At 33.6% G+C, this 52,106-nt stretch overlaps 2 protein-coding genes across 2 annotated transcripts; both read left to right on the top strand.

The window, feature by feature from the left end:
- The first annotated feature begins 5,117 nt into the window (after nucleotides 1-5,117).
- Nucleotides 5,118-35,266, top strand: LOC100260809 (uncharacterized). The gene is made up of 13 exons (XM_019225814.2): nucleotides 5,118-5,293; nucleotides 7,770-7,851; nucleotides 7,936-7,997; nucleotides 8,377-8,427; nucleotides 8,552-8,578; nucleotides 9,432-9,536; nucleotides 19,355-19,462; nucleotides 23,933-24,004; nucleotides 24,100-24,150; nucleotides 32,533-32,595; nucleotides 32,687-32,811; nucleotides 33,846-34,083; nucleotides 34,386-35,266. The coding sequence occupies exons 2-13, from the start codon at nucleotides 7,779-7,781 to the stop codon at nucleotides 35,097-35,099; spliced, it is 1,689 nt and encodes a 562-aa protein (XP_019081359.1). The 5' UTR covers nucleotides 5,118-5,293; nucleotides 7,770-7,778; the 3' UTR covers nucleotides 35,100-35,266.
- A 5,090-nt stretch (nucleotides 35,267-40,356) lies between these two features.
- Nucleotides 40,357-43,820, top strand: LOC100257357 (large ribosomal subunit protein bL35c). The gene is made up of 3 exons (XM_002264548.5): nucleotides 40,357-40,771; nucleotides 41,085-41,201; nucleotides 43,636-43,820. Exons 1-3 carry the CDS (start codon nucleotides 40,505-40,507, stop codon nucleotides 43,711-43,713), a joined length of 462 nt encoding a protein of 153 aa, XP_002264584.1. The 5' UTR covers nucleotides 40,357-40,504; the 3' UTR covers nucleotides 43,714-43,820.
- Nucleotides 43,821-52,106: the final 8,286 nt, after the last annotated feature.

Raw genomic sequence — 52,106 nt, 5'->3', positions numbered from 1 at the left:
ACGAAGAATGTGAGGAATCCTCACATTATTCGTACCCTCCCAATTCTCTAGTTCTTTGGACTTTTTAAAATTTTTTAGGACATCATATGGCTTGGGTATTGTTTAAATAGGTTCGTTACACTTAGGAAGTGGTGAAATGATTTCCGGAAAATTCCAAATCCAAAAATACTAAAAAATTCACAAGTGCACGAAGAATGTGAGGAATCCTCACATTCTTTGTACCCTCCCAATTCTCCACTTCTTTGGAGTTTTTAAAATTTTGTGGGACTTTATATGGATTGGATATTGTTTAAATTGGTTAATTACACTTAGGAGGTGGTGAAATCATTTCCGGAAAAATCCAAATCCAAAAATACTAAAAAAATTCACAAGTGTACGAAGAATGTGAGAAATCCTCACATTCTTCGTACCCTCCCAATTCTCCACTTCTTTGGACTTTTTAAAATTTTTTGGGACCTCATATGGCTTGGATGTTGTTTAAATAGGTTCGTTACACTTAGGAGGAGGTGAAATGATTTCCATAAAAATCCAAATCCAAAAATACTAAAAAATTAGACAAGGTACGAAGAATGTGAGGAATCCTCACATTCTTCGTACCCTCGCAAATCTCCACTTCTTTGAAGTTTTTAAAAGAATTTTGGACTTCATATGGCTTGGATATTATTTAAATAGGTTGATTGCACTTAGGAGGTGTTCAAATGAGTCCCGGAAAAATCCAAATGCAAAAGTACTAAAAAATTAGACAAGGTACGAAGAATGTGAGGAATCCTCACAATCTTCGTACCTTCCCAAATCTCCACTTCTTTGAAATTTTAAAAAAAAATTTGGACTTCATATGGCTTGGATATTGTTTAAATAGGTTTATTCCACTTAGGCGGTGTTTGAACGAGTCCTGAATAAATCCAAATGTAAAAATACTAAAAAATTAGACAAGGTACGAAGAATGTGAGGAATCCTCACATTCTTCATACCCTCCCAAATCTCCACTTCTTTGAAGTTGTAAAATTTTTTTTGGACTTCATATGCCTTGGATATAGTCTAAATAGGTTGATTCCACTTAGGTGGTGTTCGAACGAGTCCCGAAAAAATTAAAAGCCAAAAATACTGAAAAATTAGACAAGGTACGAAGAATGTGAGGAATGTTGATTGCACTTAGGAGGTGTTCGAATGAGTCCCGGAAAAATCCAAATGCAAAAATACTAAAAAATTAGACAAGGTACGAAGATTGTGAGGAATCCTCACATTCTTCGTACCCTCCCAAATGTCCACTTCTTTGAAGATTTAAAAAAAAAAATTTGGACTTCATATGGCTTGGATATTGTTTAAATAGGTTCATTCCACTTAGACGGTGTTCGAATGAGTCCCGAAAAAATCCAAATGCAAAAATACTAAAAAATTAGACAAGGTACGAAGAATGTGTCCCAAATCTCCACTTCTTTGAAGATTTAAAATTTTTTTTGGACTTCATATGGATTGGATATTGTTTAAATAGGTTGATTGCACTTAGGAGGTGTTCGAATGAGTCCCGGTAAAATCCAAATACAAAAATACTAAAAAATTAGACAAGGTACGAAGATTGTGAGGAATCCTCACATTCTTCGTACCCTCCCAAATGTCCACTTCTTTGAAGATTTCAAAAAAAATTTGGACTTCATATAGCTTGGATATTGTTTAAATAGGTTGATTGTACTTAGAAAGTGTTCGAATGAGTCCCAAAAAAATCCAAATGCAAATATACTAAAAAATTAGACAAGGTACAAAGAATGTGAGGAATCCTCACATTCTTCGTACCCTTGCAAATCTCCACTTCTTTGAAGTTTTAAAATTTTTTTTTGGACTTCATATGGCTTGGATATTGTTTAAATAGGTTGATTCCACTTAGGCGGTCTTCGAATAAGTCCCGGAAAAATTAAAAGCCAAAAATACTAAAAAATTAGAAAATGTACGAGGAATGTGAGGAATCCTTACATTCTTCGTACCCTCCCGAATCTCCACTTCTTTGAAGTTTTAAAAAAAAATTTGGACTTCATATGGCTTGGATATTGTTTAAATAGGTTGATTCCACTTAGGCAGTGTTCGAATGAGTCCCAGAAAAATTTAAAGCCAAAAATACTAAAAAATTAGACAAGGTACGAAGAATGTGAGCAATCCTCACATTCTTCGTACCCTCCCAAATCTCGACTTCTTTGAAGTTTTAAAAATTTTTTTGGACTTCATATAACTTGGATATTGTTTAAATAGGTTGATTCCACTTAGGCAGTGTTCGAATGAGTCCCGAAAAAATCCAAATGCAAAAATATTAAAAAATTAGACAAGGTACGAAGAATGTGAGGAATTCTCACATTCTTCGTACCCTCCCAAATGTCCACTTCTTTGAAGATTTCAAAAGTTTTTTGGACTTCATATGGCTTGGATATTGTTTAAATAGGTTGATTGCACTTAGGAGGTGTTCGAATGAGTCCCGGAAAAATCCAAATGCAAAAATACTAAAAAATTAGACAAGGTACGAAGAATGTGAGGAATCATCACATTCTTCGTACCCTCCCAAATCTCCACTTCTTTGAAGTTGTAAAAAAAAAATTGGACTTCATATGGCTTGGATATTGTTTAAATAGGTTGATTCCACTTAGGCGGTGTTCGAATGAGTTCCGAAAAAATCCAAATCCAAAAATATTAAAAAATTAGACAAGGTACGAAGACTGTGAGAAACCCTCACAATTCTCCGCTTGTATGAGGGTGTGAAATGGATTCTTCAAAATTCATAATGGAAATTTACGAAAAAATATTGTGAGGGGTTTGGATTTCCATATGGTTAGTAATTATACATTTTTCGTATTTTCAATATTTCAACTAATTTTTTTGTGTAATTCAATTTAAACGCTAAGAAATAATTTAGTCATATATTATCAATTAATAATTAGTACACAACTAATTTAATATAAATTTAATATTTATATTTTATCTAATTTATTTATATATATATATTTTTTTTCACTTCATAAACAAATTATATTGCTTTTCACACTTCAAATATTCCTCAAATTTTGTCAACAAATTATTTGATGTTAAAATAAATTATATTTACTTTTCCTTAATTTATAAATTATATCACCAAATTAGTTTGAAATTTTTTTTGTTTATTTAAAATTTAATTTTTATCTTGGGTTTAATCACTTTATATTACAAAAAAAAAGAAACTGCTATTTATTTTTTCAAATTTCTCTTTATTTTTCTTTTTCATAAAAAAAATTCCCCAAACAAAATAATTACATTAAACATGAATTTATAATTGGTTATTGTAATGGATGTAAAAATGTGTGTTGCATGGGATTAATTCCCATGGCAACCGGTTGGGTGACCTGAAGAATTGGTTGTGTATAATTTTTTATTATTTTTGCATGCCTTTGTGTCTTAATCTTATTAGCCCAAAAAAGTGGGTATGGTACTGAAAAGCACTTTTCGGTACCCTAGCATAACCCTTCTCATATATGCATGATTGATGTGAGTATCCATTGACTTTTTTTATTGATTGCCACGTCAGCTTCATTCTATTAGTAGAGACCCGACTTTAGGGACTTAGAGGGGTGCTACGGTCCGTATTGTAGCTTCCCAATAAGTAACCTGACCTCCAAGCCCGATCCGGTTTTTCACATACCGCCTTTTCCAAAAATAAGGAGTCGTACTTAGGGTTTTCTTTCTTATTTTGTTTACCCTTTAAAAATAAAACAAAAATAAGTGATGACTCCAAATCATTTTTAATCAATAAAAATCATTTTTCAAATAAAAATCGAGCTCGCCAATGAGTGGAAAATGCATGAGCCAAAATGTGGGGTCCACAATGATATCCTGAATTTACTCGGTATTGGTTGTTGTGGGATGGTCATCACCTTAAGATTTGAATCCTCATGAAGAGTCTTGGAAGGTTCCTTAGTTATTAAAAAAAAAAAATTAAAACTTAGATGGTGAGTTTTAAATTAATAAATGTTTTATTAAATATAAAATATTAAACATTTAATAAACCCAAATAATCCAAAAACTATTTTTTTTTGATAAAATATAAAATATTTAAATAAAATTTAGTCTTATCAATAATTAAATAATATATAATTTAAATAATTATGTAGTCTAAATTAAAGTATGTGATTAAAAATAAAAATTTATTCAAATCATCTCAAAATCAAATATAAGATAATCCATCACTATATCTGTTTTAATAAAATAGAAAATACAAAATTACAAAAATATTTTATTATAATTCATTTGTTATATATTAGGATTTAAATAAATTTAATTTTATAAATATTAAATAAAATTAAAATCCAGTAAATATTTTATAAAATTTATTTAGTATCCATAATAATCTAATTTTTTATTCAATTGTTTTTTACACACAACATTAATTCCTTAGAAGGTAAACTTGCGTTTTTTTTATTTTATTGTTTTAATTTCAAAATTTTAAAATTATTAAATAAATATAAGTAAATTATTATTATTAAAACTTGATATCAAGCTCTATCATAACAAAGGGTACCTAATGTATCTGTATAATTACTTTGATAATGTTATCATTTAGATTCGAACTTTCTCTTGCCTATAAGATTTTAAAAAAAAAGCCTAAGAAGATTTGTATACATCTAACCTAATTTGGGTATAAGGAATAGAAGGATTCAAGTTTTCCTACATTTAACTAGTACAAAAGGCCTCATATAATAATAATAAATGAATAATTTATTAAATAACGATAGATATAGATGGATCTAAGTAATGACTTTTTAAGAGAGGAAAAATTATATTGTTCTAAAATATATATTTTTTAATTAAATTATTATAAGTGTTTTCAAAGAGAATTATTATCTAAATCAAATTTTTAGATTGTTTTATAGGTTTGCATTTTTTTTTTTAAGAAATAAAAAAATCAATAGTCTCTTTTTTCATCCAAAAATTTGGATAATAGTATTTAACTTTTATAGTTAAAAGTATTTTAATTAAATTATGAGAATTTTTTTTTTCCAAAGAGAAACATTTTCTAACTCAATATATTGATTATTTTGACAATATTTTTAAGTTTAGTATACTAATGATTAATTAATATATAATTATTTTTTAAATTTTATGTTTCCATCTCTTCTCCTCTTCCTTCGCAGTAGGTTTCTGTGAGAGCGGTCCTTTGCCTTCACGCCTCTCCTCAAAAGCAGCAGTCTTCTCGAAACGAAGTCGTTTGACAACAGAGTCGCCTGCTCCAACTCCAGCCAGTACTCCTGCGGAGACTATTACCAAATCACTGTGCCCAAAGGTGAGTTCCTTCAGTGGTCCATCTGAAATGTTATTTGTTGACGAAAAACAGCTCATTTTTGACGAATTTCCTAAACGAATTGCTGTGTTGGATATTGCCATCTTCGTGTTTGAAGAAATGCTTCATAGAGATGTTCTGGGTTCATTCTCCAATGCTGCTTTGGAATGCTGGAATAAAGAATGGTGGAATGGGAAATCAATTCCATTTCATGTTCATTAGAATGTTTGGATTGTTTTTAAGAATGGGAATAGGAATAAAAAATTCATTGTTATGAAAGCAAATCCTAGGATTTTGATTCCCCTTCATTCCCATCCTATTGCCATTCTTATTCCCACATGCCAAAAGTACCCTGATAATTTATCTATTTATGGGAATTGCTGTGAGAACAAAACCCACAAACCCCATTGTATATTAAACAGGAAATGACAACAATCATGTTGTTTTCTACTTTCTGCTACAACCTTGCATTGGTGAGCGTTAGGCTTGATGAGAGGCTCTAAAACATTCCAGGACTGCAATAATCACTCAATCACAGCCAATTGGGCAAAATGGATTGGATAAATTCTGGTTAGTAGATGCAAAAAGGGCCACTCAGACAGCAGCAACATGTATTACAAATACATAATAGATCAACCCTGCTTGAGTTTATAGCGCATGCAGCAAGCCTCATTTAGAAAAGTGGGATGTAAGACATGCACAATGGAAGGCCACAGATACTGCCAACAGCTCGTCCATTGCAAGAACTTCTTCCTTTACATGTAGGAAGGGGCTGTCATAAGCAATATCGTGTTCTTTATCTTTCATAATAATTTAAATGGGAAAGAAAGGTAACAACCAGAAGGGAAATTCAGGATGTCCTGTTCCTTTAGTTATAAAAGAACAAGTTTTTGTCTTGTTCAGTAGTAATGAAGGGAAAATAATAATTTATAGCTTGTCTTTTTGGGGCAGATTTTCCTTTTCCCATGAAATGATTGAATTTATGCTTGTTAGTTGGAAGAAACCATGATCATTGAAAGTGTACATCTATCATTTCAAGTTTCTTTTTTTTGTAAAAAGATGAAATATTTCATTTTGTAATGGTCTTTTGTTCTCTAGAATTTTTTATGCTTGGAAGAAAGACAAGCAAAATGACGCCTATATATTTGAACTCTCAAATTATAACCTGAATCCTTACTTTGCATTATATTCACTTGGTTGGTTATAGCTAAGGGTTGAATCCAAACTTGCATCTTAGTTAGCTTGCTTGATTTCCTTGGTTTTAAGGATGTGGGAAAAAGCCTGGGTGAACATAAAGGCTCTTGGATTTCCTAGTACTTGGTTTTCTTCTTGCTTCTTTTTCCCTAATAGCATTTGATTTAACCATCATAGTTTGATTTCTTCTTTTGTTTATAAACATTTACGTGAATTAACTTAAAAGTATCATATCCAGTTTTTTAAAGGATAATTGAAATTGTGTTATGTGCAGTAAATCTATGACTAAACTTTGCCTGGCATGTTTATAGTTGTGTTTTGAAGATGGCAGATCCAATTAAAACAAGATGTTTTGTTGATTATGCTAGTGGTAGTGGTGGTGGCCTGGCACAGGTGGTGACTATGGGGGAAATAGTAGAAGGAATTTGTTGAAATACATTTTTAATCAGCTTTCATGAATGGTTCTGCAGTAAATTATTTATCATATATTGTTAGCAGATAATACCTATCAATATATATCTATATATATATTGTTAGCAGATAATGATAATTTTTTAAATTAGCATTGGAAAAAATGAGCAGCATGTGGACAATTAGGAAAAAAATTGCTTCAAATAGGAATGAACTATAGTGTTGTGAAGAGGAAATGATTCACAAAAAGGGTTTTTTGCATTAATTAGTAGGGCCATTTAATAGAAGTGAAGGACACCTTTAAACAATGGCATTTTGGGAATAATCAGAGGGAAGTGAGAGGACATATGGTGAAGTTACATTTGGCATTATAATCGTACAGATGTCAAGTTGCTGTTTTAACTAGCATGTTTTAAATGTTTAAGTGATTTTAAATATTTTGGAACTCACTTCAACCAATGAATTTCGCTGTTTGATACCAAAAACGGAATTGGAAGCATGAATGCACCAATGTAAATCTATAATTAGTATCTCAAATAATTTGCTCAGTTATTTTTTGACACTGCTCAAGATTACTACTGATTTTACGTCTTGTTTTTTATAGTGATAACATAGGGGTATTTTTTGTTTTTAACTTTGCTTCTACTTTTCTTAGGATATGTGTGTTTCTGTGTGCACATATGTGTGTTTGTGTAATTTTTAGTTGCTAGTAGATCTCCCTTTTGAGTGCATCAATGTATGATCTCAAGTCTCAATAAATTGTTCATTTCACCATGTGAGGATTAGACAGTTGATCTGATGTACTTATTTTTGGTTATTTTAGTTTAAACCCCTAATCTAAGTTAATACTTCCTGTTTATATAACCACAGAGAGGCCTAGGCAATGGCAGAACAACAACCATCAAGGTTACAGATATACTCTACATCTAGTACTGGAGTTTCCCCTTTCTGGAGAGGTCTCTTTTTGACTCCCATCTCATTGTATATATACCATGCATATCTGTATGTTTTTTCATTTTAGATGTGTTTTTCTTTGGCAGAGAAGTATGAAAGGGAGGCTAAGAAGTATTGGGATGTCTTCTACAAGCGACATCAAGACAGAGTCAGCTTCCGTCATCACTCTGAATTTTCTAATTATAGCTATTTCTAAAGGAAGTAGCAGTAGCAGTTGCAGTCTTTGGTGACATTTCCTGCACATTAGGTGGCAGTTTGGAAAGCCCCTAATATTAGGATCCACTTCTTATGTTGTTCTTAGTTAATATATAATGATTTGCGGTCAGAATTTCTCTAAGTGACACTCAATGCAATGAATTTTAAACCAACTTTGAGTTGATTTTTATCTTGTATCGGAGGGGTGTGTGAACCAAAGTTGGCTTACATCCTGAAATCCCCAAACAGTGTCTAGTTCTTGTTTTGATCTATGTTCCAATAATTTTAGTGGTGATGATAATGATTGTGGCTAGTTTATATTTTTTGTGCAGTTTTTTAAGGACCGACACTACTTGGACAAGGAGTGGGGCCACTATTTCTCTGTGAGTCCAAATTGACAATGAGAGTATTTTAGTTTTGATTTGTAGACTTTATCAATCCCTTAAAATGATTTTAGTGGACTACTTTTTTCATATGTTTGAATGTTCATTGTTTTGGAATTTTCAGGGAGCAGGAAGAAAAGTGATTCTGGAGGTAAATTACTTCATTTCCTCTTTCATGCCTTGCCTTTTATTATGTTCTTTGAATGCATGAAAGCCTGCCTTTTGTTTGTTTGAATTGTAAAGTGGCTACTTATAATTGCATGTATCAATCACATCAAATAATGACTTGATTAAGATCTTGATCAGCAGGCAGTGTTGATGGTATTATATATTTGCATGATTATGCATTGCTATGATTTGGGTTAATTGAGCTGAATTACAATGTGAGAAGTCCATTACTCACCTCCCAATTTCTTTAATTCTGGTTTGGATTTGATGGGTTATTGCTATAATCATATTATATAATCTCCTTTTTATTTTTTTTCCGAGGGAGATGCCCTCTTTGTTGTTGATGACAATCATGTGATGAAGGATTTCATATCCGTTTGGATTTGGTTGAAGGCAGTATAATTTAATGCCCCTCTGCAGTCACTACTTCAATCAAGAGACCTGCTACTTTTCTTGTGAAAGAAAAGAAAAGAAAAGAAAAAAAAAAAGAAAAGAAGAAAAAAAAAAAAAAAGGAAAAGAAGGGGCCCAAAAAAAAAAAAGAATTAGTATTCATGCTTTGCCTTCAGTTAATAGTTCATTTTAGTTAAATGGCTTAAAATCATAGCTTCTAGAGCCCATATCTGTTTCTTTGGGACCATCACCCAGAGAATGATCCAGTTGTATTTTTCTTCCATTATTTTTTTTTCACATGATATAGATGAGTATTTTTCATCGTTACTTTTATGATGCGATTCACCATTTTTAGTTTTTATATCCTTCACTGGAGTTCCTTAAAATGCTTCTTTTATTAAGTTGGTACAATACTGGATTACTGATAACTGTTGCTGATAAGCAGGTTGGCTGTGGAGCTGGAAATACCATCTTTCCTTTAGTTGCTACCTATCCAGATATTTTTGTTCATGCTTGTGATTTCTCACCACGTGCCGTTGACTTGGTTAAGGTTTCATTTTATTTCCTTCTTTTCTTTTTAATATGTACTGTTTATTGCTGATTCATTGTGGGACAATTATGATCTCATGCATTTGAAAATTTTACACTTAACATAACATGAGTCTAGTATAGCAGAGTTATTGAATTGCATGTTCTGAAATTCTAGAATAAGAAATACTGAAAATAAAGTTGATCAGCCATATGACTTAAATTTTCTAATGTTAAGTGTTGTCCCAATGCACCATAGTTGCATGTTAACTGCTTCAAATTCTACGATAGAAGACATTAAAATCTTGCTGATCAAAGTAGAAACAGAATCATTTTAGTCCATTTTGACATTTCATGTGCAGAGCATGAACTTTTTTTTTTTTTTTTTTAATTACAAACAAGAGAAGTAGATGTTTATATTAATGAAAGCATGAGAAGGATGAGGAATCCTCCCCACGATTACAAAAAAACCTGATCCTAATAAGGATGGCCTCTGCTACTATACAAGGAATCTTTACACAAGGATCTCCACATCCTTTTGCAGAGTATAAACTTTTCAACCTATCCTTTTTTAAGTTGTGAGTGTATTCAGTAACACAGTAGTGCTACAATTGATATTTCTACATGCATACTTCTATTGGTGTTACTGTAATGAAAGGAGCTAAATGCAAATTATTGGAGCTAAAGTCATCCTCATAGCTCTTAAACCAGCAAGGGATTTGGGAAGGAGGTTGGAGGAGGATGAGGGGAGTGCTTTGGAGTCATGGATGAGTAGTAGTTTGTCACTTTTTGCCGTTGCCTGGGAATGCCTATCGAGGGATTTGAAGGGGAGATCTTGTTGCTTTTGAAAAGGATGAAAGAAAGGAAAGAACTCAAGGGCAATTTGGCTAGAAAAAGAAGGAAAGTCCAGAAGATCTCAAGATTTGAGAGGGAATTGAAAAAACTAGAGTGTTCATGAAGCTAAGGTCCTTTAGAGTAGAGAGGGGTGCGGGGAAAATATAGGTTGCTTTATGAAGCTAAGAATTTTATCGTGAAACGTAAGAGGGGCCAATGATAGTGATAAGAAAAGGATAGTCCAGAGCCTTGGAGTGGGTAGATGCTTAAAATGGGGGGCTATTAATTCGAGGGGAGCCTTCGGTGGTGTGTTGGTGTTTTGGGACAATAGAGTGTTACAATTGTTGGAAGTGGAAGGGGGATTTTCTCAGTCTCATGCCGGTTTAAGAGCTATGAAGATGACTTTTGTTGGAATTTTATAGGGGTTTATGGTCCTACTCTGAAAAAGGAGAGGGAAGTTTTTTGGGGTGAGCTAGGTGCTATTAGAGGGCTGTGGGGAGGCCCCTGGTGTGTGGCAGACGATTTTAATGTAGTTAGGTTTCCTATGGAGTGTAGCAAGGGAGGCAAATTAACCTCTTCAAAGAGGAGATTCTTTGAGATTATCAAGGATTTAGAGCTAAGGGACCTACCTCTTCAGGGAGGTCCTTACACTTGGCGGGGGGGCTGAATAATCAGTATAATTCTAGGCTCAATTGGTTTTTGGTCTCGGAGGATTGGGAAGGTCACTTTATAGGGGTTGTTCAGTGTGTCCCCCCCTAAAACCGATTTCAGATAATTCTCCAATTTTTCTATATGGGGGAGGCGTGAGGAGAGGTCCAATGCCTTTTAGATTTGAGAATATGTGGTTGAAGGAGGAAAGCTTCAAGGATAAGTTGCAGGCTTGGTGGGAGAGTCTCAATTTTAGTGGGTTTGCTAGTTTTGTTTTGGCTGCAAAGCTGAAAGCCTTGAAGCCATTACTGAGAAACTGAAATATGAATGTCTTTGGTAAAGTTGAAGTTAATAAGGTTTTGGCTTTGAATCAGGTGGACTTTTGAGACAAAGTAGAGGTAGCTCGACCACTTGCTGTTCATGAGTTGGAAGCTAGGAGAGGTGCAAAGGAGGATTTTAAAAAGAGGGTTCTCCTAGAAGAAATTTCTTGGAGGCAGAAATCAAGGGAAGTGTGGCTAAAAGAGGGGGGATAGAAACATAAGATTTTTCCACACGATGACTAATGCACACAGGAGTAGGAATTCAATGGCTCGAGTTAAAATCAATGGCACTTGGTTAACAAAGGAGAATGAGATCAAAGGAGTAGTGAATGAGTTTAAGTTTTTGCTGTCTACTGTAGGAGGGTGCAGGCTTGATATTAGTGGCCTGCCTTTTGCTTGGTTGGAGGAGCCTTTTTTTGGGTAGGAGGTTTTCGAGGCTCTTAAGGGCTTTAGTGGGGACAAAGCGCCTGGGTTTGATGGTTTTTCTATGGCTTTCTGGCAATCCTCTTGGGGGTTTGTGAAGGAGGAGGTGATGGGGTTTTTCAAGGAGTTTCATGACCACAACTGCTTTGTCAAAAGTCTGAATGCAACTTTCCTAGTTTTGATCCCAAAAAAAGGGGGAGCGGAAGATTTAAGGGACTTCAGACCAATTAGTTTGGTGGGAGGACTATACAAGTGGCTGACTAAAGTGCTAGCCAATAGGTTAAAGCTAATGGTGGGTAAGGTGATTTCCAAGGCCCAAAATGCCTTTGTGGAGGGTAGACAAATCCTAGATGCTGTCCTTGTTGCTAATGAAATCTTAGATTTGATTTTGAAGAGCAATGAGGGGGCGGTGATGTGCAAGTTTGATATAGAGAAGGCGTATGATCATGTGGATTGGTCCTTCTTGCTTTCAGTTATGGGTATGATGGGTTTCGGGGAGAAATGGCTTCGGTGGGTGCAGTGGTGCATCTCTATAGCTAGTTTTTCTGTTTTGGTTAATAGGACTTCCTCAAGTTTCTTCCAAAGTTCTAAGGGTTTAAGGTAGGGGGACCCACTCTCATCGTACTTATTTGTGATTGCTATGGAGGCACTTAGCTGCCTTCCAAGGAGAGTTGTAAATGGGGGTTTTTTGTCGACCTGTAAGGTGAGGGGTAGAGGTGGTGAAGGGGCTTAGGTGTCCCACTTATTGTTCACTGCTGGCACTTTGGTTTTCTATGGGGGCTTCTCAAGATCAGATGACATATTTAAGTTGGACACTAATGTGGTTTGAGGCCATTTCGAGGTTGAGAATTAATTTGGATAAAAGTTAGTTAATCCCAGTGGGATGTGTGGAAAATGCGGAGGCTTTGGTTGTAAAACTTGGTTGTAAGGTTAGGAGTCTCCCCTCCTCTTATTTGGGATTGCTGTTGGGTGCTTCTTTTAAGTCCGTGGCTGCCTGGGATGGAGTGGAGGAGAGGTTTCAAAAGATATTGACATTATGGAAGAGACAAAACATCTCCAAAGGAGGGAGGATTACCTTGATTCGGAGTACTTTGGCTAGCTTGCCCATTTATTTCATGTCTGTACTTACTTTACCTAGGACGGTCAAATTACGGTTAGAGCAGATTCAGAGGGATTTTTTGTGGGGAGGTGGGGCTTTTGAGTGGAAAACCTTATCTTGTAAGATGGGTGTCTCTTTGCTTAGACAAAAGAAAAGGGGGTTTGGGGGTGAAATGTCTTTCTTCTCTTAATTAGACGCTTTTGTGCAAATGGAGTTGGAGGTTTGCAAATGAGAGAGGGGCCTTTTGGAATCAAGTGATAAGGGGAAAGTATGGGGAGGAGCAAGGGGGGTTGGTGTTCCAAGGAAGTGAGGGATGGGTATGGTGTGGGGTTGTGGAAAACAATTAGGAGGGAGTGACATGTTGTAAGTAGTAGACTCCCCTTTGTGATGGGCAGTGGATAGAGGGTGAAATTTTGGAAGGATAGATGGTGTGGGGCTTCACCTTTTTCTGTTGCTTTTCCTTCTTTATTTGCTCTAGTTGCTTCCAAGGACGCCTGGATGAAAGATGTTTGGAGTTTCACTAAGGGAAGGGGGAGTTGGAGTCCGCTTTTCTCTAGATCCTTAAATGATTGGGAGATGGATGAGGTGCACAGGTTTTTATTGGGCCTTAATGGAAGAGTGTTCAGTGGGATGTGGAAGATGGGGTGCTTTGGATGGAGACTAAATGTGGGAAGTTCTCTGTTAAGTCTCTCTACAAAGCCCTAGAATCAGGCCCTTTAGTCTCTTTCCCATTGAATGTCATTTGGAAATCCTGTGTGCAACCCAAAGTGAGTTTTTTTTGGGTGGGAAGCAACTTGGGGTAAAGCTCTTACTTTGGACCAACTTCAGAAAAGAGGATGACCTTTAGCGAATAGATGCTACCTTTGCCAAATGCATGAGGAATCGATAGATCACATCCTCCTCCATTGTGCCAAGACAAGGACTCTTTGGGTGTTGTTTTTTGGGGTGCAGTGGGTGCTGCCAGCCTCAGTTAAGACGACGCTCTTGGGTTGGAACGGGTCCTTTGTGGAAAAAAGAGAAGGGAAGTTTGGAGAGCAGACCCATTATGTTTTTTTTGGACGGTTTGGAAGGCAAGGAACAGAATTGCATTTGAAGATGATGTGCTGTCCATCCAAAGTCTTAAGAGTTATTTTGTTTATTTTCTTTGGTCAGAGACGAAATTGTTCATACAAAATGGTCCTTCGACTTTATTCGGTTTCATTGAATGGGTAGGATCTCGGTGAGGGTGGTTTTTTTTGCTCCTCCGCTTTTGATAGCTGTTTTTTGTCCCAACTGGGAAGGGGGGTGCATCCTTTTTTGTATATTTTGAGTCATTGTTTTAGTGTTTCTTTTCAATACAGTTTCTTCTCTTTTACTTATCAAAAAAATAAAATAAAATGCATTTTCTGTTCAAAGGAAGGATTGCATGCATCAACATACTATAATTGGATAAAGCACAGAAAAGTAAGAAAGGTAGGGAAAATGACTACCTTGCTTATGCATTCGTCCATATATAATAATTATTGCAAAAACAATGGGCTACAAAAAAGAAAAAATCAACTATTGAAATCAATCGTTCGTTCACCCGCAAGTCCTCTACCTGAATTAGCTTATTACAATCTCTTATAGTTAGTAAGTATTTGCTTTAATGAAGAGATCGGCAATTTGATCATTAGATGTAGAGTTTTGGTAAGAACATTAAAAAAATGAATTAACAATCTTCTTCAATGTGCTTGATGCATTCATGATAGACTAGATTATTGGCAATCTATATGAGAATTTTATTATCAATATATAGTGGAGTGGAGCCATTGATGAGTACATGAAGTTCACAAAGGAGCCTGTGAAGGTATGTCAACCTCACTAACAGAACACACAGATCCATACTTAGTTTCAACCGAGGATTTGAAAACCTTAACTTGCTAACACTTTCAAGAGACAAGTGATGAACCTGAGAACATGCACCAGCCTGTGGTAGATCTCCTAGTGTTTAGACAGCCAACCAAATCTGCATATGCAAAACCCTGAAGATGGGTAGAGGAAGTGGATGAGTAAAAAATGTCATGCTCAAGAGTACCTCATAGATAATGAAGGATTCAATATACAACTGCAAATTGACGCTTGTGAGATTGCTTACTAATTTACTAACACGTTACATTGCATGAGAAATATCAAGACAAATCATGGTGAGATGATCAAGCTGCAAACAAGTTGCTGGTATCAAGTTGGATTTGGTAAAGGACTACTTTCATCTCTTCAAATTAGCATTCAACTCTAGTTGTGTATTAGGAGAGTTGACCAGATGAGCAAAGGAGAGCGATTCCTCAACATACTTTCTTTGATTAATGTCAATGTTGGGCATTTGTGTGAGAAAATTCCAATTCAAGACGATAGGTTAATGACCCCTTATCTTCCATTTTGAAATGACTCATAAAATATGTTTTGAGTGCAGAAGTACTAGACTTGTCATTTGCATGAATAATCATATCATCAACACAAGAAGAAGAATAGTGCAACCTTGTCTTGTTCATTGAATAAAATGGGACTATCATTTGAGCTCTGCTGAAATCGTGCACAAAAAGGAGTATCACAAAAATTTTCAAATCATGCACTGGGAACATTTCAGGTTATAAAAAGATTTTCATGGACAAAAAACATGATTTGTGAGACAAACATATCCAGGTGGTGGCCACATGTAAGCTGTCTCTTATAGGTCTTCACACAAAAAGTCATTTTAGACATCCATTTGCTGGAGGGGCAAATTATGACTAGCTGCAGCTACAAACAAGGTGAGAATTGTGGTCATTAACAGGTGCAGATGCTTCTTAATAATTGGTCATATTCCCGTTGAAGGCTCTAGCTACATGATGAGCTTTTTATTTTCACCTTAATGTAATAACCTACCAATTGTTGATTCTCCAACAGGTTAGGAAATAAAATCTCAGGTGCGATTAGATTCCAGAACAACAAATTCTTCTATCATTGGATCCTTTCAACATTGTAAGTCTTTGGCTTGTGAATAGGAAGAAGGAATAGAAATAGGATTGAGGCTATGTTTGGTTGGTAGGATAGGATAGGATTGGATATGTATATCCTAAGATATCATATCCCATTGGATAGGATATGATTTCCAATGGGATATGATATCCTTGGATATGCTTATTCTATGGATATAATATTTTAGGGTAGAGTATCCATACTATATTATATTATATTTATATTTAATTTGTAAAATGAATAAAAAATAATATGAAATATATATTATTTTCAATGTTTAAAATAAAAATTATATCACATTCAAATATTTTATATTTAAAAAAATTGAAATTTTTGTTATGTTTAACAATATTCATGATTAAAATATTTAAATTTTACAAATAAAAAATCTGTATATTATGTTATTTCATATGTAAAAATGATTTATATATTATATATTAATATTATATTATAAATATTTTTTTAGTTTTTCTTTTTTAATCATAAATTTAATTTATAATATAAATTTTTATTTTGTAAAATGAATGTATTAAAAAGTAAAAAATTGATAAAAAATAAATTTTTGATACATGGGATATGTATATCCCATATCTTACCATAGGATTAACATATCCCATGTGAAATAGATAAAAAAAAAAAAAAAAAGAGTGGATAATACATCCCACCACTTATCCTATCCCATGTTTGGTTGGACATAGGATAGGATAAGTGATGGGATAACTTATCCTATCCTATGTTCAACCAAACATGGGATAGGATATGATATCTCCTCTCTTATCCTATCCTATGCTATATCCGGCCAACTAAACATAGCCTGAGGGTGCTAGAAAGGGATAAGGAGGTAATTTAAAATACAAGAGGAACACCATAGAAGAGGTGGTAGTGCAGTAGTGGAAATATTATGGAGAAGAGGATCTGACAATGGTGGGTGGTCAAGAGGAGAAACCACAGGTGGAAGCTTTCATCTTTGAGCACAGACCTGTAGGGAAGAGGAGGCACTGAACTAGGAAATCAGGGAAGATAAGAAATATCTAAAGGAGAAGTATCTTGACTGAGAGAATAAAATAGGAATGGTTCAAGAAAAATAGCATTATGAGATGTACAAGTTTGACAGGCCTCTAAAATGAGAAAAAAAAAAAAACCTTTGTGGTCACTACTTATCACAAAAGGACAAATTTAGTGGCTTGTGGAGATAATTGGGTTCTTTGGAACACAGAAAGATGAACAAAACAAAGACAACCAAAGATGCAAAGATGAGGATGAGATGGTGAAGTAAGAAATAGAATTTTATAGGGTGAAATGTTATCCAAACAGGTTTTGTTGGAAGTACATTAATTATATGAATAGCAGTATGAACAGTTTCATACCAAAAAAAATTGATGGATTCTCTTATTCAATGAGTAAAGTTCTAAGAGTGTTACAAATATGCGCAAGAAGACTTTGAATCCTTGGTAAGAATGTGCTGAGATTGTAGATGAATTTCATCTCTTAAAACTGCTCTATGCACAAGTATTAAGATCAGGTAGCGCCTCCTTATTCATTAGAGCTGCTCGAACAAACTAAAATTCAAGCCTTAGGTTCATCGAAACCAACCAAAATGAGCATCTTTTTGTATCTGATGACTAAAGAAAGTTATGTTGGTGCTAGCTCATTCCTCCATAAGGTAGATTGCCATTATAATAATCTGGGACATATTCTATCATTGTTCATATTTCACTAATTAAATCCCAAAATAAAATTTTTGAACCTTGTTTGTTTGATGGTAAAGTTCTTTAAATCATTCCACATGTTCAAGTCTATGGTAAAGGGTCATAGAGACAGATTAATGTTGGATTCAACCAACTTAGAATTATTTCAGGACCAAGTGGTTATCAATTTGTTACCATCAACAGGTTTTAAGGTTGTCCTGTCAAGAATGCCCTCGAGACCTGGTTTCCCATAGTTTTAAAAGGTGCAAGGTACACTTAAGGCGCAAAAGTCTTCTAAGGCTTAGGTGCAACACACAACACAATATATGTGATTGAGTGGAGTGAAACACAACCTAGGATCATATCAATTTTATAAAATATGATCCAAGAACCAATCTATGCGATGGAAAATTTAAGATTCCAAACATTTAAAAGAAGCATTCAACAAAAAAATAAATAAATGAAAATATGTAAATTTAAATATACCATCAGAAATGTTAAGAATAAGGTGTTAAAAAGGAAATAATAAAATAGATGAGGCTTGCCTCTCCAACAAGGTGCATGCCTTGGCAAGCAAGGCATTATATAATTAGGGAGTAGTTGAGCATTGTGCTTAAGTGCAGCTTGTACAACTATGGGCCTTCCACATCACATTTAAGGGGGAAGGATCATCTTAAATAATATTTTCCACTAAATTTAATTGAAACAACATCAATTTTCTCCATAACATGTCAAACATTAAAAAACTAATCAAATTAGAGAAGTAAAGAAAATTCTAAATGGTGTCCAAAAATAATTGAGATGTAATTAGAAGATGTAATTACAACCTCTATAAGAAAATTCTATGTTCAGAATTAGTGATTTACTTCTACACTATCTTCTTGCTATTGTCGAACAACAAAAGATGCTAACATTCCTTGTAAATTGTATGATGAGAGTGAAATTGTTTGCTTCTGGATGGTTTGTTTGGTTTAGGTAAAAAACTTGGTCTTGTAAATTTGTTGGATCTTAATGGTATCTCATCATATGCTTGGGAGTTTGGGTTAAACTCATCCGCAATTTTGAATTTTGTGTCATTTGACTGCTTGAGTAGCCACCCACAAACTCTAGCTTGTACTATTTGATATGGTTTGGAGAAGGTATGACTGATATAAAGACAGGAGGTAAACATCTGTCTATTGTCTACATTTCAATCCTGGAGAATTGGACTGTACACTATACTTAAATATTTATCAGTTGCCTCTTTTTAATGTTTTGCAGTTAATTGTATTACCAGGTTTTACCATTTTTACAAGTAGGCTGAGAAGTTGATTAACCTATAAGATCTAGAAGATTATTTGAGTTACATTCAAGAAAATCTTTCTAAAACCTTTAATTTTACTTGTAGCCTATTGTTATTACTTATATTTCTATTAGAAATTCTAATCAAACTCATTATACTAGGATTGGATTAGAACTTATCTCTACTTTGGAAGTTTTATTCTTGAAATTTGATGTCAGAGTAGATTTATTTGCTTTCTTCGAGTTGTAGAGCATTTTAGAAGTTAAAGCAAAAAATTTATTCTTCAAATGCAGTAAGTTTTCCAACCTGGGCACATGTTATAACTATTTAGTTATCTTTGCTCAGTTGAAGTTATACTAGATAAACAATTTTTTTCTAACACATCAGTTTCTAATTAGTGGGTTCAAATTGGATTACTTGTGAATTTAATACTGGCATTTGATCTTGATACACTTAGGACAGTTTCAAAGCAGATGCTGGTTACTATACATTGTCCATGTCTCAATGTGAAATATTGATTTGGCTTACATGTCCTGAATTGCATGAATGGAACCATTTTTGTTATTGCAGACACATAAAGACTTCACAGAGAATCGGGTTAGTGCATTTGTTTGTGATCTGACAGTTGATGACCTAAGCGAGCATATTTCACCTTCTTCAGTCGACATTATAACCATGGTACTGGAATAAAAAGCTATGATTTATGCATGTTGAATATAATGTATATATAGTGTACAGTCTTTCCTTTTTAATATAGGTTACATGTATGGTAGTTAGTTCTCCTAGGCTTGTATATATATATAGACACTTCTCAATTGTAAGTAGTTAATCACATGAATGAGAATTAAGGTTTTTCTTCTTTCTCTCTCTCTCAACATGGTATCAGAGCCAAGGGAGAAAACCTAATTCTTTCCAGTTTCCCGTGTCATCAACTCCGGGAAACCTTCCGATGGCCGTGTTTCATTCCGGTCACCTTCCCCATCTCCCAATACTTTCTGGTCAGTTGGATCGTCGTAAGAAAACACTCACCGCCGGCAAAATTTTCCGGCGAACTTTCCGGCGACGTCTTTTTCCGACACCAACCATACCAGAAGGAGCGCCTGGAGGAGATCTCCAACTTTTGTGAAGGCACCGGAACCAAAATCTCCCCCACGTGCCGGCCACGCTCACTTTTCCGGCCGGTGACTGCATCTCACGCGCTGGCGCATGAGGGTGCGTGAGACCTTTTCCGACGACGCGCCTCCTCCTCCAGCTTCGCCTGACGCCGACCAACCTCCCTACATCCCTGGTTCTCCCATCCGAGCCCTGCACGTACCTCTTTTGGGGATTTTTGTCTCCGTCGGCCCTCCAAACAGTCTTTCCGGCGAAGCTCCGACTACTTTTTCTCCACCCCAATCCCTACAAGTGCCTTGGGAAGTGTTCTTCTACCTTTTTGGTGGTACCACGCCGCGATCTAAGGCCGTCTCCCTTTTTTGGTGGTGCCACGCCGCAATCTGAAGCCGTATTAGGGCTCTCTTCGATCCAAACATACTTTATTCTCCAGATAAGTGGATATGGCCCAGTCCTCTGATTCTCCGCTGCCTCAGCCTCCGAGGTCCTCTGCATCTCAGACATCTCAGGCTTCTATTGTCTCTGTTACCCAGCCTGGTAATGCCTCTGCCTGCCTTACCCACATATCTTCTCTTGGACCCTGGATTCTAGATTCTAGAGCTTCTGATTACCTATCTGGTAATAAGGATATTTTCTCCTCTATTACTACTACCTCTGCTTTACCTACTGTTACCTTAGCTAATGGTTCTCAAACTGTGGCTAAAGGTATTGGTTTGACCCTTCCTCTGCCTTCTCTACCTCTCACTTCTGTCCTTTGTACTCCTGAATGTCCTTTTAATCTTATTTCCATCAGCAAACTCACTCGTACTCTTAATTGCTCTATTACCTTTTTCGATAAATTTGTGACCTTGCAGGACCGGAGTACGGGGAAGACGATTGGCATAGGACGTGAGTCTCAAGGCCTCTATCACCTCACCTCGGATTCATCTGTTGCAGTTTGCATTTCCACTTATGCTCCTCTCCTCATTCACAATCGTCTGGGTCATCCTAGTCTCTCCAAGTTCCAGAAGATGGTCCCTCGTTTTTCCACTTTGTCGTCGCTTCCGTGTGAGTCATGTCAGCTTGGGAAACATACTCGTGTCTCGTTCCCAAAGCGTTTGAATAATCGGGCAAAGTCTCCTTTTGAGCTTGTCCACACTGATGTTTGGGGTCCTTGTTGGACTGCGTCTACTTTAGGATTTCAGTATTTTGTCACTTTCATTGATGACTATTCTCGATGTACTTGGTTATTTTTAATGAAAAATCGAGCTGAGTTATTCTCTATTTTCCAGAAATTTTATGCTGAAATCCAAACCCAGTTCAATATTTCTATTCGTGTGTTACGCAGTGACAATGCCAGGGAATATTTTTCAGCCCCATTTACTTCGTTTATGTCTCATCATGGGATTCTTCATCAGTCTTCTTGTGCTCATACTCCTCAACAAAATGGGGTAGCTGAACGCAAGAATCGACATCTTGTTGAGACAGCTCGTACTATCCTCCTCCATAGTAATGTTCCTTTTCGTTTTTGGGGGGACGCTGTTCTTACCGCTTGTTATTTGATTAATCGTATGCCCTCCTCTGTCTTACACAATCAGATTCCTCACTCCCTTCTTTTCCCTGACCAACCACTTTATTTCCTTCCTCCTCGTGTCTTTGGTTGTACTTGCTTTGTTCATATTCTCACTCCTGGACAGGACAAGCTTTCCGGCCAAAGCCATGAAGTGCCTCTTCTTGGGATATTCCAGACTTCAGAAGGGTTATCGTTGTTATTCCCTTGAGACTCATCGATACTTTATCTCCGCTGATGTCACCTTCTTTGAGGACTCACCATTCTTTTCCACCACTTTTGAGTCTCTTCCTTTTTTTGAAGTCTTGCCCCTTCCCATTGTCTCCCCAACTGATGTCGTGCCTCCTCGACCACTTCAGGTTTATCATCGTCGCCCTCGTGTCGCTGCTCCTCTCCCTTTTGCTGAGGCACCTGCTGACTCACTTCCTACCCCTTCGGCTTCTCCTGCCCCGGCTCTACCTTCTCCTGATGATTTACCCATTGCTATTCAGAAAGATACTCGCTCTACTCGTAATCCTCATCCTATTTACAATTTTTTGAGTTATCATCGATTATCTTCACCCTATTCTGCTTTTGTTTCTGCTATATCCTTTGTTTTCTCTTCCAAAGAGCACCCATGAAGCTCTTTCCCATCCAGGCTGGCGACAGGCAATGGTGGATGAAATGGCTGCTCTGCACTCTAATGGTACTTGGGATCTTGTTGTTTTACCCTCTGGTAAATCTATAGTTGGCTGTCGTTGGGTCTACGCAGTTAAGGTTGGTCCTAATGGTTAGGTTGATTGCCTTAAGGCCCGCTTAGTTGCTAAAGGCTATACTCAGGTTTATGGTTCTGATTATGGTGACACATTCTCCCCTGTTGCCAAGATTGCTTCTGTCCGTCTGCATCTCTCCATGGCTGTTATGTGTTCTTGGCCTCTTTATCAGTTACATATTAAAAATGCCTTCCTTCATGGTGATCTTGTCGAGGAAGTTTATATGGAGCAACCTCCTGGTTTTGTTGCTCAGGGGGAGTCTGGTTTAGTGTGCAGGTTACGCCGTTCTCTATATGACTTGAAACAATCTCCTCGAGCATGGTTTGACCGTTTTAGCTCTGTTGTTCAAGAGTTTGGCATGCTTCGCAGTACAGCAGACCATTCAGTTTTCTATCATCATAACTCCTTGGGGCAGTGTATTTATCTGGTTGTTTATGTGGACGACATCGTCATTATAGGTAGTGATCAGGATGGTATTCAGAAACTAAAGCAACATCTTTTTCCCACTTTCAGACTAAAGACTTGGGGAAACTCAAGTATTTCTTGGGAATTGAGATAGCTCAATCTAGTTCCGGTGTGGTCCTTTCCCAAAGGAAGTATGCTTTAGACATCCTGGAAGAAACCGGTATGTTAGACTGTAAACCGGTAGACACACCTATGGATCCGAATGTCAAACTTGTACCAGGACAGGGGGAGCCTTTAGGAGACCTTGGGAGATATCGACGACTCGTAGGTAAATTGAACTACCTCACCATTACTCGTCCAGACATTTCTTTTCCTGTGAGTGTTGTTAGTCAATTCCTACAGTCACCATGTGATAGCCATTGAGATGCCGTAATCCGCATTCTTCGATATATCAAAAGCACACCAGGCCAAGGTGTGTTGTACGAGAACAGAGGTCATACTCAGGTTGTTGGTTACATAGATGCAGATTGGGTTGGCTCACCCACAGGTAGACGTTCCACTTCAGGGTACTATGTTTTTATTGGAGGTAATCTAATATCTTGGAAGAGTAAGAAACAAGATGTAGTGGCCAGATCTAACGCTGAAGCCGAGTATCGAGCTATGGCTCTGGCAACATGTGAATTCATATGGTTGAGACATCTTCTTCAAGAGTTGAGATTTGGAAAGGATGAACAGATGAAACTCATCTGTGATAACCAGGCCGCATTACATATTGCATCCAATCCAGTCTTTCATGAAAGGACTAAGCATATTGAAGTTGACTGTCACTTCATTAGAGAGAAGATCACATCAGGATGTGTTGCTACAAGTTTTGTTAATTCAAATGATCAACTAGCAGACATCTTCACTAAATCTCTCAGAGGTCCTAGGATTAAATACATTTGTAACAAGCTTGGTGCATATGACATATATGCTCCAGCTTGAGGGGGAGTGTTGAATATAATGTATATATAGTGTACAATCTTTCCTTTTTAATATAGGTTACATGTATGGTAGTTAGTTCTCCTAGGCTTGTATATATATATATATACTTCTCAATTGTAAGTAGTTAATCACATGAATGAGAATTAAGGTTTTTCTTCTTTCTCTCTCTCTCAACAATGCAGTTTGCATAATTAGGTTGAGAACTGTTTGTTTAATTTTTCCAATGGATAATTGCTTTCCTCTTTGGAGATTTTAATTGAGCATTTTGACTTTTGTGTTTCATGTCACTCATTTTACTTGTGAAATAAGCGAATCTGTTATTTAGTCAAGCTAACTTGTTATAAGCAGATATTTGTGTTATCTGCAGTGTCCCCCGAGAAGATGCCTCTAGTGTTGCAGAATATCAGAAAAGTTATCAAGGTAAGGGAGGCCTCTTGGTGAGATGTTTCTCAATTTATACATCTAATTTTTACTCTTCAAACATTACGAAAGCAACTTTTCTTTTTCTTTTCCAGCCAAATGGTTATGTGTTGTTCCGAGATTATGCCACTGGTGACCTTGCTCAGGTTAGTTTGTGTTGTATCTTCTTCTTCATTTTTATTTATTTATTGGTGGTTTAATAAAGAGAATGAGAGCCAACAACATCAAAGTAGGGCATGGTATGAGTCTTTTATGATCTTTTATTTTCTGAATTATAATATGACCCTTTTACTTTTAGCAATTATATAAGTTTCAAACTTTGTAATACTCTCCTTCAAGCTGGAGCACAAATGTGCATCATGCCCAGCTTCTTGCAAAATACTGGAGAACATTCATTTCCTTAAAGCTTTGTTGAAAACATCTCCCAACTAATTTTCAGAGTTTACATAAACTGTTGTAACCCATCTCTTCATCACAAAATCTCTCAAAAGTGGCTATCAACTTTCATCTGCTTGGTCCTTTCATGGAACACTGGGTAGCTGGCAATATATACTGTCACTGGTTGTCATAGGATAATATCATTGGAATATCAGTAGAAAGGCTGTCTCTAATAAAAGGGATTTCACCCATGCATCTCACATGCTGTATGAGCTGTAATCCTATACTTTGTCTCTGCACTGGATGTGGCTACCACACCTTGTTTCTTACTTTTCCATGTCATTAAAATTTAAATTACATCCTAGAAAAGTATAATAACAAGAAATTGATCTTCTATCCAAATGATCACTATCCTAATCAGGATCGGAAAATCCAACAAGATCCAGATCATTAAAGGTTGAAACACAAGACTTCTCTAAGAGGACCTATTAGATATCACAGGACATAAAAAACTACTTTTAGATGCAGTTGGTGTCCATTTTGCATGAACTGACTGCCAACCCATAAAACAAAAGTGATACCAGGCTGAGTTAATATAAGATATTGTCACAAGTCTTCTATATTTTCCCAGGTCTCTCAAGTGTATACCATTATCTCTGTGAAATTTAACATTAGGATATAGGAGCTGGTATGGCTATTAACATTCCTATCTCATCCACAAAATCAGTAACTTATTTTATTTGTGAGAGAAAAACCCTTTTTTGTGACAGAAATTTCTGTTGCAAAGAAATATCTCAACTAGGCCAAAACTTTTATAGAGAAATGCGTATTTTACGCTCTTTAGGCACTTTTAATACAATTGCTCTTACCCATCGAAAAAAAAGGAGAAATGTGTATTTTAAGCATTTCCTGTTTTCCAATACCATTAATCATTTATAGACAACCGAAATGATATTACTTTCATGATTGGCATCACACAAACACAGAATAATTGGAAAGGTTGTTTTTGGTCCTTAACTACCACAACAGTAAACTTATCAAACCAAGCTCTTAGTGATTTTTTCAATTCATAAATGGCTTTTTTGATTTGACACAGTTCCCCTAGAGGAACATACCCCAGATGTTGCTCCATATACTTGTCTTCAGTCTGTCATGTAAAAGGGTATTGTTAATGTCGAGTTGAAATAGCCAGCTGGCATTATAACACTCAATATAAGGATCCAAAAAGACTGAGATGAGCCAAATAAGAGAAGGTTAAAAAGAAATAAATCCACTCCATATGTATGCATATATCCTTTTGCCACAAAGTGAGCTTTTAATCTTTGAATTGTTCTATTATGTTGATATTTAATCGAAACACCTAACAGCATCCACCAACATCTTTCCCTAGAGGTAGCAGAGCTAATCCATAAGTTGCATTTTGATGCAATGCAGCCATTTCCTTATCCATAGCACGTTTACAGCTACTAGAAGACAATGCTTATTGATAAAACTGAGGAATGGAAATACTAGAGAGAGCACTAGAGAAGATGTATATGTTGGAAATAAAGTAGAGAAAGAGGGTGTAACCTTTGTGAAGAGCAATCAGAAGATCATTGGAATCTAGAACCTAGTACAAGTAGACAAGGTGCTAATTGGACTTGTAAGCTAGAGAAATCTTGAGATCTCCTTTGATACCTTGAAGTGATTTAACTGTTGCTGTTTTCAGATTCGTAAAGGAGAATCTGATGACTTAATAGCTACAAGAATTGGAATAAACAAATGAAGCATAGTAGACTTCTCTTTCTTGCCCATGATGTCAGTCTCTAGTGAGTTTGAGAAGAAAAGAATGCTGTGCTTCGAAAGGAAATGACATTAACACTCATGAAATAGTGATGCGATTAAAGACAAAAATATAAAAAATTTGCAAAGTATCAGCGGTTGGACTTTTGGAAATATCAAAAATGTTAGATAGAAATTCTGGAAAAATTTCAGTGGAATGAAAATTGATGAAAACTCATAGAAATAATGGAAAAAACTCCTAAAAAAATGATAAAATAAGCAATAATATATACATTGAAGTTGTTTTTTTCCTTTGTGAAAATAGTATACATATGATAAAATTTGTGGTATGGAGCAATAGTATGTAATATTTGGAAACACAATTAATGCTAAAATGGGGTCTATGTACTTTGATACATTTAAGGACATAAAAAAATGATGATATATGTATGATTATTTTTTGTTTAACAATATTTATATTTATATTTTTCTTTACAAGTTAATGTTTTTCTTCTATTTAATTATTATATGAAAGATATATTAAAAAAACCTCATTGAGAAGATGATGATGATGATGATGATGATGATGATGATTTCTATATTTTCTACTTAAAAGAATTTTAAAATAAGATAATCAGGCTTTATTTATTTATTCAATTTTTTTTAATATCTCATTTTCCACATGGATATAAAATTAGTGATTTAGTTTTGGGGGAGATAAACTCAGGTTTATATATTTTATGTGCAAAATATATAAATGAAAACTTTAAATCTTAAAAACTTTGATAAAGATCAGATCGTTATTTATTTAGAATGGAAGTGTTCAAGTCTTCAAACATGCTCCCCAGATTTCTGTAGACTAGAAAATTTGGTCTTCTAGAAAATAAAACCCTCAAATCTGATCAAGGTATTAATTAGCCCTGATTTGGACAACCCAAGAATGTGTGTGTGTGTGTGTTTTGATCAGATCCAAGGATGTGTGTGTGTGTGTGTTTTGATCAAATCCAAGAATGTGTGTGTGTCTTTAGATCAGATCTAAGAATGTGTGTTATGATCCAACAAAATAAGACCATAGTAATTAAAAAAAAAGTTTTCAGTTCTTACCTCATAGATCTTTGAAGTTGATGAAAATTTGATGAAGCACGACCCTTAGAAACCACCTATCCATATAAACTGCTGTCACATTTTTGTTTTGAGCACCATGAATCCTTTGGCGGTGTTCTTCATGGATCGACGCATCGGAAAATGTGGGTTCCACCCCAACCATTCAATATTCAGTATTTGGCTTTGTTGGAAAACTAAGGCAATTTCAAAAGGGCTAAAAGCAACCTATGGAGGCTAGAGTTTTTTATTAATGAGAGTGAGAAATAAGGGTTTTAAAAAAACACTTAATTCTCTTCCTCAGTACCCTTTTATATTGAGTAGGATAAAGAATCCCTTAAGCCATAGTCTCATACCTGTTTTTTTATTTTTATTTTTTAACATATCATTAATCTAAAATATCCTCACATGTAAATAGAAATTTCAAAATATTAGCATAATATAATTTGGAAATCCTAAGTAGCCCGTTAGGATGCCTAGTTGGTTAAGGCAAATAGCAAGATGTGTGATAGAGGTGTATGGTCCAGGTTCTATTCTTGCCGCTGATTGAATACCCTAGATTACCCAGTGTTGGTTGTGTTGAGCATGGTCAACGCCTCAAGGTTCCCTATGGAGAGTTTGAAGGGTTCAGCCATGAAAGGTTACTCAATTATAAATAATAATAATAAAAATTTGGAAATCCTAAGTAGACTTTTTTTTATAAATAACTTTGAATATTTTAACTTATTCTCTAAGTTAGAATAGTATGTTGATAGTAAAAAAACTTCAAAAAATTAGAAACCTTCTTTACATAATAAGTCAACAATTGACTTAATCTTTGCATGATTGAAAGTAGCTAATTTTAAATAATTTGTCTCATGTCTAAATTATATGAAAAACCCATGAAGCCACCATAGGATAGAATCAGAGTGAGACAATAATCCAAACAGGCCTATATACATATTTGGAATCTTTAAACACATAAAATACCAAAAATGCCACTAGACCATGCTTTTACTTGTCCATTGAACAACTTCCCATATTTTATTCTAATCCATTCTCAAGCTTCTTTGAGCATTTCATATTCTTTTCATCTCCTAATAACTTTCTAAAAATCATAATAATGTGCATCAAACTAAAATGGAGCCACAATCGAGGATTTGATGGTCACCCTAAGTCTTCCTATCACACACCAAAGTTCAAACCAAACCCTATGGTCTAGTTCGTGCTAATAAACTAAAACCATATCCTACCGCAATGTCGTGGTTATACTCTATGAGTAAAGAAATATTAAGTTGACCTAAACGACTGTGAGATATCCACAAGAATGTCCATCTATGATAATGGTCACTTCAAGGATCTAAGAAGATTGTCTACTTAGATCGACCATCTAAACTTTTCTCGGACTGTATTGTTTATCCACATTTAATCACATTATAAAAAAAAAAACCCAAATGACCTTTTGCAAAGAACTAAATATAATCATTTTCCAAATATTATTTTGAATGAGAACACTAAGCTTGGATTTTTTGTGATTAAAATACAACCAACTAAGAGCATATTTATCGTATAAATTATTTACTCAAATTGATAAGCCTACAATACACCATATACTCAACACACTCTAATTGCAAATCTTAGGATCATATGTACAAGTAAAACGAAGTATATGATGCAATAGCCTTAAACATGTCAATCCTTTTAGAATTAAGGAGCTACTTGCTATCTACCAAGCTTGCTTAGTATCATACATACAAGTAAAACAAAGCATATGATATAAGAGCCTTAAACATGTCAATCCTTTTAGAATTAAAGAGCTACTCACTATCTATCAAGCTTGTCATGCTTTCAATCTAATACACCCATTTAATGAAGTATCTAGCAAATGACCTGTTCAATATGTGAAGTTCCAACACTATTTGTGGGCTCACTCCACCACTATTATTAGGTTAGATCACACTACTAATATAGCCACTGTATGTTGTTGTAATTGTGATCAAATGATTTTAGTTTGGAAGGAACCAATAACCATCAATTTCTATATACACCAAATGCTATGCACCATAGAATCTAGAATCTGAACCGTGGACACATCAATACATTGCTCATAGACTAAAAAAGGGATAATTTAATCCGTCATGTGAGTGTTATAATGTACTGGTTACATTATTAACATAAATTCTCTTGAGTGGCTTCTTGGGCTTATAATCCCAACAGTTGCAAATTTAATTGTTGAAGGCTTTTGAGACTTTTATAGGAGAGCATTATAACACATTACCTGATTAGCCTATGTCATTTTCCGTGCAAAGCCCAACAAGTATCAAATGTATGGTTAGTGTCATGACAAAAATGACATCTGCGTCCCTGGCCTAGACTTCTGCAAGCCCATGCATACTACCAGAACCTCTAGTTGTGGTAGATGAAGAGACTAATGTAGGGTGGTCTTTATTAACAATTCTTGATTAAGACTAAGAGGTGATGTAGGATGGGCAATCGAACTAGGTTAGAGAACATAGGGAGGAAAGATAGGAAGAAAAGTAGGAGAAAAAGTAGGCAATAACCAATGATTTAAATGAATCTTCAAATCTGATTTTTCACTCATCGAGGTTTGTGTTTGTACAGACAGTCTAGAGCATACTCTCAAATTAACTAGAATTTTAAGATAAATCCTTACAGCTTGGTAACCTTAATACTAAAACAACATAAATTCCAATAATTTGATACATGAAAACATAACTAAGAGATTAATTGCCTATACCTAAGCCTATGCTAACTCTGAAAGGGTATGTTTGGTATGTATGCTTTCCATCAATATCCCTTCCCTTGAGGGAACTTGGCTTTAGTGTGTGAAAACTGTGGCAATGCTCTGAAAGATTAGGGTCAAGATGTCATGCATTGGCATATGGGCAATCATGCCATTTGGTAAGGTATCAATGATAACCACCAAGACAATGCAATAACTTCATCATCAAGTATCTCCTTAGTCTGCTCTGTGTATCTCAGTGGAAGTTATGGGGAGCTATGAAGGGATGGAGCTATAGCTACACCTGCAAAAATACTAGCCACAGAATCAAAGTTGAAGCTGCCTCGGTAGGGAAGACAGATAAAGGAAGAGTGAAAATTGTGTTAAAGAAAACAGGGAGGAAAAATAGGAAGAAAAGTTGGAGGAAAAGTAGGCAACCATGATTGAGTTTAATGAACTTCAAATCTGATATCATTTAATATTCATCAAAAGTGGCCTTTATATGGGCAATCCAGAGCACATCTGGATAAAACAAATCAGCTGAAATTTTTTAAAACAAATCCTAACAATCTGGTGAACTTAAAACATGATAATACTGAAAACAAGTTTTGATAATTTTTGATAAATGAAATCATAACTAAAAATCCTAGCTAAAAGATAAATCCCCTATACCTACACCTGTGATAAGTCTGAAAAGAGCATGTTTGACATCTATGCTCTGCATCAAGAGGTGGACCCAATGGGTCTAAGCAAGTGAAAATAAACACCAGTAGGTATCAATATGGCCATGACTAGCTAAAATCTGACTTCTAATTGGCTGCAAACCAGGGTGTAATCATGGGAAAGACTTGGAAACTTCAAACTCTCCCTTTTTTGTTTAAAGATTTCCAAGTTATTTTTTGAAGGATGGTACTGATTAAGTTCATCACACATTACTGTAAATGTACTGTAGGACTCACTCAAGGATTTATCTTCTTGATGTAACTGAAACATATCCTCATACAATTCATACAGACATGAAACTCCTTTTCGATAGAGTACGTTTCCTTAACATCGTTCCACATCTCTTTTGTGGTATCAAGAAACATCATCTTTGCACTAACAGATAGCTCTATACTATTCCAAAACCATGTTACTACTATATAGTTGTAACAATCTCATTCATCATTACCTTTGTCTGAGTTTGAAGGGGGAGACTTAATGAATTTCAACTTCTAAAAACACTTTCATGTCTTGAGCCCACAACAGATAGCCATTCAATTTCACAGTAGTAATCTGCACAGCTGGATTATTTATGGATGAAGTTGGGCCATTTTAATGTCATTGGAATCAGCCATTCTCCCACACAAGAACAGAAAAGGGAATGCCTTTGATCAAACACAGCACCTAACACACAAAGCACACTATTTGGCCATCCAACAATGGTCTTAGCCTTTAATTCCACCCACAGGAATTCATAGGAGGACATCACCCTGAAAAAATCAAATTTTGAACTGTTTTCAGGGATTAATCCCAACACCAAGCTGCTCTTAAAGGTCAGATCTTGGTAGCTAAACAACTCCAGCACAGGAGTTTGGAAAAGGAAAAAAAAAAAAAATGGAAAACAACTTTATACCAGAACATACATAGATCAGAAATTGGGGATATGGCCGTCGAATGGCCCACCCCTAAAACATATACCATACCCTCCTTGTCCTTGCACTAATGGTGTTGGGCAAAGGAGATGAAAAAAAAATAAAAATTCCTGGCCACAGTTTTGGGTCAAAAGAAAAATCTGGCAACCATTCTGGGTTTGTGTAATGGCCATGGTCATGTGTAAAGAGATTGGAGAAGAGGAAAAGAGAACATAGAAGAAAAAAAGGAAAACAGGGAAAAAGGAAGAAAGAGAGGATTGAAATTTGATTAAACCTATTCCAATATCATGTTAATGTCCTGAGAGTTAAGAAGAAAAAGAAAAGTTAGTCTGAATGAGAGAAAAACCTACTAGATAAAAATGTAGAGCCTGCTATGATATTTTATAATTTCTTATTCTCTGAAATTACATTATGATACTTTTAGCAATCACATAATTCCCAAACTTTGAAACAATCTTGTAGTGTGCTCTATTACCTCATTGTACCTTCAACTTGAACTAAGTCATTATTTTTTGGGGTTTTAGTTACCGTTTGTCTCAGTATTTTATACTTTCCTCATCTTCTCAATTGGTGTTGCCTTGTATTTTTCTTCCTACTCACCCGATGGACACGATATCTACTGATTTCTAAGTGTTCTTTAACTTAAAGCATGGATTTTCTTGTAATATCATAAGTTTTTCTTTATAAGTTGTAGGTATTTGTTGATCAGACAACTTTCTAGAAGCACTTTGTTATTTTATCCTTTCTTCTCTAGTTCCACAGAACTCACCCCTAGCCTTTTGAAGGAAATATATATATATATATTTTTTTTCTTCTTTTTTTTATGTGATTTAACAACCTCCCCCCATCTCCAGACACCGGTATGTAGATATGTATTATTTCCAGTTCCTTGTGATCCTTATACAATTGTCTTATTGGTGCTGCATTAACAGGAACGGTTTAGTTGCAAGGACCAAAAAATCAGCGAAAATTTTTATGTCAGGGGTGATGGCACTGTAAGTTTTAGTGTAGCAATTATATGCCAATTGTGACCATTCCAGATTTTCAATTGGTCTTCTTTTTAATGTACCTCTTATACATTTTCAGCGTGCCTTCTATTTTTCTGATGAGTTCTTGACGAGTTTGTTCAAAGAAAATGGATTTGATGTTGAAGAACTTGGTTTCTGCTGCAAACAAGTAGAGAATCGGTCACGGGAGATAGTGATGAATAGGTAAACAATCATATTTTCTGTTTCAGGTGTGGATTGGTGTTAGTTTTTGTTGTTTATAAGCATAAGAGCTGCCTTGAAAAAACAGAGAAAAAAAGGGAGGAGAAAAAAAAAATGGAAAAACAGGTGTAAGAGTATATTAGTAGGTTGGGGAAAACCTGTTCCAGCTTATAATTTTTATGAAGTACCTACACCAGTGAGAAAATACTCATTGACCTGCAAATGCTCCATTTGGCTTCCATGAAGGTAGGAAATCGCCCTTAAAGCATCTAAACTTCAGTTGATGGCTCTGAAGTTGGGAAAAGGAAAATTTTCTTCTGTTGTTTGAGCAACCAAGGAAAGAATAAAAGGAATGCAGTTATCTTGTACATTGATTGAGTTTCCCATGGCATCTTTTTTGGCTTCAATGTTGATTCTGTGACAATGGGTTCTTTTACACACATCATAAGAGAAAAGGAGACCTCATTCTGCAGAGGACTAGAAAGCAGCAAGAGGAAAATAAAAAATGAGCACATAAAAATTTGAAATGATATTGTCAGTGTACTTCGTGTATAGTACTAGGGAAATAGTTATATTACATAAGAGGTGTAGTTGTGATTATATATTACCAATTTTGGCATTAGTTATGAACCTAACCCAAATCTTGTTATGTACGTACTCATAGGCCAGTAGGCAATAGGCATTGTCAAATAGCTGACAATCTGTCCTACTATCACTTTCATTGAAGTTCATGACAACAGTGGCTTCTTTTCGTTCTTGTGTGATACATGTCCTGTCAAAGGATATGTTGCATTCAGCTAATCCAAGTTCCTGAACTGTATTGGAGCTTAGCTTGGATACCTCAAGAAGGTATTCCATCGATGCTGTTGGATTTGATAACTTGGGCTAGTGAAGGGATTCCACTGAATTTCTTGAATTACCATTAGCGTTCCTGACTGTTATAAATTGCCTGTCTTCATAGCTTTTGTTTTTCTTATTTTTGAAAATGTATTCCCAATTCTCCCACATGCAGATATGAATATTGTCTGTGATTTCAGGCGTTGGCTTCAAGCTGTATTCCACTTTTCCGATGGTCTAAAGTCTTCCTATACAGAATCTGCCATCAAGTTTGACCTTTGTCAAGGAAATGTTGAGCCTATCTCCTCATCAAGAAATTCAGACCAACTTTGCCGAAGTGAGGAGAACAGTGCAAAGGAGCTTGCAAATGATTTTGAGGTTGACATGTCCGAGGGTATGGCTTTTGAAATGTTTGGTATATCACACTCCAGTGATGAGGTAAAATTTCCTTCCTATCTATAGGTCTGTTGAAGTTCTTATTTACCATTATGACAATTTTCTCCTCTGCTTTGAGTGGTAGAATTAAGAAATTATTATGCCTATGTTGCATTTTTGTTGTATTTTAGGTTTTTTGAGTGTTTAAATTCAGTACAGTTTTGCATGTTCCATTGCCCATTTCTTGATGTAAAACCATTTATAATTAGGTTAAATATTAGCACAGCCCAGATGTGCTTTTGTTCTCCAGTCTTTTTCTTCCTAGTGATTAATTCATCACAATTGTCCATATTGCTTTCTCCTAGATCATTGAGGTAGATGCAGGGAATTGGAATTTCAAGATAAAAGTCCTTTCAAAAGAATACCAACACACATGCAAATCAACTGGATTGATGCTATGGGAATCGGCTCGTCTTATGGCATCAGTCCTAGCCCAAAATCCAACTGTTGTTACTGGGAAAAGGGTGTTGGAGTTGGGGTGTGGCTGTGGGGGCATTTGCTCGATGGTTTCTGCTAGATCTGCTGACTTTGTGGTTGCCACTGATGGAGATGCAAAAGCACTCGACATGCTGGCTGAAAATGTAGTTTCAAATCTCCAAAAACCATTCCTCGACAAGCTAATAACAAAGAGGCTAGAATGGGGAAATAGAGACCATATAGAAGCCATCAAGGAACTGAATGATGAAGGCTTCGAAGTCATTATAGGCACAGGTGTAACTTACATTCCTGAAGCTATCTTGCCACTGTTTGCTACTGCAAAAGAGTTGATTTCATCCAACAGGGATGCTCGAGAGATCTGGAAACCGGCTTTAATTCTTTGCCATGTCCTGCGTAGAGTTGATGAGCCATCTATACTTTCAGCTGCATCAAAATTTGGTTTTAGGCTAGTCGATAAGTGGCCCACCAGCATTCCAACAAGTTCATCTCAAAGCATCATCAGCTCCTGGTTCTTGGAGAAAAGCTCTGAGGAATGCATCCCAACCACAGCATTGAACATCATGTACTTCCACAGTGAGTAAAGTCGTTTCTTTTGGGCTTTCATGGTTTCTTTTCCTTCTTTCAATTGAAATTCATCTCTAGAAAACATGGTGAAAACTCGTGTTATAGCTTAAACTTCTATTTCTAAATGATATGCTTGAATAAAAGGGTAGTTTCTATGGAAAAATTCTTTGAAATTATACATCCCTGAATGAGAAGCGATTTTTTTAATAACAATAATGTTTGTGGTTGATTTCAACTTGTTCGATTTATTTTGGACTTATATCTTCTAGATATTCTTAACACCTATAATTCATTTGACTCTCGTATATATGGATAATTGGGGAGATAACTAGATTTATAAGATGAAACATTGACTCAAAAAGCTCTGTGATTATGACAATCCAAAGGTAAGACACTTCTACTGAATCAAAATCTGATTCCTTTAAGTGATGAAATAGTTATAACAAGGTGTACATATAAATTGTAAGCAATGATCAGGGTTATGAAAAATGAACAAAGTAATGCTATGGGGGAAATGATGATGTAGCAAAGAAAAACAATGAAAAAGTGAAGGTGGTGGAAGAAAACAAAACAACGATTGGTTAGGAGGATGTTGATTTAAAGCATGATGATATTTTGCTTGAGGAGAAATGTAGAAGTCAAAAAATAAGATGTCAAAGTTGTGAGCAGCAACAAGGGCATTATGGTGCTTAACCTTACCCTCATATATCCTTTTTTTTTAGTATCATGATATTTGGCACTATCATTAGTCTTTAGGTTGACAAAGAAAGGTTGATTGCTAGGGATGAAGTTTTTGGGAAATTGATAAGATGTTGTGTTGTGTTGGTAGAAAAATTGAATGAGAACTTGTGTGGTGGAATTGACTTTTAGATGTTTGCCTTACCATGAACAAGGTGTCGAAATTTATGTGCTGATTGTAAGAGGTAGTTCAAAGGAATACAACCTATTGAAAGGCCTAGTTGAGTGTTAAGTGTAAGAAAATGGACACATAAGCATGATTACTTTACCAACTACTATATATCTTAAAGACAACATTCCAAAATATTAATGGCTTACCAACTTGATCCAAAATACCTGCAAATGATACATAAGATGACTACACGAAGATTTTCAGGTCTTTAAGAAAAGTGTAGCATAGAAATTTAGAATTATGCTAAATAAGAAAATTGCAATGTAGAAAAATGGCATGAAATCTCTCACTTGGCTATGAATGTTAAATGTGCTACTTCTTGCTTAGATACGGTTTAAATTGTCAACTACTTTTAGATGGATTATTTTATGTGCCATAATAAGACCTATTAATAAATTCTGAACTTATATTTCGAGAAAACATTATACAGTTAATTTTTTTTTATTGCTCTAAGGAAATAAATAGTAAAATATATTTGAGAAAAGTAGAAAGAATGTATGAGAAATGGGTATTCAAAATATGAGGCGAGTATGAAAAATGTGAGACAAGAAAAAAAAAAGTATGAGAAAGGTACAAAAAATTTGAGTCATAAAACAATGTGAGACAAAATACGAAGACTATAAAAATGAACATGAAAGATGTTAAAAAAGATGAGAAGAATATGAAAGGGGTACATAAATATGAAAAGTGGTACAAGAATATGAGATGTAGTATATATATATATATATAATTCCCTAAGCTACAAAAAGTTAAACAAGAAAAAAGGAAAAAGGTATAATAATGATTAGTTATGTCATGTATCAATTTTGTCATTAGGGAAACACAATTTGAGATTCAAATCCAAGAATTGTTCGTAAGTTCATGGTCAATAGTAATAGTTAACGGTTCCAATTTGTCATGAATTTTAGCTTTTGTGATTGAAAATCCATGTTTGGTTTTTCAATAGAAAAGAAAGGGGATGTTTTTAGGTATTGCGTGTTTTGAGATACTATACAATCAATAAAAGGGATAGATCCAATCCAAAAAAAAAGGAAGAATGATTTTTAGGAAAGGGATTCAGAAAAGCGAGATTTAAGATTCCTTATATAATATAATTATTTCATTTTATATTGGTTCCACCAAAAATGAAAGAAATGGATGGAATCATAATAAGAACTAAAAACAAAAAAACAAAAAAACAAAAAAACAAAAAGCAAAAAAGGATGTGAGACTCATGTCTAGTTCTCATTATAAAGGAGTAAGCCCTAAATGACCTTTTGTCTCCCACTTGACACAATTTGACATATGGTGATACCAAATTGGCTCAAAATCTATAATTTTAGAAAGAATATCATGAGAACAAGCACACGGGGAAAAACAAGTGTATGATCAAATCAATCTCGGGATAGGGGTTTATCTAAACATCTTTTCCTAAGATAGGTATAGTTGTCAAGTGATGATTGCTCTCTCTTAAACCATCACAACATATAACTGATAGGGCTAGTTAAAGATGAGTTGATAGGGCTAAAGAGAGCTGATGGCGTATGTAAACGGGATAGATCACATGGTTTTATATTAGTTAGCTTTAAGCTATCGAGTGGCGATTGGTCAAAAGGCCCTTGGGCCTAAGGGACTAAATTTTAACTGGGTACAAATAAACCAATTAAAGACAAGTAGGTAGGGTACGAAGACGCCCATGGGTGACTCATGGTTATACTTGGTTAGCTTTAGGTTGGAGATTGATGATTGACTGAGTGTGCTTTGGCAGCTAGGGGTGGAGTCAAGTTTGAAATGATCTTGTTATAGAACCAAAACAACCTATCTTATTAATATATTTTTTAAAAAAAAAAAAAAGGTTAAGGGCTTTTGGTGCCTGTAAATAGAAGCTTATTTAAGTCTCTATTTGGTAAAGAACACTTAGAAGTTTGGCAAAAAAATAAAAAATAAAAAAAACTAAAAAAATAAAAAAATAAAAAAATAAAAAATAAAATTTGAGTTTAGCCATGGATCTTTTTACGAGACTTAAAAGTTCTTCCACAAGTAATCTCTAAAGTGGAATCGAATAAGCTCAAATGGGAGCAAAGGCTAGGTCTGATATGAGACCATCCACATGCTCTCAATTTGGAGGATATAAGAAGAGCAATGCAATTGATGTGATAAGACACTAAACTTGTGATCTCCAATCTAAGTTGTTAAATGATGGTACAAACATATGGGGGAGTAATAAATCTAATCTAGACATGCGGTGCTTTGCAATTGATGGCTACTCTTCAATGTGATATGGAAAAGTTGTCCTTCAATATCATAGCAAAAACCCTAAGAAATGTGACTAAACCATCCCATTTTGATTAATAGTAACACATTATTCATTATTAATTAAAACAAACTCTATTATAAAATAATTTTAAAGGGAAAAATATATTAAATATAAAAAAATATCTTAACACTAATAATTACTTGTAATCTTTCTTAAGAGACACAAAATTTGGTTTTCAAATATAAAATTGATTAATTGGCATTAGTTTATTGGATCAGATAGATATGGAAAAGGTTTTAAATTATGAAAAATTCAGATGTATCGGTCGATATTTCGCTTGGCCGCCATATCCATTTGAAACAATGGTTAAGGATTAAATCATCAGAATTTTGGGATATTTCAAAAAGCAAAACTCCGCCATTCATTCCCGCAAAATATGGGCAATAATTGAGGATTAATGCCATTTGATAAATTTTCTTATTTCTATTTTTAAAATTAAAAATAATCTATATATATAACATCTTTTATTTTAAAAATATAGATTTAAGTGGTGTTTGTTTTTAACTTAATAAAAAAAATCAAAATATTTAACTTTTTTTTATTAATTTAAAACTAATATGTCGATATCACACCAATATAATTAAAGCGAATTTATTATCAATAAATTTGTTTAATTATGTTGGTTTTATGAATGTTATTTTTGGTTATTTATTTATTTTTAAAAAAATTTTATGATGGTAAAATCTTTTCATGTTTCAATTTTTTTAAAATAATTACTGAAGGAATTATTATTTCTCTTTTTTTAAAAATAATCCTCTTGTTTAAAGTTTAATCCAACGGTAAAAAAAAAAAAAATCATAATTTAATACTACTACTACAAATGATTTTACCGTGAAAATTCACGGTACCATATTTATTCCTTGTGGCAATTTGAAAATTTGCACATATGTACAATTTTACAAAAAACAAAAAAAAAAAAGGGGGGGTGGGGGCACTTCTTAAAACAATTGAGGTATTAAAGTTTAAAAAAATTTTAAAATAATTTTTAAAAACACTAAAGTAAGTTATATTTTAAAAATAAAATAAAATTAAGGTCCTATTTAATAATTATTTTTTAAAATAATTAAAAATAATAATTTTTAAGAATAGTTCTTAAAAATTATTTTATAATATTTTGTAAAATAAAAGTTGGATTGGAAAATTGAAATGTTTTGAACTTATTTTTAACATTTTTAAATATATTTTAAAAATAACTTTTATGTTTAAAACTTTATTTTAATAATTATATATGTTTGTATAATTATTTTTTAAAACAATTTTAAAAAATACAAATGAAAATAACTAAAAATAATTAAAAGATAATTTTTTAAAAACATCTTATTTTTTATTTTTAGGAATAGAAATTTAAAAACAATTTTTTATTCTAAAATATAATAAGTATTTTCCAAATTTTTATTTTAAAAAATAAAAAACTAACAAACTTTAAGTGTTTGTTTGAATACATATGGTTTTTTTAAAAAAAAATAATTAAAATAATTTGTATATAAAATTTAATAACTAGACAATGATTTTTGAAGTCTATTAAAAAAAATAATAACGTATTACTATCTCAAACTTCAAAAATTTTAAAAATATTTTTTAAAGACTAGTCTATACTTTTTTATATAAGGGTTGTTATATTTTTGTACGGAAGAAGCTATTATTTTCTATTTTTGAAAATATAAAATAGGGAATGTATCAAATTGATTATTTTATTTATAAGAAATGATTTTTCTTTTGTAATTTTCTAAACTCCAAATATTAATTTGGACTTACTTGTAATTTCATAATATATTAACATTAAAATTATTTTTTATTATATACCAAGCAATTTACAATTAATAAAATGTTTTTAGCACATCACTTAACACATTAATTTATACCAAACAACTAATTGTTTCCTATGGGCGTTTTTTATTTTAAGCTTGGTTAATTAAAATTTAGGGGAAAATTGGAAAATAAAAAAATTGTAGAATTTTTTTTTAAACAATTTTAATTATATTTATTTATTTTTATAATAAATTAAATATAAGAAAACTTTTTTATTTTTTATTTTTAATTACACGGCTGCTGAAAATAGGAACGGGGGGTGGCAAAACGCAGCGTTTGTGTCCTGAACCGCAAATAACCAAAGGGATAGAGGACTGACAACTCCAATGCTTTTATCCACACAGCGTACAAAGAGGCTGTGGCTGTGGCCCTGTGCCGTTCGACCGTGACCTTAGCTGCAGACCACAATGGATTCTGCAACCCTGATGCTTTCCTTCCCTCTCAGACTTCCTTCTTCTTTTTCTTCTCCTTCTTCAGTTCGAGTCCCAAATGAGGTCGTTCAATTCTCACCCTTTTCCAGGGCTTGCTCGCTGAAGCTGAGCTCTTCTCGTAACATTTCTGGGTTCGCTCCAATTCTTCCCCTCAGGCACTCCACACTCAATTCTCCCTCACCGAGCCAGCCTTCATCTCTCACTGTTGTATCTGCAAAAGGCTACAAAATGAAAACCCACAAGGTATGTACGTCTGTTTCACCCTCTTTGATGCAATTTGGGGGTTTTGGGTGTACTGCTATTTGTTTGGTTGCTGGGAAAAGAAGCCAAATTCTTATGTCTTTTTATTCCTTTCCTTTCCTTTCCTTTCCCCTGCATTTTCTCAGCAGTCAAATGGGGCCATTCTTTTCCTATTGGTTCTTTGTTCATTTCTGTTGAGAAGATTATAGATTACCTCTGAAGCCATATTTTGTTCAAAAATCAGTTTCAATTGTTTATTTTCAAAAATCAGCTGGGATGTTTTGAAATAATTTCTCTAAAATAATTGTGTTTCTAGGCTTCAGCAAAGCGATTTCGGGTAACGGGTCGTGGAAAGATAGTGCGGAGGAGAGCCGGGAAGCAGCATTTGCTGGCAAAGAAGAATGCAAAGAGGAGATTGCGCCTCTCAAAAATGGTGGGCTTTCTTTGAATCCCTGGTTCTAAGCTAATGTGTTCTAGCGTTTGATAGTTTTGATTGATTTGTAATTGGTTGTACAAATTGAAAATTGGTCCACGATAGGATTGTATAGGCTTGGAATGTAACCCAATTGTTTGTTTGCATTAAAAGTAGAAGTTAGGTTCTTGCGTCAATTGTTGAGGCTGTTTCTTTCTTAGAGGATTGAATCCAAGTCAATGAACAGATGAAAATGGGGCATGATCTAAACAAATAGTAGAGGGTCTAAATTGATTAATTCATAATGAGGTTGTTAGATGAGAATGAAATAGAGCAATGTGTTGGCATCATTGAGGACATGTCTCAGAAAAAACTATTTTAGCAATGAGTGTTTAGAAGCAGTTGATTCTTGTAAAATGGTGGACTTGTGCCTTCTATGAATTCTCTACACTGGTTTTGATTTGTATTAATTGCTTGTATAAAAGATGAGATCTTGTGGTGTGTTTCTTTTGGATCCCATGGGATGATATGGTGCTTATAAGTTCGAAATCCTGTTTTGGTTGTTTCTTGTCTCTTTTTTTGTTGGTTTTTGGTTATGGTTGTATACTTCCTAGTTCCTGTCTACTTTGATATCCTAATTTTAGGGACTTGTTTATAAAATTTCATCATTGCCTGTCAAAATAAATAAATAAGTTTGAAATAGGGAAGTGTGAATTGCAATGTTCTGCAGATGATTAGGAATCTAAAGATTTGACAATTAGTTAAAATAAGACAATAAATATGTATAAACTGAAGTGATAGTAATGATTAGTGACTAGAAAAACATCCCGAGGTGAATATGCATTTGCAGGCTTGAGGTTTGTCTGTAGAATTATATTTTGGTGATGGGCATGCATGTGTTCTTTTTGAGTTATTTGGCCACATTTTGGCTATCAATTGAAGAAATTTGTGAAGTCTTGGGTAACCAAAAATCTAAAATTTTAAAAATTATGTACTCGGTCGTTAATTTTAGGGCCCCTGTGGGATTAGTCGAGGTGCGCGTAAGCTGGTCCGGACGTCCACGGTTATAAAAAAAAAAAAAAATGAATGACAAAAATATACAGGAGTTGCCCTAGTGACAATGTAATATAAAGTGTTGAAGATTGTTCATCCATTTATGGCAAACAGTTATTAGAACACCAATGTGGCATTTTCCAGTTCATGCGTAGACAAAGAGACTACCTAAAGAGTGAGGATAAAGCTCAGAACTTAATGGTAGATAACTACATTGAATTGGTGAACAGGATTTCAGCTGTGCATCAATTGATAAAGGGCCTAAATAATGACAATATCCTGTTGAAATTTTGATAATGGTTGCTAATTTTTTCAACAGTGGGAACTGAAAAGGTGTTTCTTAAACTAATAAGTTGCTTAGAATGTTCCACTGCAATTTTCTTTCTGGATTCCTTTCTCCTATGAGCATGGGTTTCAAGATTGAATCCTAGAGGTAGATTTTAAACTTAAGATCTTATTTTTCCATTTCCACATTATTTAAAAAAAAATCTTTCAGCATTTCTTTTTTGGTGTGTAATTTTGCTGATTAAGTTTATTATTCTCATCAGTTTATGGGTTTTGTTGGAAGATTAAGTAGGTCCTTGAAATGGATTTCTAAATTAAAAGTAAGAATTGATGGGTTAAACTTAGTATGAACCAAATTTCACCCAAAAAGAAAAAGTAATAATTGTTTTCTAGGTCCCGCATTTTTTGTATGCTTTAGTGAAGAAAAAGAGTGTTCAATTTTTGGCCTTGGTTTGTTTTTGAATTCTTAGGTGACTTTCTTTCCTCCCTTTGTATGCACCTGGTTTTGAGATGAACTGTTAGTAGCCTGCTCTGAATACTTTTCTAGTGTTATTGATACATGTAAAGAATGGGAACAGTATACAAACTTCAGTATTTAGAAACTTTGGGGGGTAAAAATGGCTATATATTATCTTTTTTACAGCTATAGATAATGAAGATGTGACAAATATAACTGAAATAAAATTAAAATGAAGTTATTCTGTTGAAATCTTGAAAAGCCCTTGTATGACTCATGGAATGTTATGAGAAACACGATTCTTATAGGTATATAATCTAAAACACAATGGATGCATTTAATATCTGTTGAAAAACATGAGAGCTGTTTCAATTCGACTTATGAACTAATGCCAATTTCAGATGCTGCATATATCACACTGGGACTCAACTCTATTTCAATGTGATGAGCAACTGCCCCCCAGTTTTTAGTTGACTTGAAAAAAGGAAAATGCCTACAATTTTTCAGTGCCTTATGAAAATGTTTGCTTGCCAATAATTACGCATCTTCATAATACAAAAATTAATACTATATCAACAGTTGATAGCCTGAGTTGTTATTTTTCGAGTTTCTTACCAGTTTATTTGACATTGTTTGTTCTTGTGTTATCGCCATGGACAGCACCCAGTTAGCCGGAGTGACTACGACAATGTGATTGGTGCCTTGCCATATCTGAAGGTAAACAGAGAGGTAAAGTAGATGTGAAGTTCTCATTTTATGAGTTTGTTTCCCCCTTATTTCCTACTCTATTGTAAAAGACAAGTGCTTGTAATTGTTCCATTTTAATCAAGTTGAGAGTTTGTTCATATGCTTTAATAACATTGATTTTGAAGTTCCTTAAGGCTATGTTTGGTTCCCAGAAAATTTGAAGAAAAATGCAAGGGAAAGAAAATATAAAGTAGAAGGAAAGAAAAAGTGAAGGAAAATAAAAAAATAGATTAAAAGTTGATAAATTATTTTTTTTGTTACTTCAAACTCATTTTATTTATTTTACCTCATCAATATAAAGATTAAATAATTTAAAAATACATAAGTTTTTAATTAGTTTTAATCATATTTGATTTTCTTTAATATTTTTCATAAGACAACCAAACATAAAAAAATCATTTTCCTTTGCATTTTTTTTTCTTTCCTTAGGCTATGTTTGGTTCCCAGAAAATTTGAAGGAAAATACAAGGGAAAGAAAATACAAAGGAAAAGTAGAAGGAAAGAAAAAGTGAAGAAAAATAAAAAAAATAGATTAAAAGTTGATAATTTTTTTTTTTGTTACTTCAAACTCATTTTATTTATTTTAACTCATTAATATAAAGATTAAATAATTTAAAAATATATTAGCTTTTAATTAGTTTTAATTATATTTGATTTTCTTTTATATTTTTCATATGACAATCAAACATGAAAAAAATCATTTTTCTTTACATTTTTTTTCTTTCCTTAGGCTTTGTTTGGTTCCTGGAAAATGCGAGAGAAAGAAAATTGGGAGGAAAAATGGAAGGAAAGAAAAAGGTAAGGAAATGAATATAATTTTTTTCACTTGTTTGGTTATCCATGGAAAATTTAAGGGAAAAAAAAAAAAGAATTCATTTTCTTTTGTTTGGTTAACCACAAAAAAAAAATGTAAGGAAAAATGGAAGGAAAATAAAATCAACAATTTGTCTTAAATGGTTATCAATTTGTTGAATAATAAAATAAATTAATCCAATAAAAAAATTTGAAAAACGTGAATTTTTCGACATAAAACATTGCTCATAAAAGGTCTTTGCTATTATTTTTTTTTATTAAGAATTATAAGATTTATGTATAAAATTTTCCTCATGTAATACAAATAAAATATATGAGTAAATAACTATTTTTTATTTTCAATGGAACATTTATAGCTAATAAAAAGCTCTTAAAAAATTCAAAACGATTTTCGAAATCAAAATTTAAAAATAAAATATGTTCATATATTTTTACATAGAGAAAGGATTATTATATGCTGCATGCTACACGCACAATATATATATATATATATATATATATATATATATATATATATATATATTAAAAAAAGAAAAGAAAAAAAAAGGGTTAATTTGATGCACCTTTGTTGAAAAGAAGGGTCCTAGTAGAGCACCAAAATGATACTTTTTGGGTGAGTTCCAAGAACACATAATACCCCACCAATTATTAAGTCTAATGTGTGTAGTCGGTTTTCATAATTTTGTATTTTATTACTTTATACCTAAATTTCATCATTTTTTAGCTAGGTGTTATTGTGGACCCCGCATTTCGGCTCATGCGTTTCCCACTCGATGACGAGCTCGATTTTTATTTGAAAATTTGATTTTTTATTTGATTAAAAGAATTGATTTGGAGTCGCCACTTATTTTTGTTTTATTTTTAAAGGGTAAACAAAATAAGAAAGGAAAACCCTAGGTGTGACTCCTTGTTTTGGAAAAGGTGGTCTGTGAAAAACCGGATCGGGTTCGGGGGCCAGGTTACTTATCAGGAAGGTACGGTAAGAACCGTAGCACCCTTCTAAGTCCCTAAAAACAGGTCTCTACTAATAAAATGAAGCAATCATGGCAATGGACGAGTAGATCAATGAGTACCCAGAATAAATCATGCACGCGTGAGAATCAAAATATGCTTGGACAATTACCAGAGTGAAAGTAGGTGCGTACCTGGGCGACGAGCCACCATGCGCTATCAAGAGAGAGGTTAGTGCACATGTAAGAAATAATAGCATGCATGTCGGAGAGCAGGATAAATAAATCATGTATGATAGCCAAGTCAATCAATCAATTAATCAAATCAATCAATCATGAGGAAAGCACGTATGGCAGGCCCCCACCAAAGCCCATTCATTTTTGCAGGAATTAATATCACAAATCCCATTATTCTGGAATTATGAAAATAGCATTCATGTTTATATAAAACCAAGAGAAATCGAAGATTATTTGACACCCGAAGAGAATTAAAACTGTTAGAGAAAAAATTGAATTTTTGAAATTTATTTGGAAATTGGAGTCTCGAAAATTATTTGAAGATTGGAGTCTTGAGAATTAAAATTAAAAGTTGGAATTTTGGGATGTCAAACTTGAAGGAAATTAGAATCTTAGAAATCGGAAATTAAGTTCGAAAGTTGGGATTCAAAAAAATGTTTAAAAAATGGAATTTTGAAATAAATAAATGACCTAATAATAATAAGGACGAAAATAATGATTAAATAAATGAATGGGAATGCTGGAATTTTTGAAATTGGAAATTAGATTTAGGAGTCAGAAAGTTTAAAGAATTGTTTAAAATAGAATTTTAAGATAAATAAACAAACTATTAGTGATTAAATCAATGTGAATATGAGAATTTTCAAGATTAGGAATTTAATTTGTAAATCTGAAGTTTTAAAGAATTGATTTAAAATGGAGATAAAATACTAATGATTAAATAAATTAATGAGAACATGAGAATTTTCGGGATTAGGAGTTTAATTCGGAAATCAACAATTTTAAAGAATTTGATTTAAAACGGAGTTTTGAAATAAATAAATAAAATAACAATAATTAAATAGATTAAAGTGAGTACGAGAGTCTTCGGAAATCGAAATTGAGTTTTAAAGATCGGAATTTTGAAGTATTATTTGAAGGTTGAATTTTTATAAATTGGGCTTGGAAATTGGAAGTTAGAAAGTTTGAATTAATAATAGTAAGGTTTTGAAAGTTTTAATCAATGATAATGATAATAATAATAATAATAATAATAAGATTTTGAAAGTTGAGGTAATAATAACAATAATAATGAGATTTTTGGAAGTTTGGATTAATGATGATAATAGTAATAATAAATAGATTTTGAAAATTGAGTTAATAATAATAATAATAATGAGATTTTTGGAAGTTTGGATTAATGATGATAATAATAATAATAAATAGATTTTTGAAAATTGAGTTAATAATAACAATAATAATGAGATTTTTGGAAATTTGGATTAATGATGATAATAATAATAATGAATAGATTTTGAAAATTGAGTTAATAATAATAATAATAATGAGATTTTTGGAAGTTTGGATTAATGATGATAATAATAATAATAAATAGATTTTTGAAAATTGAGTTAATAATAATAATAATAATAATGAGATTTTTGGAAGTTTGTATTAATAGTAATAATAATAATAATAAATAAATTTTGAAAATTGAGTTAATAATAATCATAATAATGAGATTTTTGGAAGTTTGGATTAATAATAATAATAATAATAATAAATAGATTTTGAAAATTTGAATGAATAATAATAATAATAATAAATAATAAATAATAACAATGATAAGATTTGAAAAACTGAGCAAATAATAATAATGACAATGATAATAATAATAATAATAATAATAATAATAATAATAATAATAATAATAATTAATAATAATAATAGAAATAATAATAATTAATAATGATGATATCCGTTAATAATAATAATAATAATAATAATAATAATAATAATAATAATAATAATAATAATAATAATAATAATATTTTGCTAATAATAATAATAATATTCGTTAACAATAATAATAATAATAATAATAATAATAATAATAATAATAATAATAATAATATCACCCTAGCAACCCTATTTCAATCCAAGTCCATCAGCAAACCTCAAGCCCAAATCCAAACCTCCAAGTCCACTAGCAAAGCCCAAGCCCAAGCCCATCCCCATCACAACCCATTTATTGAGAAGACATTGACTTCCATCAGCTTGCTTGGGCTGGGCTCCCACTTAAGCCCAAACCCAACACCATGGGCAAGCCCAAATCCACCAAGTCCATCAGCAACCTTCAAGCCCGAACCTAGTCAAGCCCAAAGACCAACTTCATCTTCTTCCTCACCTCCGGAGACGGCGACGGAGGAAATGAAGGTGAGAGAGGCAACGCCGGAGGGCCTCGAAATCTGTCCAGGATGCCCGAATTCCACGCCGCCGCCTCGATTATCGCCACCCATGCCGCCTTCGCCATCGCGTTCCAGCGTCGGCGTTCGAGAGTGGAACCTGCAGCTGCGGCCTGGTGTCTGTGTCCGAGGACGGAGCCAGCAGCTGCGGCCTTTACAAGCGCATGAGGGGAGAGTAGAGCTGGCCGCAAAGGAGGAGGACGGGTCACCTTTGCATGGCTCCCATGCACGCATGCATGGAGCTTCATGTACACGGAGAAGGGATGAAATGATTGAATGGGTGATGCTTGGGGCAGGTGATGGAAAGTGGCGGGGAGGAATGGGTTCAGTGGGTGTGAGTAAAGGGTAGAGAGAGAGCATGAGGTTGGGTATGAAAGTTAATGGAGTGGGAATGTCGTGATGAAACAATGCACCCAAAAGAAGCCACACGTCCAGATAAGAAATGGAAGCAGGGGAAAATAATAACAAAGAAAGAAAGAAAAAAATAAATAACTTTAGAAATAGAACACAACATGGAACACAAATTGGCGGGTGATATAAACCAATGCCCATGTCATGATGAAAACCACTGAACTTATGAACAGGTGGAATCCAAAACCACAGAAAGAGCAACCTGAATAACCTAAACGCAGCCATGAAAATCTCAGAGGAACAATAACAAATGAACACATAACCAATAATGTCCATGTCCAAGCAATGAAAGGGAGCTAGAAACAGCAGCAAAAAAATGCATGAAGACTAAAAAAAATGTGGAAGAAAACGAGAGATCGATAGTGTTCATACCTCGAAGGTTCCTCTGTCCAGATAATCCTCTCCAGTCAGCTTTTCCTCTCCTTTTTCTCCCTCCCTCTCGTCTGAAATCCCCCCCTCCTTTTTTCTTTTTTTCCCTTTTCTTCTCTGTTTTTCTTCTGTTCCTCTCTTCCTCAGCAAGCCAGCCGTATCCCGTCCAATCTGCCCCCCGAGAGCCGCCCACTTGAGTCCCCTCTCTGCCCCAAAAACCAGCTCCTGACCATCATGTCGAGCTCCGGGAAAATAAAAATAAAAATTCCAAAAAAGGCCCTGCTTCCGGGGGTCTACAGTTTTTTATTTTTATTTTTATTCAATATTATGAAATAATGATAGATATAGTTTCGAATTATGTTTATGAATTATTTTTTAAAACAGTTTTCTGTTTTCTAAAATAAAAGATCAAAAAAATAAGTTTAATAATTAGAAAATAGAAAATAATTTTATATTTTTAAAAACATAAAATGATTTTCTTAAAATCACAAAATATGATATTTTTAAATGATATATTTGAATTATTTTCACTTATTTTTAAAAAAATTACCTTAAAAATAATGATAAATAATAGAAAAAGTTAAAATATTACATATAAAAATTATATTTAAAGTATAGTAAAAAAGATTTAAAAAAAACTGGTTAAGAATAATTCAAGTTTCAAAAATTGTTTTCAAAAATAATTTCCAAAAATTGCCTTGGTTTTTTCTTAAAAAAATAAAAAATAAAAAATTGTTGGATTGTATAAAATTCTTTCTGGCCTTTAACAGTAGCAAGGTGCTTTGAAGTCCTAAAGGAGAGGAGGCTGAGCAGAATTGATAAAAATAATGGGCACAATAGATCCCCCGATAAAATTTTCCCCCCCTTTGCCCTTCTCTTTTCCCCTTATTTTCCTTGTTATTTTTTTAAGGAAAATAATAGGGAAAATATTACAATATTTTCTTTCATACTTTCCTTTATATTTTTTTTCCATCTTATTTTCCATGTCATCCAAACTAAAGAAAACTATTTTCCTCTACATTTTTTTTCCTTTCCTTAGCATTTTCCGGGAACCAAACAGAGCCTAAGTATTTTTTGGGAACCAAACATAACCTTAGTATTTTCCGGGAACCAAACATAACCTTTTGGTTGTCATATGAAAAATATCAAAGAAAATCAAATATAATTAAAACTAATTAAAAACTTATATATTTTTAAATTATTTAATCTTTATATTAACGAGTTAAAATAAATAAAATGAGTTTGAAGTAACAAAAAAAAAATTTATCAACTTTTAATCTATTTTTTTATTTTCCTTCACTTTTTCTTTCCTTCTACTTTTCCTTTGTATTTTCTTTCTTTTACATTTTCCTTCAAATTTTCTGGGAACCAAACATAGCCTAAAGGATTGATCACTTCTAAGAATGGAAAATTCCAATGTATTGAAAGGGTACCATGTTGGAGATTTAAGATCAGTCAATGAATTTTGATTTACACTAGTCATGATGAGGTGTTGTTTTGAAGAGGTTTCTTACCCTAATCATATTTTTCATATCTATGTCATATTCTTCGTGTTCTTAGTACAAAGAATTGTTTACATAAAAGTAGAGGGAATGACGTTGGAGATTAGCATATACGCAAGTTTTTAAAAACAAGTTTTAAAAACACGGCCAACGGGCCTGAAATATTTGACATTTTCCCGGATTTTGAAAAAGTAACCTTGGTGTGTTTGAAATTATAAATATAACTATAAATTAATCAAAATGTAATTACGTTATTTTATAAAAAGTGTACTACAAGGTGTTTTGAGGTGAATTGAGTATAAAAAGTTTAATGGAAGATATTTTATTTTCCATGCATTTAAACATAGAAACATAAATATCAATTGAAAAAGAAAAAATAAAATAACAAATGAGTTAACATTAGCTTCTTTGACCATGGTTATCCTTCCAAGCAGAATGACAACGAGATGGGTTGCTCCTATCTTAGTCCTGTCCCGTTTATTCAAAATAATTTTCATCTTCATTCCATTAAAAAAAATTACAAAGGACGGGACAAATTCTCATACTCATCCATCCCTCTTTCGTCATGCCCCATTTAACTTTTATTTGAAAAAAAAATATTTTAAAAAATTATTTTTATTTTTAATTATATTAAAATAAATATAGTTTATAAATAATTAAATTATTATATTTTTATGACTTATTTTTTTGAAAATTAATTTATTATTATTATTATTATCTATATATTAAAAATAGAAAAATAAAAATTAAATTTAATTAATTTTATATATAATCCGAGTAGGCTAGAACAAAATAAGGCAATATTTATTCAAACCTGTCCCACCATACTGGGTTTAAAAAAAAATCTCAAACCCATTTATTTAAATTTTAAACTTGTTTCAGTAGAGACGGGGTGAGACAAGTACCCAAAAAAACTCGTCTTATTACCATCCTTACTTCCAAGTTCTACTCATATCTCTACCAAAGCATTAAAACTTGCTTATATGTATATATATATATATATATATACACATACAAGGTATGAAATCCTAAAATTAAAAAAAATACCTATCAAATTTGACATCTAGATTTTTCGAAAAATGAGAAAGGAACCATCGAATTAGGGTATACTGAGATGCGTGGTTGTGAAAAGAGGATTATTGTAAATTCATTTCTGGTTTGAAGTATTCGTTTGGAGGTTGTTGGGTCCATTGAGAGTGGGTTTTTAAATGCATTGGAAGGTGCTGGCAAATGGAAAAGGTGGCTAGCGACTATAACCCTTAGCTTATGTTTGGTTGTAACAGAAAAAATAGAAGAAAAATTATATATATATATAAACATAAATTATGTCAAAACTCAAAATCAAATAAGAGAAATCGGAAATAAAACACAAAGATATTTAACAAAGAAATTTAAAGAAAAGAAACATAAAACTTTATATTACATAACTTGAAAATTACATAACTTGAAAAACATACTTATAAGGAGAAACAATATCTTACAATAGAAAGGGTAGGAAAGCTTTGGCTTGGGGTGCTTACATATTGAGAGAAAGAAGAGCGAAGGGAGAGCTTAAGGTGGAAATGGAAAATGAATGGTGCTTACAAATGAGGAGCTAGCCTCCTTAAATAGATGAAACAAGAATTTTAAATAGTACAAAGCATATGATAAGCCATTGTGGACTTTTGACTTAAGTTGTGAATAGTAACCACTTGTGAAGTGAATAGTGAATAGTAAAACTAACTTTTACTGTAGCACTTTTGACTTTTTAGCAACTGAATCTTGCTTTCGGTGGATTATTGTGAGCTTTCTGACTGTTTTTGACCAGTGACATAACTATAGCTTTGCATGCGGGGAACAAGTTTACTTTCGATGTTGAAATATCTTAAAGCTGTCAG

The sequence above is a fragment of the Vitis vinifera genome, chromosome 16 (assembly GCF_030704535.1).
Source record: "Vitis vinifera cultivar Pinot Noir 40024 chromosome 16, ASM3070453v1".
Taxonomy (NCBI): Eukaryota; Viridiplantae; Streptophyta; class Magnoliopsida; order Vitales; family Vitaceae; genus Vitis; species Vitis vinifera.
This window is presented reverse-complemented; position numbering and strand designations above follow the sequence as displayed.

Bases quoted from the DNA above. Each gene is read 5' to 3' on its own strand.
- LOC100260809 (XM_019225814.2), top strand. From the start codon at position 7,779: ATGGCAGAACAACAACCATCAAGGTTACAGATATACTCTACATCTAGT. The intron at 19,463-23,932 runs GTACTGGAATAA...TGTTATAAGCAG, and splicing joins CAGTCGACATTATAACCATG to ATATTTGTGTTATCTGCAGT. The intron at 34,084-34,385 runs GTAAAATTTCCT...GCTTTCTCCTAG, and splicing joins TATCACACTCCAGTGATGAG to ATCATTGAGGTAGATGCAGG.
- LOC100257357 (XM_002264548.5), top strand. From the start codon at position 40,505: ATGGATTCTGCAACCCTGATGCTTTCCTTCCCTCTCAGACTTCCTTCT. The intron at 40,772-41,084 runs GTATGTACGTCT...TTGTGTTTCTAG, and splicing joins ACAAAATGAAAACCCACAAG to GCTTCAGCAAAGCGATTTCG. The intron at 41,202-43,635 runs GTGGGCTTTCTT...CGCCATGGACAG, and splicing joins GATTGCGCCTCTCAAAAATG to CACCCAGTTAGCCGGAGTGA.